Genomic DNA, 59,340 nt, shown 5'->3' on the forward strand with positions numbered 1-59,340 from the left:
AACAATGAAGCCATTTAGAGTGTGCATGGGAAGGTTTCAATGGCCAATTAGGGTACACCACAAATTGGCAACTGAATACCACCATACAGCATTGTGCGGTCCGCATGTTTAGATTTCCGTGAAATAATAAAGTTACTACCCAGTTTGGCTCAGTCTTGAGAAGCAAAGAATGGCGGGTCATCTGAAGAGAAAGTTTTCGATAAGCGAAAATCAGGCAAAAAAAAAAAACTATGTACCAACGAAGATTCCGAACATCTGTTGTAAATGAGCAGCTTATTTTCAGAAGGGAAACACACACATATTTAAATTTTTTTAAATTCAATTTTCAACATAGTATTTAAAGATTCGAACTTCTATTTTATAAAAGTGGTTAGGCGTATAAAAGAAACTTCTATCAAGCAATTTCTTCGTGCATCCCGATTTTTTAAGTTTACTATTTTTTCAATTGCCAGAAATAAGCCGAGTTATAAAGTAGCTTTTAAAATGGCATTTCGAGTCTATTAATGCTCGTGATCAATGAGGCTCCGATTTAACGGATAAAATTGTTGGTTGTTCCGATTCGTTAAATCGGGACCCTACAGTATCTAAAACGGGCACGTTATTTGGATACTTGTTCTAATTGAAAGTCTGTTTCTGTAATCAACGGTTCACGAGTTACTTCAGCTGAAACGGACTTCAGTTTTCACAGTGTGTTTATAGAATATGTCTCCACCTCGCGTTCCGCAGTATAGTAAAAATACAGTGCGAGACGTGATTATAAGACGCTACGAATATTCACGGGAAAAAAACAATATTTCCACAATAATGAAACTCAATTATATATATCGTTCATGTCGTGTACAATTGTGAAATTACAAGGACGTCCGAGAAACAGTTTGATATTTTACTATTTTTGTGAATTCCAGTAAGAAATTAGTGGGACAGAAATATGACATTTTCATTTCTACCATTTTACAGTAGTGTAGCACTGCGCTACTTTATGCAAATCATTTTTTAACGTCACTGGATAACAAACTGATATAAAAATATTCGCTCTTTATAGTACCTCATCAGTAGAAAGAATGCCACGGGGAACAGTGCTGCAAAAAAGTGAAATTTTGCTATTGCGTGGCGTGATGGCACCAGCGTTTCTAAAACGTATATAGCATGTAAAATTTGGATGTTCTCGATGCGCCGTCACAAATTTTTAAACCGAGGAATGCGATTTTGTAAATGCGATTTTTTGTCCCCATCTGGGGACACCCCATGCTGGTCTGCCCTATCAAAGCGCAGTGTTTGCGCTCTAACATTAAGAAGCAAAATTGTTATCCAGAAATATAAAATCTGCCTTACAACTTCAGTGCTCACAGCGACAAACTTCTAGAGTTTTAAGCTCTACAAGTAACATCAAATTTATGAGAATCAAGAAAAAACCTCCATTAACTTTGAAACACAAACAGGATCATTTGACTCTCGCAAAACATTCCATGCCTTCGACTCATCGGTGGTATTCTGCTCTGTTCTCCGATGAAAAATCAATCTTGATGGTCCAGATGGTTTCCATTCGTATTGGCATGTTTTTAGGTCTGCAACGCCGCAATTAATGAGCCGTCAAATGGGTGGTGATTCAGTGATGGTTTGGGGAAGCATTTTTCTGCCAAAGGAAAGACTAGTTTTATCTACCTTCAAAGATGAATGCATATTCCAACATTGAACATTGAAGGACCGGACACACCCCGCTTATAAGTCTGTCCATACTACACACATTTTCTGTTTTTCCATAAAAAATAACGTGAAAATATTTTAAATTCCCAATATTTAGTATAAAGTTATTTGCCGTCATAAAACAGCTTGAAATTTGATATTTTTTACTTCGCTCCTGTGATTTCACTAAAATTTAAGTCTCTTATAATTATGTCTCGCACTGTATTCGTGTTTCTTTGCTTCCGCGAAGTCCCGTAACTATTGCGGGTTCCGAACTGAAACATTCGAACCTCTGATGGACTTAAACTTATTTAACAAAAACTTCTGTAGAATTACTTAAAAATCTGTAGCGGGGCATATAGAACCTCTAAGCGGCCTAGTACTAACTTGCACGGACGTATCGGCTAGTAGAAGTCTAAGAAAATAAAATGCGCCTTTTGTAAAAAATGTGTAACACGTTACATTTACGGTTACACGTATTAACCCCTTTACGATACAGGCTTTTGGTAACAAATTTGGAGGATATGTAGCTGAAATACCCAAGATAAATCTCAAAGGAAAGAAAGTTGCGTGAAGCAATTTTTATTTTCGTTGTCATCGAATCGCCCTTCCCCGTATTGCTAGGGAGGAAATACCGCTGACGGGAAAGAATAACCTGTGAAGAAAAAATTTAAATTCAAAGAGTTATCAACGAAACGTCGCGGTGACGAGATGAATGAGCGTGAGATTCTCTGATGTATTTCTTCCGGCTAATATAGTACGATGTTTCACTCTTGTACGGGAAGAAAATAATCAAACATTATAACGCGTTGCTTTGAATATCGCCCATTATTAGACGAACAGAACCCCCAATACTGCAGTAATCAGCACAAGAGAATTTCAAAAACAATGCGTGACAGACGGATATATAAAACAGCACGTTCTCAAACTTCTTTCTTCAAATAGAAAATAGGAGTCAATGTCAATATCGAACAATTAAGATGCTTGCTGTTGTAATCCTGTGCAACCCCCCCCCCCCCCCGAAAAAGAAAAATTCAAACAATACTATTTATGCGTTAAAAAAAGGGGGATTGAGAAATGTGGCAGACCACAGAAACGTTCATACATTTGGTCAAAATTCCGGAAAATGTCTTCGCGTCATGGACATACTTGAAAGAATAGGTCGTAACAAAGGAACAAGTTTTTTTGTATGGATCAGATAAAGACGTCCACGGAACGATGGCCATATCAATAGAAGAGGACGCACTTTTAATTATATCTGGACGATACAAAAGTTAGTAAAGAAATTCCCAAGTTAATAAAAAAGTATTTGGTACCAATGAATTGCTTGAGTTCTTGAAAAGATGACTACTGGTGAAGTCAGGGGTTCTCAAACTGTGCACCAATATATTTGTCAAATATTTGTCAGTTCTTCCAAGCGATTCTTTGTTAAACTGTCTTTGAGGGAGCAGTAGGTGAAAATATTTTGAGAACCCCTGGGTTAAGTGAAAGATCGAGTGCCGTTGATACAATACGGAATTACTAATGAAACTCGAGGCCTCTGCCTTCGGAACATGTAATGTTCCTGAAAATTGCATAAAATTGGTAGCTTGTGGCTTAAAGGTTTTTAACAGCTGGCTGATGCGAAGATATATTTTTGGAAAGAGAAAATGTATCTTCGCATCAGCCAGCTGTTAAAAACCTTTGTATGGATAACGGAAAGGGACGTCAGCTTGTGGCTTGTTTGCAAATACTGGTGTTTTCGAGCGAAATCGAAGACGCAAAGGGATACTGTAATGGGTTAGTCACTGCAATTAAAAAGCGGGTTACGCATATGGAATCCCATAAAAAGTCGCCTAACCAACTTCTCGGAGGTGAAATGTTCAGTTGCTGGAGAAATCATTATAATGCACCATAAACAGAAAATTCCAAACTGATCGGTTGGCACAGTTAAATCCTGAATTCAAGAACAAGCAATCGGTACTGACCTGTTTTACGACTTCATAAACGTTGTACCACATCTCGATTTGAGAACTAAGAAATGCGTACTCTACATTATTTTCTCGCTGATTAAAAACAATTTATTGCTGACAATGACGTAAAGCGCTGCTTCGACGTGTCCCGTTTTCCAAAATTCTATCGTAAAGCTCATATGTATATTAATCATTATATTAGTTACCACATCAATTTTTCCAGCTAGCTATGGCTTTTAGGTCAGAGAAATGGTAAAACTAAAATATGACATGAATGTCGCTCTCCACTTGTTAATACAAGATATACGGAAGACTGAATGATGTGAAGATATTATTTGAGATGTTAATTTTTTAAGGAAGGAATTTTTAACTGCCTCGATTCCCGGTAGAGGCAGAAATGAGTTTTTTCCTTCCTTAAAAAATTAACATCTCAAATAATAAATATCTTCACAACATCCAGTCTTCTGTATTTCCAGAAGTAATCAGTAGTTTTTAAACTAGGACTTGACAAATCGAGAAAAAAATTTAGGCGTCAGTTAAAATTTCAGAAGTCAGGCATTCATTTCCTAGAAAAACTGTCACTAAGCTCATGAAAAGTTATAAAAACATTTTGAACAGTTTGTGTTAGTAAACAAGCTGAGATAATTCCTGAAAATTGTATTGCTTTAGGATTGATTTACTAATCACATACATAGTATTTTGGGCTCTTCATGCCAATTTTTTTAAATGAATTGGCGCCTGGGATTTGTCAAGCCATCATAAATCACAAAACAAATGAAACTTAATTTGTAGTTGGTCAAGTCATAAGCTAGAAAAAAAAAAGGGGGGTTTAAGCTAGATAAAAAATTCCTTTAGCAAAAAAACGAAAATGGGAGAAAAAGCTTTGGCAAAATGCTAATGATTTACGGTTGGATGACTTCTCGTTTCGTTCCTCTTGTACGCATTTTTGCGAAAGTGGCTACTATTTCTTTCGCATTCTACGAAAAATGAGACCGTAGCTTAAACCCTGAAGCCTTCTTAGGACTACTTTGTAGAAACAGCAGCAGCAGTTGAAATACATTTTAACGATTGAAGCTCTACTTAAATTTCTATTAGAAATGAAACTGGATATTCAAAAAGTTGTTAATCTTTGTTAGAAATTAAATGTAAAAATTGTTGACATTACGCCTCCCAATTTCAATATATTGTTTTTAAAGCACATTGTCTTCACAACTACGTATATATGAAATAACGTTTTTGTTATTTTAACACAAATTAATGAAAATTCCCGGATACACTCATCCTTCAGGGAATGCTTCGATATCTGAGAAGTGAAGCGGGGTATGTCCGGTCTTTCAATATTCAATGTCGTCACAACTGAACACGCCAAAGAAAAACAATTTAGCTCAATAATGCTGAATAAATCTTCAAATAAAATTCAATCATTTATGAATTTCCATTTCTCAACAATTTCCATAGCCAAGGAAGAAGCTATAACAAATTCTCTTGTGCCAAAACCACTTTGTCAATTTATTCTGAAATATATATATTTTTTCAATGCCCTTCATTGAGATTGTTTAAAATATTAACAGAAAAGTAGATTTTCCCACCTTTTTTTAGAGGCAATCTGTACAAATTAACTGATTTCATCATGTGTAATGTTGAGTGCCCAAGTTTTTCAACACAAATCGGTACAATCTCACCATACCTATTTTCTTAGTAGCAAATGAGGTACTCGCTGGCCAGCTAACTCTTTGACATAGGTAAAGGATGTCATACGTTGCTGTCAATCCTTCACTCAATTATAATTCCAATTAAAGATAGAGTCGCATGTAAAGGATACCAATAAACCATTACAGATACATTTCATTAAGTTCTTAAATGCTATAGTAAATTTTTATCAAAGAAATAAAAATGTAATTATCCAGAGCCACTCACGATGAAAGGCAACTAAGAATCAAATGAAGTGATTCTTCGAAGAGACAATACGCAAGAGCTTTGATTAACACATTAAAATAAAGGGCAAATGAGCCCCAACAATATATTTACAAGTACACATTTCGCAATATCATAAAAAGGTTTTATTACCATCGAGACAGGCTACAGCTAGATAGATCCATACATACACAACGCGCTACAGATGATTTTTTTTAAGTGATGTTATTCTTACAACATTGAAGTTCACCAGACAATAAATGAGAAAAGAATTCAGGATAGGTAACAAATAATGTCCAATACTAGTAGTGATAATGTATAAGTTGTCGGCATGCGTTTTTCTTTAATGCCAGATCAGAAATGTTCCTCTCAGTAACGGCGACGCTTTGAATCCATGCCATATTCCTCCATGTTTTCCATCATTTCATGGGGCATACCGCGCATATCGCGACCACCTCGTATATTACCCCCTGGGCCACCAGATGGCATGGGACCACCCATTTCATTCATAGGATCACCAGAGTTTGGGAATCCTGGGCCCATGGGTGGCTGATCAAAACGAGATTGGCGCTATAGTTTTATGTTATCAGAAAAATTGATCAATTAAGTTGCGAAAAACAGCAGTTTCATTTTCAAAGTTTTTTTTTTGAAGCACCATAAAATTGTGAAGATGAGCACATCCACCGAGCAGCCATAATCAAATATATACAGGAACACCGAGGGGGAAAAAGGAGAAAAAAATTGCACATTAGCATAAATAAAGATATATTTCAGTAAGTTGAAATAAGTTTTAAAGAACTCCAAGTCACTCGCCAATGGAGATGATTCCAATGGCCCCACCCTACTATCATATTTGACAAAAAACCTTTTCTTCATAATTTTGACATTGAATTAAAAGTGAATAAAAAAAAGGAATAATATACTCTGATATGCATATACAGTAAAACCCCTCATAACGGACACCCTTTAGATGCAGTCACCTCTTTCCCTGCCAAATAATAATTTCCACCTCATACAATATAGTGAGCATTTCACCCCCCTCTTTTATAGAAGAAAAATTTTTTGTCCCGCCGGTGTCCGCAAAAAGAGGTTTTACTGTATTAAAAATGCGGATCACTGTAAGAAGACGTAACAAGTTGGAAATAAACTAGCTTGGATCATCAATTCTGCTAGAAGCATCAGCGATTTCAATAGAACCTGTTACAGGTGTCCCTCGCTTTACACGATTAATTGGATCTGTGAAAAATTCATGCAAATTGAGTATGACATAGGCACTACAGAAATCAGGATCTCTCTAGGATAAATGAAAAATTTGCATCAGTAAGAAAAAAAATATCAATGAATGAAAAAAAAATCTCTCCTTTCACCACTCAGTTAGCGTCTCTTCACTCATTTCAGTTTGCCAGTGTGGACATCACGATAGCTTTACATTGCAAGGGCTCAGATTCAAACTTCAGCACAGAAGTGGCCTGCTGAAGTTGATTAACTGGGGTTTCCTGATCATGAATGTGTGTGACCCAATAGTCTCCTTCAAAAAAAATTGCCATCACAAGTAGCAGACCTCACATTTGAATACACATAATATTCATTCATTGCTAATTCGAAAGATAATGGCAGATACTGTAAACCGTGAATACCCTATTAGGTTCCTCAAAAAATATTCTTGAGACAGCCACCTCTTCAAACGTAAAATGGTAAATAAATTGCCTATCATATAAACAAGGGCTGTGAACAGTTAGTAAGCAAGTCTCATCACTCAACAGGATAATATCTAATTGTCCTAATGATAACAAAGGGATTCTCCATTTTTGAAGATCACAGCGAATTCTGATTAATAGGACTCACGCAATTCACTAACATCTTTAACTAAAACAAATTTCGCTGCATCTCACAGAATTCACTTTCAGGATCAATACTACTGAAATGATCAACTGAAGACAAGAATATTCTTCCCAACTTTAAGTTGCAATAACTCCCTGAAGAATAGAATGAGAGGAGTGATTGGTGGTAAAACAAAAGTGAATTAGTAAAACAATTTACTAATTATAACATGAATCTGGATAAAAATACTGTAAATTATCAAATTCAGGATGCTTGCAACCATCTCTACATTGTCTAAAGAGGAGTTACAAAATTGAAGCACGCCCTTGTTTTATTTAAATCAACTTTTAAATAGTGTAATAGTGGAAATGTGTAAAGTCGCATAGAGCAAGGGATACCTGTTTTTATAGTTAATAATGAATGCCGGAACATAGCTGGATTTAAAAGTCAGAAAAAAATAAATAACACTGCGATTTTAGAGTATCATTGTTGAATTTCAATATTACATTTTCATAATATACTAAAAGGATACCATTCGGAAAATATGTAATTTAACACAAGTATGCATATCCCATATTTTATTCAGACCCTTTTTAAATAAAATTTATCGAGTACTTTAAATACACATTTAATAGCCTATTCATTTCATGTGAGTGTATCACACCTAGACAGGTTTACTCAATTACACATGGTAATATTCATGTGTATTAATATAAAAACATACAAAAGTGTTAAAAAATTTTCATTGGTTTTCTTTTATAGCTTGAATCAGCTGGCTCACTCATATGCAATACCACAACTAATCTGCCTGCTGATTTTCATTTACTTTTTTCATATAATTCTTGACAATTGTAAATAGGGTTGTGTACATAAAATAAAAATTTGAATAAGAAAATGAAAACACAGAAGATCAAGACCAAAACCTGGTTTGAGCCTGTAATTAGCACACAAAAATGAAAAACATTTGATGATTTTTAGATAAACAAACCTGATTAACAGAATTGTCAACTCAAACGAGACCTAACAATGATTAATTCTGAAAACAAATTTTCATTGCTGGCAGATTGCATTTAAAAGAAATCTTGACAAATGTATGTCAATACTGTTCTTAAATGAAGTGCCGTAGCATTTCATCAAATCACAGGTATCCATAACATATCTACGAATAAATGACGTAGGAAAGTAAAATATTAGCTTCACTTTCAGGTTTGTTTGTCAGCCATCCATGCATGTTTACTTGGAGTCGACACTGTGATTATACTATACAAATTTGACCTCGATGGCCTCGTTTTTCTTGCTTAATATCTCAATGTAAAAACATGGATGCTCTACTAGCAGTATGCACCAAAGAAGAGCAAAGAGCAGAAAGTATGACCTATTTATAAAGTATTTTTCTAGACAAAGTATGCCAAAGGCTGAAAGCTGAGGCTTAACGCACAATAGAGACTGCTCTACCATACAAAAATGCATATGAATGGATCAAGAGATTTAAAATTGGCCAGACAAGTGCGAAACACAAAAAGGGGAGTAGGATGCCCAAACTTCAACCACTGATGAGAATGTTCACAAAGCTCAAGAAATAGTACTGGAAAAAGAGACCAGTTGCCATTGATAAATGCAACAAATTCTCTGCATATTAGGGAAAGATATTTTCTGGATATTATGCCGAGATTGACTCTGAAGGAAAATAAATCTGGTCTGAAGCAGGGATATGAACCCAGACCCTCTCGCAAACTGGGCAAGCATGCTGCCTTTCTTATTAAACACTGTGGCACGAGACACTGAAATAGAGGCATTAGTAGCCTCCATTAAATTTACTTTAGCAAATGGCTCCCCAGGTAGGACAATAGAGATAAACAGCTTTTCCTAGTCCTGGCAGAGATCAGATGGCACTCCTTTCAGAGTGCACCTATATTGGGAAAGTTTTATTCCAAGGACTTTTCCTACTTGAGCAGCACTTGTACCCATGGGGCAGAAAGGTCAAGAAAGACAGTACAAATTTATTTCCTGCAGATAGACATCAAAATTTTGTGACCCACACAGAATGTGCTAATAGATAATGTGCTATGTCATTCCAAGTGATCCTATTGGTGTCCTACTGCTAAACCGCATATGCACTTCGTGTTTATATTTTCCCTTCTAATGAATGTCGGCATGTGCTATATGTACAGATGTTACATATTAAGGTATTCAAAGTATGTTTGAAGGGCTGCCATCAATCTAACAAGGTGGGAGATGCTTGAATTTTTATGTTCTGTAATTATCACGACCAAGTCTGCTTCCTCTTTGTAAAGAACTATCACTGTGTGGCCACAGGATTCAAATCCAAATTTAACAATGTGGGACCATTAGGAGACCACACAACAGTTACTGAAGACTGAAAATACTTTTGTTTTCACTTTTTTGTTCATCACTGCCTAAAAAACTTCAGTACGGTAGTCTCACCACAGAGAGCAACAGGCCTACAAACAGTACAAATATTCAATCATTACACTTCACTTTGAAATATAGATGGCAGCACTTAAAAAAAAAATCAGACAGCACTTAGACTGCTTAGGTACACACTTACACTTTTGGCACAACTCACTAGGTAGTAAACTGCCCATGGAGATGGGTATGAGTTTTACTTGGTTAAAACAAAGGTAGTGACAAAGCTTCAAATTTGGAAAACAGATAACTGCACAACCAAAACTTTTAACAAACATACATGAACTGATATAGGTTTTGGAAGACAATTCTTACACCATCCCATACAGAGATAAAACTGATTAGGAAAGTATCAAAACCTTCCATATTTGGGAAGTTTTCATTTATTTGAGATCAAGGCCTATACAAAAGAATGCAGGTGTTCACATTGATACAAATATACATACAAATTTAAGTTAAGAAAAGCGAGAATCATTGAAGATATGGAAAATTATTCCAATAAGCCATTGAACAAGGAGAGGGAAGTAAACGTTTGAAGCTGTTGGTATATGAAAAGATTAAAAAAATGAACAGGTTTCCAATAAAATATCCACACAATATAAAATTGCAATAGAATATAGATTCGTCATCTATTGAACCAGAACCCATTCTCCATAAGTACAGCATTGCTTATTGGTGTCATAGCTTGAATGTTTGTTCTTTTGCAAAAGACGGCATTTTGAAAACTGGTATAGAAAAGTGACAGGGAGATTATACTAAGTATCTTAAATGGGAAATACTTCTGAAATTGCTGAGTTAATGATAGATGAATAGAAAATTCAAGGAGATAAGAAAGGGGTTAATTCCCATAAAATTGACTTGGAAGCATAAAGAAATGGTCGCCAAAACATGGAGAATTAGAGATATATTTCAGAGGTTGAATTCTACAAATTCCTTATCAGTCCTATAAAATTCTTGATTTAATAAATCATATGATCTGAGAAAAGTCTTGCGTTGCAGTTGAGATTTTTGAAGGTGGATAATGCACTATGAAGAAAGTGATAAAAGCATGATGTTGGAAGAATAAGCAAAATGGTCCCATCCACACGTAGACAGCAAGCAATTTCTCCGTACGATAGAAACTAATTCTATAGCTTAACATAGTTGACTATTCCACAATTACAGTAGCTTACTAAGATGATTATCAATAAAGAGCCAACAATGTGGACACTCAAAACATTAGTGACAGTATTTTGAACGGCCCAGACATTAAGGTAGTTAATTTATCAATGTAAATAATAAATTAATGGAACACAACATTACCCTTGCAACAACAGAAACTCTACAACCTATGTATGTTATAAGGTTTGAAAGACAAGCAGCAAATTCCAACACTAATACCTCCCCTTCAAATACTTAATATTTCAATAACAATCAAAAAAAGATTTCAAAATTGTTTATGACATTTTATTATGAGCATAATTCTCATTTTTTATTTATTATGTATTATTTTATCTATTATTTCTCCATTATGTACCCAGAAATTTAGGCCATGGAAATAGTTCTTTAACATCAGTGTCAAGTAGGTATACGTGAAAAGCACTGAAACTTACAAGAACTGCGACTCTTATTTATTTACATAAAAAATTTCCCACTTGATATCATCAAAAACAAATTTTCACAAATAGGAAATGCATTAAAAATACAAAAATACTATGAAGAGGTTAGTATCATATAGTGAACAGATTCAATTTAAAAAAATTCATTCAATCAAAAAGTCACCATCAAAAATAGTGTGCGCATATTAAAAACTGACACCTTAATTAACACGTAAAGAGGCAAGCACCCAGGGATCGACAAATCAAAAAAATATCCCAGGAGACGAAATATTTTAGGAGGCAAGTGTATTTCTTTTGCTAGCGCTAGTACCCGTATACTGAAAATTTTAGGCACTAATATCAGTTTTTTAGTCACCACCGTGGCCCGAAGACGGATTTGTCAAGCCCTAATTTAAGCGCTTCCCTGTAAAAGATTCGTCCTCTGATTCAATGTAATTTTAATAGATATTTGTACCAGTTTATAGCCTGAAACTGGAGACCAACTTGGCGCCCAACACATTACCCATGGGACGGGGGTGATGGAATGGTTCAGGGGACAGTAGAAGCATAGGATGGGTTTAGCACAGAATTTTATGGGCTGGCTTGAGTTGGGGTCGTTAAGAAAAATTTCTTGGAAAGGGGGGGGGGGGGCTGCGGCCCAATGAAAGAATCAACCTTTAGAAGTCAAAACGTTGAAACAATCAGATAATCTTCCTTTTGCAATGGAAACATGTTTCATTTGCTTAGTAACTAACGTTGCCATTACTCTAGGTTCACAGTACCCTTCATTACAACATACCTCCTTATAATGCCCAATCAGATATTTTGCATCTTCTATACAACAGCTACTAAAAATTCAATCAACATCAGAACTAGACAAAATTATTAAGAATGTGCTTTTAAAATACATTTGGTTTTTTTTCCGTCTCCCAACATGAGCATTATAAATTTTCATCGTATATAACCCACAATATTCTAGCTATGATATGGTTGGTGCATAGGCCTATGTGACAAAAAAAATTTATAAGGCAGTGTCAGGCACTGCATTACTGACAGTGAATGACAATGAAGCTTATAATGCAGATGTCACTAGAAAATGGTCATGAAAAAATATTGCAGCATGTACTTATCATGACTGATGTATCTGACTATAATTCTGTTAATTCAAATTTCTACTTAGAAAACATGATTTTTGTATGACCAAATTTAGTTTGGAAAAATTCTACAAGTCAGACTTTGCTTTTCTCGATCAAGTTGTTAAACAAATTTTTAAAAGACTAAAAGTTTGACAATTGTTTTCTTTACTCTTTTCTTTTAATAATTTAATGCCCATTTTAACATTGTTCAGCTGGAGTGCATCAAGACTTAATTCTGATTATGTTTCAACCTATAGATCAAGATGTAACATTCAAAATCAGAATATTTTTGTCGTCATTGAAAGTATCTGAAAGTTCACATTGCAATACATTAGTGAAAGTAATTACCTTGATAGCATAAATAAAATAAGCAAAATTTGTGTAACAGTTTCATAGCAGATGATCATGAACTTTTCCTATAAATCAGGCTTTAAATATGGACAAGAAATTCCGCAGTGATGCTGATCCAGAACAGTGAAATAACGTAACAGCTAAGACCAATTATTAAAATTATAAAATTTGGGAAACAGTTTCGTAACTCATAAAACTTTAATTGATAATTATTAGCCTTTGTAAATGTTGCTTAGGTTGCAATATATAGTCATTTTAAAGATCCAGGATAAATAAATTCAAAATTTCTTTTCCAGTGACTTATGACTTCGAATTAACCAAGTTCAACTGTATATATATTTAATATCAGTTTACCTTGATAAGCAAACTCTGGGATCTGAATTGGGAAAGCATAAGAGAAAAAACAACTTGGAGAAACCTTTCTCCAACAATTACAGATCAAGATTATAAAGCTAGCATAAGGCGGAGTGCGAGGTTAAAAATATTAGTAAAAAACTAGACTTTCTATTATCCAGCACACCCTAAATTTTTCTCAGGTTTAAAACTTTGAAACTTGATCAGTATACTACAAAAGTCAGAAATATGCGTGAATTATGTCTGAAATTCTTGAGCAATGGTTGAGGAATCTAGCCTAAAATTATTCAAGTAAGCACAGGAAAGTTTGCCCAATTTTAGACAAATGCACTACTCATTCACAAATAACAGATCTTCTACAATCAATCTTTTCAAAGTGATTCACGATTACTCTTCACACAGAAACTTTTCAGCGAGAATCGCAGATGAAATTTTGTAAAAAATTAGGCATAAAAAAAAATATGCTTTTAAGACATTTGAAGTCCAAATAATTTCTTTTAAAAAGGATTTACTAGCCTCTTCATATGTTGTAGACGTACTGGCAAGGAGAGCTGCAATGAAATACATAATGAGAGAAAACAAGAAGCTAAGAGCCGTACATTACAAACTCTTCAGAGGGACAGCAGCACACTAATTCAAGACATCTGCTTGTATTGGAGCTTTTTCATTCAGAGTAAGTTGAGAAATTGAGTGTTCACTTTAGAAACCCATTTCCTCAATCACATTGAAATCAATATGCAAAAACTAAAACACTTTGTGCTTGTTCCTTCCTGTATAAAGTAGCTCAATATAACAAAAAAAAAAAAAAAAAAAAAAAAAACTAAGTTATCCTCAATGTGTATGTAAAAAGAACTCAAATCTATTTTCGAGTGATATAAAAGCCCCTTCAAAAGCACAATTTTCATTTGTGCAAGAAAAATTATGGTTTCAAATTCTATTTCAAACAATGATGCTTCTGTGCACAAAAAATCAGAAAATGCACTATTGCATAGCTGCCAACTTTTCAAAATGAAAATTTGGGAGATTTTCGCGCAAACCCGTATTTTATGGTAAAACCACTCCCCAATAAATACAAAAGGGTTTTTCCAAATAAAATAGGGAGTTTCCACACATAAAAGTTACAGCATAGAGAATAAAATCCCTACTCAAAAATTGAAGTTAAATAAAATAGGGATTTACACACATGGAAGTTGAACCCTTGGGAATAAAACCCATATGCAAAAAAAAAAGTGAAATTGAAGGCCAAAACTTCAAAATGGTGAGCTGAAAAAATAAATATTATGTTCAATCAGAAACGATGTGAACAAACATTCTGAGCGAATGACCCCCAAAATCGGAAGATGAAGGGAAAAAGCATCAATTTTTGAAGAACCCTGACTTTGTGTGAAACTTGCTTGATTTTTTTTTTCATTTCACATGAGTGATGACAGTCTTTCCATGACCGATGTTTGTCCATAACACAACTTGTACTAAAAGGAAAAGTTTGCCCTTGAATGGAACATTTGATGAAAGGAAATTCAAGGGGAATAAGTATCTTTAAAATTGATTAAATATGTTTTTGCTTATCAGTATTCATGTTTTTTTATATTGCACGTACGTAACTTCAACACAAGAAATTTTGAACACATGCGTGTCACTATAATGAATTATTATCCAGGACTATTGGCTGCTAAGCTATTTCCCTGCACGATAAGACAAAACTTTCTTGTTACCATCAGAGGGTTTGTAAAACTTCCTTAAAAAGGGAATTTCCCCATTTACCACATGTGACGTCATTTCTGAAGGGAAAAAAAACAGAGCCAAAGACTTCATGCCCCACAAGAAATTCCTTAGGGAGGGTTTCCATAAGAGAGGATTTTTTTTTTAATGAAGTAGGAAATTTTAGGGACAATTAGGGATTTTTATAAAAATTTGGGAGATTTAAGAACTTTTCGGGAGGTTGAGGGATGAAGCTAAAATTTGGGAGATTCCCGGAATATTCTGGAGACCCGGCAGCTATGCTATTGGTTTACAAGGAATATTGCTGTTCAGCACAATAGAGCTGGACAACTCAAATCCACTGCAACAGGCATATAAAAATTTTGTCCCAGCATGAATTATCTTTTTCAACTACATGCTTGATGCTCATAGATAGAAGTATTGATTCGGGCATGGATTATTTTAAGTCAGGCATGTAAAATTTTGGAGATTTATTCACCCTTACCGCATACAGAAAAACCAGTTGAAGCAGGTTTAAAAATAATTCAAGAGAATATTGCTGGAAGAAAGCAGTAGTAACTGCAAGTACAGACACTATGAGATAGCATGTAATCCTATACATATGATCAAGAAAGCATGTAATCCTATACATATGATCAAGAAAGCATTGCAAAAGCATGTTGCTTTATTTTTTTCCCCTTTTTTGAGAAGGCAGGGAACTGCAAGAGAACTGGATAAAAACTAACGTATGTCGCAAAACAATCTCAGGAAAAGTTTTAAGAAAAGTGTAGAAAACACTATTATGAGAACTTTCACTACAGAATATTTCCAGAGCTGAAAGCTCATTTCAGAACAATCTGTTTTGGGAATGGCAAGATAAACTTAAGTTCGGATATAGGCGCATAAAAAACTTAATTATTTACCATAAAAAGTTTTTGATATTAATCATCAAGCTAACATCTTGAGGGGGGAAAAAGAAAGAAGAATCACAAACACAATATTCTTGACCTGGAGGGGGGGGGGGGGTGTCTAGATTTTTTCATAGGGCCTTGTTTTGAGAAAAAAATTATCCTTAATTTCATGGAAAGTGAAAACAATAGTTAAATTTTTGAAAAAAGTGAAATACAAAACTTATGGTTTTGTTAATGCAAGCTCCACAATTTATTGCAATGAATTTGTTGGGATGTTAATAAATTTACCACAAAAATTTGTGATGCAATCATTCCTGTTATTTTGTTGAGGGTGTAAAAAAACGGTCAAATTAGACTAGGGACCTGTGATTACAATAAAATCTGCTGTTACAGAATTTCTGCCTTACACAACTGACACTGATTTACAAGTGATTCAGGTGACTTAGACTTTTGAAATATATGAATAAAATTATGAGACAAGAGACCTCTAAACTAACACCGGAAGAAACTACAAAAAATCTTGCCACTGTTTTTGAGTAAAAAACTTGGAATTCCAAGAAACAAAAAAATGTTAAATGAAAATATTGTAGAGAAGGGAACTACACACATACTTTTATATATGCTTAAACTTATTTTCACCCCACATATAAACATGCATCTTCTGAACAATTCACTCTTATAATTATTTGAGCTATATCAAGCACATGGTAACATTCTTTGAGGAACACCAAATTCATTGCACAAACCATTGAGTTTTAATGGAACTAATAGTTTCATGCTATAACTATTTTTGTGCAATATATTTTTAATTTTAAATAAATTAATTTAAAAACAAACTGAAAGAGAAGGTTAAATGACTACAAATATATACAACCTCCCACTTCTTTCATAAAATCAAGTCCAAATCTAGTCTCAATAACTGTTTACTTTTTGAACACCACAAAATTAAAAATAAAATTTTACTCCTTATCTCCATTAATTAAAATACTGCTACTTCAAAACAACTGCATATTTCTAATAACATAAGTACTCACTAGTTGCAGTTTATGTAAATCAGGGCTCCCATTCAAAAAATTAGAAAAGGCAAGACAGAAGGTATCCCCATAGACAACATAATCATAGCATAATTTAAAAAAAACTCCCTTAAAAAAACTTAATTTTTTTTTTTCATAGTACTATTTCAGTATCCTTTAAGGCTGACAAGCCAAAGCAAAATGACAAAATGGCTACAAAAACAATTTTTGATCAAAACATTGTACTATCAACCACAGATAATTCTTTTGTCTCTCCTCACAATATATATATATATATATTTTTTTTTTGGAGTCTCCCAAAGTGTAGAGTCTGTGAACCCTCTTCGACAATGCGCAGCAAATTACAAAGACATGTATAAATTACAAGATCCGATGTAAATGAGTCAAGGTGAACCGGATAGTTTTACTGTGTTGTACATTGTTATTTTAAAAGGATTTGTTTACATTTTACTGTTCAATACCAGCGCAATCGTTTTTGACACATGAAGCACTTCTAGCTCTTTGCTGAGCATTGTAAACATTTTTTTTTGCCTCTGAATGTCTTAAAAATACAGAAGACAATTAAATGTTACAAACCTAGAATAGGCCTATGTATCCAACTGTTGTTTTACCTATACACAAAATATGCACCATAATTTTGAATTATGTTACTGTCCAAGTCCATGAAGTAGTAAATATAAACAAAAATTTCCATCCAGACAGAAGTTTCAACAACTACTCTACTTGTACCTTCAAGCTAAGCAAATAAAAAAATGGTTAGGCCAAATGAGCCACATACCCCTCCCCCCAAGATAACTTTAAAAACTATACAAATTCTGCTGTGGCAGAATCTTTGATAACAATCTACAGCATTTGTAATACAGTAGACTCTGTAACTCGACACCCCAAAAGTATAGACAAACATGTCAACTTAAGATGTCGAGTTAACAGGATTTCACTCTAAATTTTGTTTCATCATTTTTATGTACATAATTATATACATTCTAACAACTGTATTAAATAAAATGATAATTCTCATTAATTTTAATTCAGGGTTATTCCAAAATAGAATCAAAACGTATAAAAAAAATTGTACCTCATGAAAAATAATCAAGTACATTTACTTGTTTTTCTTTCCGAAGAGAAAACAAAAATTCTTCTATACACTGTTCAGTTTATCCCGCGATTGTTCGTCTTTTTCCTGACTGCATAGGAAGTGACGTGTCACATCTGGAGTTTTAATGCATCATGGAAAGATGCAGATACTTCATCTGAACTTTCTGATTCTATTTCTTAAGACATGAAACACTTGCTTTGGGTGATTGATTCTAGAATATCGTCGTCTGCTAGATCCTGAAGTTACAAGATCAGAGTCAATACTCACAAATTCATCGTCGATACAATCAACCCATAATGCTATATATGCTTCCTCCACACTTAATCTGGGAAGAATCTTCGGAGAAATAATCATTTTCCAAAGACTCAGAACTAAAACTAATATGATGAAAGTAGTTCCGAATTGTGGCACTCGTGCCTCAGTTCCAGGCAGAATCAATCATTTCAACTGCATGTAAAACAAATTTTTACGTCCATTATAACATCCCCGAATTCAAATTTGTCTAATTTTCTGTTAGAAGTTTTCATACTTAGGATAAATTCCTAATTTCCTTGATTGAGAATTTTTGCGAGATCTTTTGCTTTCTCTTGAATTATTGATCCTGATAATGGGATTAAGTGAGATCGAGGGATTTGAAACACAAAAGAGTTGTCTCCTCTGCATCACTGAATTCTGATTTCTTATGCGTTTTCGGCTTGCTTCATAAGATTTAAATGCTGAAAAAAATTTGCCTCATTTTCAGCAAATGTTGAAATGGTGTTCCGTGCAACTCCATATTCTTCAGCGAGTTTTTCTCACGTCTAGTTTTTCAAAATTTCAACTTTTGACTTTAAAGTTAAAGTATGAAGTCCGCGTGGAGCCATTGCATTCATGGCCATCGATACTCACAATGATAACCATATGACATATTCAGCATCTAACCAGGCTTTAGCTATTTCTTTTACTCCTTTTCCAAGAAATCGTAAAACCGAGTTCCACCAAAAACATTCCCAGCAACAGACTCTCAATCAAAACTCACAAAAGATAATATTTTTATCGCTATTGGATGCTGAAATTGCCAACATCTAATAAGGATCACACCACTTCTTTCGGCCATGAAAAGAATGAAAGACCTGTTCTGGAAATGCCACTAAAATGATAGGCCGGCCAAGATAGGGGCCTCAAACATGCATTCTTCACATGTACGCCCCCCCCCCGATAGCACAAAAAAGGCACCCATCATATAAAACATAGAAACAAAGGATTATCAAAGTACCCACGGACAACGTAAAAAACTTCTTAGAATGAAAGACCAATTGTAAAACAAAGTCATAGTAAAGGGACAAAAATCGTAGTCGACTCAAGCAGAGTTAAGCCAGACACGTGTCGAATTATAAGTTTCCCCTTCGTTCAAATTAGTATTGGGCCAACCAAGGGAATAATAGATGCCGAGTTATCCACGTGTCGAATTACCGAGAGTCTACTGTATTTGGCAATATATCAATGATTCCCTGCTCAATTGAAATTAAAATACACAAATTTTGTTAAGATTTTGTAGGAAAAATAGGACATTTTACCAAAAAGTAAAAAAAAGCAGGATGAGTGGGAGCCCTGATGTAAATAGTAATGAAAGAGATAGAATTACAATCATTACATTGTTTCCGTGCAGTTCCAAAGAAAAGAAATTTAAACAAACAACCATGATATAGAATATATACCTAAATGATGAAATCTATTAGATATAACAAATTAGTGAATGCCAAACTCAATGATTTATATCTAACACCTGATAAAGAAACCAAATCTCTGGAAAACAAAAGCAACAACCTGGTTAAAAAATGTGAGTTGAATGATCTTTTCAAAAACCCAATTATCTTGAAAGGCAAAAAAAAAAGTAGGTAATTATGTGAATTTAGAAATTAAAAATGTAGAACTTTCAATATGCTTCATATTCTCACAAATCTTACTTAAAATTCCAACAAATGGTTGAAGTTCAGTTTAATGAACAGCTCAGAGTTCTGCGAAGAAATAGGAACACAATGTAAAAATTATGAAAGCAGAAGATATTTCAGGGAAGATAATGAGCATAATCCGCAAATTTTCAATAAATTTGCAATCAGCATTTTGCACCCATAGGTTTTGGTTTGTACCTACTGAACAAAGTCAAAAACATACTAAACACAGTTTCAAGAGAAAGGAAAAAGACTACTTTTGGAAAATTTTTTTTGGAAGAATCGTTAAATTTCTTTATAAAAATTGAAACATTAATTTATCTGTAAAGCAGCATTAGAAATTGGGGGAAACAACAAATTCAGTCATTGTACTTAAGACTTGAAAATTCAAATATCACTATGATTGGAACTTAAGAATTCCAAAACAGAACATCACGAGGAATATATAATTAAAAAGAAAGGAACTGAAAAACTATTTTTTTAATGGATCTCTTCTGCTGTAAAAAAAAATTAATTTACAAAACAACTTCACTTTTATTATAATGGAGGGAAAAAAAGAAACAATTTTTTTTCCCTCTGAATGTCGTCAGTAACAAAATAGCCAATTAAAAATTAGATCTATAGCAACTACAAGAAACTATTTTTTTTTTCCTTAAAAAAAATTTAATTATCACACATTTCATTGATTTAGGCAAACATTAGTTGAATAGTAAATAAAAACTAATAAAAAATTTTTTTGTACAGTTGGATGCCACTTATTAAAATTACAGATATTATTTCGGTATTATGACTTGTGCAAAGAATGGAATGGACCGATATCATAACATGAGAAAAATTTGTTTACAGCCATTGGGACTTCAATTATGGTATCATTTTCTGTCATAAGGTTTTTTGCGCATTCTGAAGCTAAGGTTTAAATAAATGTGTTTTCCCTCTAGGTTATCGTTATCAGCGCTGCAAGGGGCTATGTGTTCTCTCCCTACCCAATTGTTTACCAACATTTCTGTATTTAATGTCTTAATCAGTCAATAGTATTCGTGTGAAGTTGGTTTTGCAATGCCCTTCCTATAATAAAGGCAAATGTATGGGGGGGGGGGAAACATTTCCTTAAATTCTTAATCAGTTTCTTTCAGTCTACTAGATTCAAATTTCTTCGTCCGAGACTTTCAAGAGATCTATAAGCATATTGTACATTTTAAAAAAAAACATCGTAATTTGTGATATACGTTAGACAATTCCATCCTAATGCCTCACAATGGCTGAATGACGCAAATGTAGGATTTTAGCTTTAAGTAAAAAGTCCTGTTTTAGAGTAGAATTTAAAATTAAACGATTGAACATTTTACAGCCAATTATGTAAGAAAGAAAAACAGTTACATTTTACCAATACCCATTTACAATACGTCCTGTTTGACCAAGTGGGATGTATATGTACTTGCAAACACAGGACTCCTTCCGAATATACATATCATTTGGTTATCATCAGAAACTCAGAAAATGAAAAGAAAGAGTCCCAATGTGATCACATTAAACCATTAAGTGACAACGACTGTATTACACCCACAAATATACATATTTGCTGTACAACTACTGAAGGCAATTCTTTCCTCTTGTTCAATTTTATAATTATAATACTGGGGACTTTCTTATGAATTGACACATGCCGGGAACGTGTTGTGTGTGTATATGTGTGACCCTTAACCTATTTCTGTTATTAAACTAGACCTCTGAATTATTAACTTGTGTAAGATTGCATAATAGCACAGGACGACACTCAATTGTTTAGATTTTTAACATTAAGGAAAAAAAACATACAATACCTGTGTAGAATACTTACCACAGTCCTGGTAGTTAAAAAAAAAAAAAAACAGTGGAAGAAGACCCGGTCTCACCCACAAAAACAATTCACTATTCCGGGAAATATTCAAATATTCATTCCGGGAAGTTCATAAAATTATATCGATGAAAGGTAATCACTTTCATTGGTATGTTTCACTTAACAGCTATATATTTATATAAGCCAGTAAAATGACCCAATCATTCACCCATTTTTTATGGAAGAATAATTTTATTTGGAGATGGATTATATAAAGAGAAAGCAAATTAAATTGAAAAAATACAAGTTTTAATTTTTGACATACCATATTTATTTCATACATGTGATAGCTAGACCGAGCTCTATAATTGACTGATTTCAAATGGATCTATTTTCGTGCCCAAAAGCAGTAGGCATGCTAAGAGCATGAAATAGACTTTTCCCAGGATCCTTCTGTCAAATGAAAATGTCCCTTGAATCAACAACCTGTGTAGAGACTGAGTATTTTTTTTTTACAATTGAGACGTCCATAAGTATAATGAGCTTATGCACCAGGGCTTGACTGCTCATTAATATTTTGATCACTCATTTGTACTTCAACAAGCAATGGAAAAGTAAAGACTTGGTGCATCAATATTCTAGATATAACAAACCAATTTTCCTATTAAGGTGTGCATGGTCGTGCACGCAAAATCACTAAATACACCATTTGTGTATAAGACAATTGGCATATATTGTATACAAATGGTGTATCGATTGATGAGAGAACTCCAGGTTGTGATATAGTAGGGTTTGTCCTCTAAAGCCCCATTCATATGTGAAATAAAATATTCTAGGAAGTTACCAGTAACAAGAATTTTCACACAACCCATTTACAGGGGTGGGAAGTGACCAAGTCCATTTCGGAGCAGCTTTGGAGCAGCAAAATTCAGGATTTGGAGCAGTTTTGGAGCAGCAAATTCAGGATTTGGAGCAGCAAATTCGGGATTTGGAGCAGCAAAATATGGGATTCGGAGCAGATATTTATAAATTGGAGCATTGAAATTAACAAGAATATTTTCGTTAACCCTCAACCCTTTTCAAAATAAAACTGCACTGTCTTTTGCTATGAAACATCTCTTCATCGGCTTGTTTTTGGTGTTTTAGGCTTTTGACACCTTGTTTGAAAGAGCGGCTGTCATAACATTTTTTGCACCCGTCTATTTAGGATGATTTTTGCTTACTGAGGGCACTATTTGCTGCCTTGAACAGCAGCACTTCAAATGAGCTAAAAAAATTTTTGTAAGTTTTTAATTTTTTTATACTTGGAAAGAAATTGTTGCAAAATGGGAGAAAATTTCGGAAGTATCAACTCGATGTTTGGCGATTCAGCACGCATTATCTGGCGAGATTGGCGATCTGACACTCGTTATTTGGCGAGATTGGCGATTTAACCCTCGTTATTCGGCAACATTGTCGATTTAGCGCTCGTTATTCGGCAACATTGGCGATTTAACACTCGTTATTCGGCAAAGTTTCTAAACTAACATTCGTAATTCGGCGGACATGCGCTTTTTACTCCCGGAATGACAATTTTTTTCACGAAACATCGGGATTTAACACAATGACAATCGACTACAGTAATTTCTGCTGCTTCCAGTGACGACTTTTTTTTTTTAAACGGAAACACTCGAATTTGCACTTTAAAGCTGAAAGGCACTGCAAACCATCTTCAGTTCCACGATCACGGACAATATCGGGATTTCGCAATGGAAAGCCCGATCAGGGGCCGATAGTTTAAGTATAGCGGAATAAAACACGCTCTTTTCGTAAAGAAATGTTTCGTGGCTAGCAGGAATAAAAAACTTTTGGCGTCCTTTCCGAAAATCCGGGCATACTGAAGCGAAATTCGCTATTTGGCGCAGAAAAATGCGAAAATACGCTATTGGAGCAGGATGGCGCAAGATATTAGTTTTGGCGCAGTGCGGCGCAATTGGCGCAGAGTTCCCACCCCTGCATTTAAATGGTGTTCAGCTTATGCTAGTATTCCTCCCTTTCTTTCTGGAAGTCGTCACTGGTTACATGGGTGAAAAGTAATCGGCTCAAGATGGCTGACAAAGGAGCTAACAGTTTTGTGGTGCAAAGAATGATAGGAAAGAAAATCTGACTAACCCACCACATTCTTCCCCCAAAAAAGATTAACGTCTTTTGAGGAATCTGTCCCTTTTTTTCCCCTTACGATGAAAAAAAGTTGCCATGGAAGAAATAATCACCTAAACCCCCAATCTTGCACATGTAAACGGGCTAAAAGAAACATGTGCACACATGAAATAAAAATTTACAGGAAATGTTATTACAACCACACCAGTTTAAGCTTAGGAAATGCAGGTATGTTTCGGCTAGGCAAAAAAAGTGGGCAACCACAAGTTAAAACATGAAAGTGTGTATACAAAACTTATAAAGGATATCCTAGCCCTATACCCAAATGTGAAGACATTCATATTGATAGTATTTGTCCGAACAAGGTCTGCTAATATACACCCCATCAAGTTCTGTCTGAATTTATATTTTTCATTACAGTACACGATGACTGAAAACAGTGAATCAGGGTATCACTGATTTTTAACCTGCCCCCTCACATTTTCTTAGTTATAGAAATAGAATGTTTGACCTACTTTCAACATCGCAAATGGTTTAATAAGTAAATCTGAGTATTTCCATGAAAAAGGATACCTATTGACAATTTCCAATTGAATACCATAATAAAAATTTCACATAAGGTTTTTATTTATTATAAATTTTTTATTCTTTGACATTCAATTTCACTATTGGCAATTTATATTCTGCGATTTATTTTACTACGAGGCAGCTTTTACAAACTGCAAAATGTTGAAAAGAGGCCTTAAAATACAGCATGACCACAAAAAGATGGCCTCTGACCTTGTATGACCCTCATGAAAAGAGAGGTTCATTCTTCAGCAGGGAGAAATTGGGGACAAACTATTAAAAGGAAGCAGCAACCCTTGAGAATGCTCATTTCCTTTTCTCTACTGAAGAGTGAACCCTCTTTTAGTCATGGTCAGAGGCCATCTTTTCGTGGTAACACTATGCATGCCTGGAGCATCTCGAATCTTCAAGGTGGTCCTCTGATTAAAATCACAATATTTCTTATCAAATGACCCCACCCCGGGAAATATTTACTTATAGATAAACCACAATTTCAAGTATTCATCACTATCTGGAAATAGTGATATAATAGCGATAGTAATGTCCCTTCTACAATGAAGGGATTTTATGTAGGGCTCCGCGGGCCAATAATCGTGCATGTGCACGCTAAGGCAGAGATCTTCAACCCTTTTCCTCATCGCCATTCCCTATCGTCATAAGCTGTTCCCATCATAAGAGCACCCTCATGGCAAGTTTGACATACGAATGAAATCAGGATGATTTCAATCCTTGAATGTAACTGGCACAAGGGTTTAATTGGGATGTTGATCAAGTGCTCGTGAGCACGAAATTAGATATGATCATTGAGCACTCTGGGGGCTTCAGAAAACACAGTGGTGCTCGCAAACAATGGGTTGAAGATGCCTGCACTAAGAGAACGTTATTAACATTGTCTTCAAAAATCTTAGTCTGATGGTGATTCAGGTGGTTTTATTCACTAAAATATATAATTCAGATTTTGCTGCTTCTCCTAAAGCAGAATCAGTTTTGCACTGTTCTGCAACAAGCCTTCAGCAGACTTATAATGTTCTGTGGTAAAAATTATCACAATAGTCGATAAAACGACTTTTCTTCATCTTTTTGAAAAATTTCATGTTTATTAAAACGGGGAAAGACTAGAAAAATAAATCAATCAAGTTAACTTGTTCATACTTTTATCAGCAAAGTTACTCTATTCCAACTCAACTGGGTCTGTAGACCCTAAGCTTACAAAAAATCAAGTCTGAATTAAGTAAAGGTGTTGCATGGGATGCATAGTTTTTACTGTTCTAAAATTTTGGGTATTTGGTCAGCTACAGTGCACCAGTGACTTCAATGCTTATCTCATGCATAAGTGAATAAGCGAAATACAGAGTCCCAGTTACAGAGCATGTGTTTCAAGTCTTAACAGTTGCTAGCAATTTGGCAAATTTTAAACGTTTATGTTCAAAATTTATACCATTAGCAAAAATCCCATTTTTAGGTTGAGATACCAGAAAGAAAGAAGAAAAAAAAAGATAGTGGCTCCCAGTTTGACCATCTGCATTTCCCTCCATACAAATGTATGAAATCTCAAGTCATGTCTAACTTCTTTAATTGAACTGTAATTTCTTGTACAGTGAATCAAAGACGTTAATAAGATGTTTAAGTTCATCCAAGCAATTCTTTTAACACCCCCCCCCCAACGCCTATTACCAAAATTTAGTCGATATCTTGGTGAATATAACTTCTTGATTGTTTTGATATTTTGAAAAATTAAAAAACATTAGGTTTTCAGTAAAGCACTACTTTTATGAAAAACTGATCATGACATTATAAAAAGAGTCACAAAGCAATCAATAAACAGGTAAATTAGCTAGCAAAAAAATCTTAACTTCTAAAAGTATCAACATTTCTGGATGATTTTGAATGAACATAGACAAAACTACAAATTTCTTATTTGCTTTTAGTATTGGTTTCTTCATTTTGTTAATATAAGGATAACAATTTTTATTACTCATTTATTACACATAGATTGACAGGTTTTAGGAACGTACAGAATGGTATCCTATACAACTTTGCTTTTAACACTTCTGTTGAATCAGTGCTAGTCACCCACTGTAATTTACAGTTATAAAAATCAACTAATAACAAAATGAAATTGATTGCGATACGCTTATTGCTTTCAGCTTAAGGAACTCATTTTTCAAAATTATAAGTCTTAATTTAAGAAAATTTCTTCCGCGTAACTACCAAGTCTTTCAAAGTTTTACACACACTTCGCAGTAAAAAAGGTTGTTTGAATTGTAAAACTCCAAAAATTTCATAATCATTGCGAAGCACTATGCTTCATCACAAACCAAAAGTAGAAGTTTCAAACACCTACGTCATCGACCCACCCCTTAAGTTTGAGATTTTTACGCTAGTAAATATTGCCCCAGGCTGGACAAATCTGAAAAAGTAGCCATGCAACTTAAAATACATTTCCAAATAAGTATTTTACATGCTACAGCGGGTATGTGGTTTGTTAGAGGGTTTCAATCGTTTATTAATCCAAATTGGAACAAGTGCAGAAAATATTTTTAATTTGAATGGGGGAAAAAAAATTCAACTTTATCATGGTTGGGTTTTTGATGTGACAAGTATCAAGGGTTTCAATTGTCAATAATTTTAAATAATTTGTTTGTCATGATAGATATATTGAATAATGTTTTTTCAATTTTTTTCTTCTATTTCATATATTAGGCTACATTAGCATCCACCCAATTTATTAAAATTTTTTGCATAAATGTTAATTTTCATATTCTAACATTTTTGACTAGCACATATTTTTTGTTGTAAAATTGAATTGCTGGATAACTGAAAACATTTAACATTTTATTCATTCGGTAAAACATTTTGTTCATTTATTCATATGATGAAGCCAGATCCAAATCCGCAGAATTTTTGCAGCACAAAAAACCAGTTTTGTTATGCGACTATGCAAAACAGACCATTAAAATCGACTGCACTTTGCTAGTGACAACGAAAAACCATTTTTGTGATGGAGAATTCTACTGATGCAGACTCAGCTTTGGTAATACTTATATGAAGTTTGAAAATACTCTTGATTTATGGTTTACTGGCAGGACTCGGCCAATAAAAGCCATTATCATAAAAAAAGCTCATTAGCCATTTAAAATAAAATTGTACAGTAAAACCCCTCTTTTAGACACCAGTAAAACAAAAAAATCTAAGAGGGATGGCCACACATTAATCATGGGTTCAAAATTCATATTTTCATTACACATTGAAAATTATTGCTTGGTAGTAAAAAGAGGTGGCCATTAAGCGGGGTTTCACTGTGTATACAAAATAAAACGAACATTTTATACAAATATATGCTTGAAAAAGAATATCATAAATTATGAAAATTGCTTAAAATAATTTGATAGTGTAGAAAATTATTTAACAATCACAATTATCATGGATGACTATCATGATAATTGTGCTGTGTACCTCAATTCTACATTTCAATATGCAAATTAAAAATATAACATGGCATAATGTAAACAATATACATCAAAAGACTGCCTTGTCAAAAATCTACCAACCCTGATCTTCATGAATTTATCTCCCTTCAATGTGCAACCCTGCTCTTATTTTAATATACTTTGGCAACACATTCATATTAAAAGAATCTTCATTCAAATGTAGTCAAACCATAAAAATAGTTTCATGTTGAACACTTATCTTGATTTAATACATGAAAAGGGCAAGTCGGATAAATAGATTTATCACAACAGCATAGCTGCCAACTTTTGAAAATGAAAATTCGGGAGATTTTCGCGCACACCCGTATTTTATGCTAAAACCACTCCCTAATAAATACAATAGGGATTTTTCCAAATAAAATAGGGATTTTCCAAATATAAAAGTTAGAGCGTAGGGAATAAAATACCTACTCAAAAACTGAAGTCAAATTAAAATAGGGATTTTACACACATGGAAGTTAAACCCTTGGGAATAAAATTCCTACGCAAAAAACAAGTGAAATTGGAGGCCAAAACTTCAATGATGTAAAAATAAATATTATGTTCAATTAGAAACGCTGTGAACAAACATTCTGCGCGAATGACCCCAAAATCATCGGAAGATGAAGGAAAACACCGTCAATTTTTGAAGAACACTGACTTTTTGTGACACTTGCTTGATGTTTTTTTTTTTTCATTTCACGAGTGATGATGGCAGTCTTTCCATGACCGATAACACAACTTGTACAAAAAGGAAAAGTCGGCCCTCTTCTGGAACGTTTGATGAAAGGAAATTCATCGGAATAAGTATCTTTAAAATTGATTAAATATGTTTTTGCTTATCAGTATTCGTGTTTTGTTATATCGCACGTTATAACAAAAGAAATTTTGACCACATGCGCGTGACTATAATCTTCAATTATTATCCAGGACTATTGGCTGCTAAGTCATTTCCCTGCACGATAAGACAAACAACTTTCTTGTTACCATCAGAGGGTTGGTAAAACTTCCTTAAAAAGGGAATTTCCCCATTTACGACGTGTGACGTCATTTCGAAAGGGAAAAAAAGATGCCCCACAAGAAATTCCTTAGGGATTGTTTTCATAAGCGGGGATTTTTTTTAATGAAGTAGGGAATTTTAAGGGACAATTAGGGATTTTTGTGATTTTCGTAAAAATTCGGGAGATTTAAGAACTTTTCGGGATGTCGAGCGATGAAGGTAAAATTCGGGAGATTCCCGAAAAATTCGGGAGACTTGGCAGCTATGCAACAGGGATGAAAAAAAAAGTTGTGTATTGTTATGTATTATTGTGAATACAGTCAAACCTAGATGTAACGAACTATGATCCAACAAATTACTCGATTTAACAAATTTCTTCTAAAATTCAGATGAAAATAAAGCTCAAATCCCTATTTAACTAGTACAAATTTTTACTATAACAAATTATTTTCAAACTACACATTGTTTTTTTATAACCAAAAACCACAATTCGGTGTGTTATAATAGTCATCATAATGAGAGTCTGTAATAATGACTTATAATTTAACGTAATTGTGAGCTGTTGTTATAGCAGACTTCTATATTTTTTTCAAGTTTTGTCAGAAATAAATAGTAATAGCACCCCCAAAAGTAAGTAGCTTTTAAACTTAGCCGTTTCAAGTGTTTTTATGCTCCTAATCAATTTTTTTATCCAGATACAATAATTTTCTCAATTAACGAATAAAATGGTTTCTTACGATTCGTTCAATCGGGGGTTCGACTGTATATGGTTAATTCTAACATTCAAAAACATACTGAATATATTGACGTGAATATAAACCATAGCAAGACCAAAACAAGGTAACAGAATTTAAGCATTTCTTCTCTACACCAATATAAAATTAGAATTTGGGAATCCGAGGACCCAAGTTAAATTTACAGAATTTACCTTTGGTCTAATCTCAGATTTAATTTATTTACTCATTCTTTCTCCTCACCGAATTTGCCACCTGTACTATATCATGCATCATTGAAAAAGTCAGTTCACGTGCATGTATGCATCATACATACCAATTATTCTACTCTACATGATTAAGACATTAAACAGATTACTTTGCTTCTGGGTGAAAATTTAAATGTTAATCATCCAGATACTGATCTATTTCTGAACTGTTTGGAATCATGGTTTTCAAATGGCAGTCCACACATTTACTGAATTCTAAAACTTTAATTTTATAATAGATGCACATATTTCAACATGCCTTGTACTCATATTTGAGAGTCCAAATACCGCCTCACAACAGTATGGGAGGGGGTCTTAGTTGCAATTATAATCATTAGGTCTATTGTCAAGTGCTGATTAAACAAAATGGGCCGAGAAAATCAAAATAATCAAACTTGGTTAATTCAAAACTCAAGAACGGGGGACAGCAAAAAGTGAATTATCCAAGTTATCCATATAAGATAACTAGACTTTCACAAAAATTCACAAATCCCCTAACAGCTAGGGTTCTTAAGTTATGGGTTCCGACACAAACGTGATTTGCATGAGATTTCTAGACTAGTCGCACAAATCCACTTGGGGGCCAGGGGCCAGTCAAGTGTCAGCATCGGCGAGGGGGGAGGGGATGCTGTGAAGGATATGATTTTGAATTTACTGACTTGGGGGGTTGAATGATTATATCAATCACCCTTTATGAAAATATTAAATATTCTTAATGATAATTTCACTTTCTGTATTTACTATTCAACTGAAAAACTTGACGTGTGATGTGGGCTTGCCATGCGCTTATAGTCAAAATCAGACATCTGTAATAATTCTCCAAAATAGCATCGATAGCTAAGTAGGAATGAATTACCTCAAATTACTCCACTGATTATTTTTAAGCAACCATCTTGGCATGACTCAATTCCAGAGATGTTAATCAGAGACATGAAGAATGCTTGCCCCAACTCTAGCAACAGCAGTTTATACCACTCAATTAATGCTAAAAACTTACAACACAAGCTAAAAATAAAGTGTCTTCACTACCCAGTTTATTTTAAAAAAAGATCCTTGTGCGAAGTTCAAAACATGTCAGACTCGCTGTATAATCTTGAAGGGCAATCTCTCTATCAGGGGCAGGATCGCAAAAGGGTCATTCCATGTCAAATCACCCAGCCATGACACCCATAGTCTCAGATTTCAATGATTTTTTTTTTATTTTTTGCATTTACCATCCTTATTAACCGTGTGAAATATTATTTGCCTATCTCTAAAACTTTTTGAGAAAAAAAATGTTGAAATTTATCAAAAACTGATGCAGATGACTTTTCCAAGGCTCAATTTTTAAGCTGCATTGTTTGAGAAAATAAATCATAACTTTTTCAATTTTCAATATATTCAAGTGAAATTTTCACTGAAGTGTTCACAAAAACATACAGAATATGAATAAAAATAATTCATACACTTACATTTGAAATTTACATGCAAAAAAATTATGTAAACTTTGTTTTTGTGGAATTTTTCGTTAGAAAAAATACAATTTTTCAAACGTTTTTTTAGACCAGAGGCACAGCAGTTACCAAAACAACTTTTATTTTAAATTTCTCCTATATATATGAAATAAAATACTGGAGAAAAAAAATAATGGTTTTTTGACCGTTAATATGTTTATTCTGGCTCGCAACACAAAATTCATCAAAATAAGACTGGGTCGTTCAGATTTCAAATCATTCAACTAGATACTGAAATGCAACCCATCGTCCCAGATTCCAATTATTATTTTTTATTTATTGCTTCTACCATGCTTGTTGACCATGCAAAGTTTCATGTACATATCTCTAAAACTTTTTGAGAAAAAAAATGTTTTCTAACCTCACGAATGACGTCTCTTAGGCTAACCCCATTCAAGCAATATTATTTGTGAAAATATATCATAACTTTGCAGATTTTCAATATATACAAATGAAATTTCCACTAAAATGCTCACAAAAAAATGCAGATTATGAATAGAAAAAATGTAAACCTTAGAGGGAAAAAGTCATTTAATTTTTTTTTATTTTTGACAATTTTTTAAACACTTTTCTTTGGATGCACAGCATGAATTTTCAATTTTATTTAAATTTAATCCTATTAATATATTAAGAAGACTAGAAAAGTAAACATTATTTTGACAGTTAATACATTTGAGTACCTAACAAAACAATTGTACTTATATGACTACATTAATTATATTTGTACATTTTGACTTAATATAATGATTCATGCTTGTTAAAAAGAAATTTATGTTTTATTTTCATGTACGCTTATATATTTATTACAGTATTCACTAAATTAAGTTTCATGAGTAGTTAATGCAATAATTCAAAACAATTAATAAATTTTAAAATTCTAGGATTAAATGAATTCATGAAATAATTAGAAATGTTAATGTAATGTGTCAAATGGGAGTTGGTGAAAAAAAAAAGGTTTTGGGTGAATAAAATAATTTTTCAAATTAAACCTTCATGCTCAGATTCTTAGAAAAGTTAAAATTCCAAATAATTAATTTCACTTTTAATTGATCTATAAATATTTCTTATGATGCAACAAAGACAAACTTTTGCAATCTGATATATTTTTGCATAAAGAATTATTTTATATTTGATAAATCCAGATAATATTAATCATATATATAGATTAATTTTTGAAGTTTTTTAAAGTGATTAATTATAAAGTTATTTTACCACAACAGTGTTAAATTTTTTTTTAATTACTTTGATTTTTACAGCATATATTTTAATAAACATATTTAATGTATATGATAAATATGAAATGGTTATACTTGTGTGAAAAAAAATCTACATTATAATATTTAACACAAGCCTCTATATATTTTTCCCAAGAAATAATTTAAAATTGCTGATAAAAAGCCAGAATATGAGGCATTAAATCACAAAGAATGAAATTATCAGATGGAAGAGAGTAGAATTGAAAACCTAATGTATATAATGCCTAGTGGTGATATATAAGATGTGATGTTTCTTGTTGTGATGATGATTGTAAAAAATAATAATAGCTTCTGTGAAGATATGAACTATGGCACACTGCTCTCTTCCTTCAGAGGGCAGCTGGTGTCTTATTTAATTATAAGACTTTATCATCCCAGCAGGTGATGATAAAGTCACTGCTGCTGCTTCATTGTGAAAACTAAAACAAAAGTGTTGGAACTAAACTGCCCCCCCCCCCTATCCAATGATGCAAGTCTCAATTATGATCTTGCTGAAGACAGAGAATGTGCTCCATAAAGTAGCCTACTCCAGGGTTAGCAAATTTTTCTTATGATAACACAATTTCCATTTGAGCTAAATATTTTATATCGTTTTGGAAATAAAGGAAAATGTCAGAAAAGACACTTGAAATTTATAGTGTTGGAAAAAAAACTGGATCTGACTGTCATAAAAAGTGTTATGCAAAAGTGTAAAATCTGTTACCCATTACATCATTGGACCCATCGGACATCAATATTGAGGAGTGGAGCAAGTTCTGAACATTTATCTACTGTGTGTTTAAGCATCATAGAGCTTTTTTCTCAAAGTATGAAATATATCCGGAAGCTTGCTTTAATCCTTTAAAATGTCATAAGAAAAAAAATAACAAAAGGTTTAAGGATATTAAAATTGTATTTTTCATGTATAAATGAAATAAACGGTTGTACAAAATCAATTCCAGGGCAAAAAATATGCCATGCCTGTAGAGACAGTGAATATAAACAATAAATTAAATGAAGAAACTGAATACTGTGAAGAGATGAACAGTGATAGTAATGTAGAGAAGTAACTTGGAAAAATGTCAATTATTAAACAAGAAGCACTTAAAGAAATAAATTCATCTCTACAGAACATAGAAGAGTCACCAATTAAACTTCATACGGTAGCTCCACAGTGCAAGTCAAACAATGCCAAAAGAAAAGTTGCATCTGCTTACAACACTTTAAAATCAAATGTTTGTAAAGTTTTTGAAGAATTACCAGAAAATAAATCTCAAAGCACACTTACCATAATGAAGATATTAAACAGAAAGAAAATATGAATATTTTGATAAAGTTAATTAGAAATAAGACTCAATTTACCCATCACAACAGGGGCAAATTTTAACTCTGGCCCCTGCTTTAAGAAATGGGAACAAAAGGAAAAAAAAAAAGAGTTCAATGTCACTGAATATGCCGTGAGAAAAACAGGAGAGCTTTTGTAAATGAAAAAGCAAAGGTGAGCCATTATGTTTTTATTATAAAAAGAATCAAAAATTAAATTTCAACGATTTTTTTGCAATCTAATTTTTTAATGCAAAGGTTTAAATTTTTTTTCCTAGTCATAATCTACATTTTTTTGTGAGCATTTTAGTGGAAATTATTTCATTTGAATATATTGAAAATCTGCAAAGTTATGATATATTTTCACAAATAATATTGCTTGAATGGGGTTAGCCTAAGAGACGTCATTCGTGAGGTTAGAAAACATTTTTTTTCTCAAAATATTTTTGATATATGTACATGAAACTTTGCATGGTCAACAAGCATGGTAGAAGCAATAAATAAAAAATAATAATTGGAATCTGGGATGATGGGTTGCATTTCAGTATCTAGTTGAATGATTTGAAATCGGAACGATCCAGTCTTATTTCGATGAATTTTGTGTTGCGAGCCAGAATAAACATATTAACGGTCAAAAAACCATTATTTTTTTTCTCCAGTATTTTACTTCATATATTTAGGAGAAATTTAAAATAAAAGTTGTTTTGGTAACTGCTGTGCCTCTGGTCTAAAAATACGTTTGAAAAATTGTATTTTTTCTAACGAAAAATCCCACAAAAACAAAGTTTACATAATTTTTTTGCATGTAAATTTCAAATGTAAGTGTATGAATTATTTTTATTCATATTCTGTATGTTTTTGTGAACACTTTAGTGAAAATTTCACTTGAATATATTGAAAATTGAAAAAGTTATGATTTATTTTCTCAAACAATGCCGCTTAAAAATTGAGCCTTGGAAATGTCATCTGCATCAGTTTTTGATAAATTTCAACATTTTTTTTCTCAAAAAGTTTTAGAGATATGCATATAATATTTCATACGGTTAATAAGGATGGTAAATGCAACAAATAAAAAAAAATCATTGAAATCGGAGACTATGGGTGTCATTTTGGCATTTTGCCGGGTGATTTGAAATGGAATGACCCAAAATTGACCTTTGGAGAGGGCACAGAAGAAACACATGGGGCAGGATTTAAGCTAGATAAAAATTCCTTTAGCGAAATATGAAAGCTTTTTCAAAATGCAGACATGCCACCTTTGACTTAAAGCTTGTCAATAGTGATGAATGTTCAGCTTTGCATTGGTGAGGGAGGGGGATCCCTCTAGGACGCAATAGTGCAATAAAAAAATAAACAAACTTTTAAATTTTCTTAAATTTTAATTGAAAGTTTATCAAATACAGCACCTCATTGGCACTGGAACCTAGAAAGCTCAGGCAAACTCCCAAAGCAACTTTCTGAGGTCGCAGTCCCTTAATTCATGGATGTTCAATGGAATCCCAGCCTGCATACACCCTTGTGGGCAGTACATATCTTGTAACCCTAGACCCTCATCCCAGTTTTTTTCTTCGTATCAGAGCTCTTACAGAACCTACAATGAAACATTCTTTCTGATGCAAAAAACCTGTTCATTCCACTGCTTTAAACTATAGACAATCTGTAACGATTGGCAACACTGAAACGATAATTATTGATGGATGTCTGCCTGTTCAGTACCTCCTGTATGAATTTTTTTTTTTTTTTTTTGCAAAAATGACTACTACTTTCGCATCCTAAGATTTTCTTTAGCATCTTGCAAAAAATACGACCGTAGCTCAAACCTTGGATGTGGAACAATGAATTTCTGAGAATCCCCCCTCCCCTGCATACGCCTTGGAATCAAATATGCTGCAGGAGGTAGGATGACAAAATTTTATTGACAAGGTTTTGGGGGAGGGGACATCAGAAATGACCAAAAATATGCTGATGTAATACTTGAATGGCCCCCCTCAGTCCCATTACAAATGTACTTGCCGTGTCACTGATTCTGGAAAAAGTCTTGTGTCACAAGGCTAATCATTTGGTTGATTTTAGGTCGTGGCTGGAAAAGGTCAAGAACCTCTAATTTAGAGAAAAAATTACATTTTCTAGCTTCAACAGCCGGAATTTTTTTATAAAACCCGCAACTACTAAGTAATAAAGACCTTTGTTACTTCCTTGGATTTATTTCATCCTTTTCACCAGATTCAAAATGTGACTTCATATTCTACTTTTTAACTATATCCGTAAGCAAAAAGCACAATTTCTTTTATATAGAGTTGAAAGTGTACATACATCTTGTTTAGACATAGTGAAAAATGCTGCTGAGCTACACCCTTGTATATTCCAAAATAAATTTACGCAATAATGCTAGAAATTTACAAATCTCTACATTTACAATCTCTAAACATTTTCAGACTGAGATTACAGCACTAGTTTTTAATAATTCTCGTCATAGAGAAGTTTATCACCATAAACACACACACTTTTGTATTTCCTGAGTAGTAGCAAATGTATCTGCTATTGGCAAGTGCCAATGAAGTCATCCAAGATCCAGGAAAACTCCAGCAGCCGATGGAGAGACAAAAGCCAGATTGTGTGTGCGTGTAAAACTGATAATGAAATCATTGCTAGTTTAGAGCCGCAACAAGAAGTTCCAAACAAAAAGTTGCAATTTTATTGTTTGTAATTTATTAATATTGGCCACATTATATTCTAGAAAAAACATTATTAAATCACAAAATAAAGAAAACGATGAAGTTAAAAGAAAAGTTCGCATATGGCATCTAAATTAAACTTCAACTTATGCAAAACATTAGGGAAAAAACTTGAATTAAACAGTTAATTAAATTGAATAGGAAAAAAATTCCTAAAATTTTGGATTATCCAAAAATATTAAATCAACCACATTTAAATTATATAGCTGCCAACTTTGGAGAATGGGAGTTAGGGAAGTTGTCGTGTGGATTTAAATTCTGTAAAAATTAAAAGAAATATGAAAAGGATTTTTAAAAAACAAAATAGGTATTAAGGAAACAGTTATTTTCCGGATATGATGCTGAGGTGAACTCGGAAAGAAAAGTCATCTCGTCTCCGCCGGGACTCGAACAGGCCCTCTTGCATACCGGGCAAGCATGCTACCATCTACACCACTAGAGACATGACCCTGCCTTCCTTATTTCACGCCCTGTGGCGTGAGGCGCTGAAGTAGAGGCATTAGTAGCCTCTCTAATGCCTCTAGGTTAAATTAGTCTTATTACTACTCTCAAATCAAATCAAAAAAAAAAAAAAAAAAAAAAAAATTACAATTGGGCTTTGAAACGGGACATATGGTCGAAGCAGATACAAGTCATCTCACAAATTTCGGATGTGGAAGGACAAAATTGACTCTGTCAATTATTTGGAAAGTTCTGTCTTATCCAAATAAAATGAAATAATTTTATTTGATGCAATGGAGACGATTTAAAAATGATGTTACAAGCATTATGTAATCATCAAAACTGAAAGCAATGATCTTTCTTCCAGGTAAATTCTTTGGAAATGTTCCCCAAAAGTAAGGATTTTTCACAACTACCATATATAAATAGAAATTCAAAATATAGAAATGCTATGTTTGATGCACATTAAAAGATTTTCTGCCTACTTGCATCTTTATCTGCAGATTAAAAATACACGAATAGATTAAACTATGCAATCTCGTACTTCTGCACTGAGACATGGGGCTAGGGGACTACTTTGGTCAAACATACATTAATTCAGATGATTTCTCCATGCAAAATTAATGGGAACATGTCACCATTTCACAACCACATTCATACACATAAAAGCACTGGACTGAAATACTTCCCATAATTAAGAATCTCATCAATATTTTGATTATTTATTTATTGATCAATCGTGAATACGTGATATTAACGTCAATATGTAAAAATAAGTCAAAAATAGAAAATTCTTGTTCATTCATCAACACGATTACGCACACAAGGGCAAAAAAATAGCTGCAACAGAGCTGATGAAAGCCAATTTCAACAGACTGCTTATGCTTGAACTAGAGTTGATGCCTGAAATCTGGGAGGCAGCCGTTTATGAAACCGAATAACGCTTACAACAATCTATAATCGCACACTATGTCCAATCAATCACAGTGACTTCGTCCACTTTTTTAATGCACTCAACAGACATGCCAACTTTTAGGATCCAGATTCTTGGGGGGGGGGGGGTTTACACCCAACACCTTCTATAGCAGCAGAAAGCCCCCACATGAAGCTTTGGCACAACTGAAGTCGTCCACTCCACCTGTAGCTATTGGGATACAAGTCCAAAATACGTGAAATCTATATAAGCTGCTGATGGAAAAACTTATGTTTGCTGCATAGTTGTTGATGGAATACAATAATGATTACACAGGGATTTTGCAAACAAGGTCATCCCTTGATAATTGCAGATAAACGCTAAGTAAACAAAACATCTTTGCTAGTTACTCATACGCTGTCACTTTTTTTATGGTTGCTCTCTCTGATGACAACGGTAGTCACAACGGTAGAGAAAAGGTGAGTCTCACACCTGAATCCGGAGAGTTAGCAGGTCTGCACAAGTATAGAGATATTTATTATATCTGCCTATAATAAATATTTTTCTCGTTACGCCAATACGAACCTTTAGGAACAAAAGTTAGCCGTCCTAACATATACTGGCCAAGTGTGCTAACTATACACCAGAAATATAACCATTAATATTTTAGCTCGCCTGATAATGCATGTTATGAAGAAAGAAGACTACGTCTCTGGTGTATGGCTAGCACACTTGCCCGATATACAAGAATCTTAAGTCAGAACACAAACTAGATAGCTTCTGGCAGCAAGCACAATTTGTTGGAATAGATGTGTAAAACCTCATCTTTTGAAAATTTTCATGCGTTACACCAGTTTCTCAAACCAAGCGATATCACATTTTACAAGATTGTTGCAATATAACTTCGCATTTCTAAAAAGTTGCTATAACTGATGTCTCCAACCCTCCCACGTTTTCAATAGCAGGGGAAATCTTGATAAATAAATATAAGAATTCCTATTTATTCTCCATTAATTTTTTTATACACATCAGTATAAAGATAGTAACACCCATATGACATTTTTACAACCATTTGTATACTGAAACCATCATGAGTACGCTTAATGATACCAGTAATAAAATCCCAGGCAGCTGGGGGGGGGGGGTGCTTTTAATTCCCTATAATCTAAAACTGAAATAAAAAGGCAGCTGTTCAAATACTATTCTTAAAATATATAACGACTTTGCTTTTTAAAAGAAAGTATCGGATCTCTGAAATACTTGGTGACAAAGTAAAAAATTATATGTTGATGTCATTTAAAGATAAACAAATTCTTAAAAAACTAAGTGATAAAATAAAAACTCCATTCCATTTGAATCTTAAAGTTAAACTAATATATGAAGTAAAAGAATAATTTATAACATTACAATTTCATTCCTCTTAGAAAAGGCAATGCTGCAAAGTATGAACAATATGGTGCTATGAATCTGAAGTGCGATGAATCGCTGAGTACATAAATGTGTGACAAACTCAAAAATATGAAACTACTACTTTTAGAAAGGTAAAACAAAGTTGGATATACAGAAGTTTATTACCCTAATTACCCCAAAGCAGAACATGCAGAATTGCCAAGGAAGTCTTAAAACCATCAACACTGCTGCAAAACACAATCTTGAAAAAATTCAAATGAAAGTGTAGAAAACACTATTTAGGGAATTTTTACCACAGAACATTTCCAGTCAGTTGAGGTCTTGTTACAGAACAATGCAAACATTCTGCTTTGGGGCCTCAATTACAGGTAACACTATCTAAAACAGAGCCAAGTCATTTATCATGACATTGACACTAAAATGTTAAACTCTTTCCGGAATACATAGAATTTCACAGTACGAGAAAAACTACATATATCCAGTCAACTGGGTTTGACATGCGTACAACTGTATAGGCATGGACTTATCTTGATACTTTACCCTTCACCTACTCCGGTTTTATCTCCATGCAACAATTTACAGTACGAGACATAATTATAAGACACCCTTAAATTTTGGTAAAAAGGATCTAAGTAAAGAATATGAAAAATTTCAAGCTGTTTTATTACAGTGCAAAATAACTTTATACCAAATATTGCGATTTTAAAAAATATTCTCATTTTATGTGTAAACAAACAATATAGTAGACAAAATTATAAGACAACACCCATTGATTTTTAAGGAAAAAGCAAAATAAAATTGAAACAAATTATAAATTTATCAAAATCAATATTTTTTACAACCACCTCTGTTGCTAATCAAAGAAAAAAATTCGATTTGGTTGAATCCATGGCAAATCATTGAGTATCACAAGAGACATCATTCCAAGCCTGTGATATGGTGGCTTTTAGATGCTCGATGGAAGAAAATTGACTGCTACCTGTGTATACTGATATGCCTAGGATGCCCCACAACGTTTCCCATTGGGTTGAGGTCAGGGGAACAATCCGGCTATGAAAGAACATTGATGTTTTCTTGCTTTGATCCACTGTTTTCTGTGACTTGATACATGGATACTTGATACATTGCCGCATTAGCTTGTAGGAATATTTGCACACAAAGAACTTCTTCGTATATACCATGTTGCTCCTATAAAATTTCTATGCAGCTTTTCGAGTTCATCCTCAGGAGTAGAACTACATGTTTTCATGGTCCATCAAGATTGCATTTCTTTTTTTCATCGGAGAACATGACAGAATACCACAGATGAGTCCAAGGCACGATATGTTATTTGAGAGTCAAACGATCCTGTTTGTGCTTTTTTCTTCATTTTCACGAATTTGTTTCATGAATTCGCTGTGAACACTACAGTTGTAAGGCAAATTTTGTATTTCTGGATGACGACTTGGGCTTGACCCCATCAAGCAACTTGCAGGGTGCAGACGTGCGACTTTTGGAATCCAGAAATGGTACCACCCATACACCCAATCGTAAAAAAAATTTCACAACTTTTTTTTTAACTAGTTAAGAAAAAGTTCCACTCCCAACTCCCAGGCAGCTCCTGCATTACCCGAGTAAAATATAATTCAATATCAGAGAGCACATCTATATATTGTACAAAAAAAAAACCGTTTTCTTTTGTGGATGCTATCAGAGTGATCAGTGTTGCCGATACTGAAAAAATTTTTCTTCAAAAAACATTCATCAAGAACTAGAAAACAACGAATTATTTATAAACCCATATTTATTTTGGTCATTATTTGAATGACCATACGTCCTACATTACCAGGACATTCCCGTATTTTTACATAAATTAATAATAGACTTCAGTAAACAGGATTAAAAAAAAAGAAAAGAAAAAAAAAAACTAGAAAAACTACTAGCAACTTGGAGTATTTTTTCAAAAAAAAACTTAAAAAATTATCTCTTCCATTATTTATTTCATTTGTTATAATTCTGGAATTATTTTTTATTAATTCTGGAATTTTATTGTTCATTAACTATAGAATTACCTCTTTCATTGATTCTGGAATTATTGCTTTCTTATGCAGATGTGCCAACTTTTGAAATCCAGAAATCCGGAGATTCTCCCAAGGGGGATATCCCCCCCTCCCCCAACACTCATAGACTCGATCAAAAATATATGTTCATAAAAAAATTTTAAAAAGTTACATTCTCCCCCCCCCCCCTCAAGGCGGGTTCTGCATTGCCCGAGAATATAATTCCATGCCAGTCTTTCCATGCAGAATAGAGAAATCACATCTACATACTGTTTATAAAGTATTATCTTGGGTATATGAATTCTTAAAAGCTTTATATTTAGCTGTATATAGCTTAAAGTTTTATATTTCCTTTCTGAAGATGTTTAGGCGGAAGAAACGATTTAAAAAAATTCAAATTACAAAGCTGCGGACGAAAAAATGTGTTTACCGCGGCTGTTAATGGAATACAATAACAATTATACAGGAATTTCGGCAACCAAGGGCTTCCCCCTGATAAATGATTGCCAATAAATGCTACGAAAACAAAGTCGCGTCTTTGCCAGTTGCTTAAATGCGGTCACAGAATTTTTCTTACGGCTGCTCGATGGAAATGACTACGGCTGTCCTCTATGGGTGTTTTCCCTAACGATGATGGTAATTATTAAAGGCACGACGTGAAAGCTCGCGTAAAATCTAATTTTTTGCCAAAATCTGGAGAGCGGGAAGAAGGATGAAAAATCCGGAGTCTCCCGCTTAAATAGGGAGAGTTGGCAGGTCTGCTTATGAAAGAGAATTCTAAAATCACTAGTTCAGAAATAATCACTCAATTCTGGAATAATAATTTTGCAAATCTTCATAAATGTATCTGGACTTCCAGCAACTCTCAAGGAGGGATTGCATTATCAGGGTTCAGCGTGTTTGTTCCATAAAAAAAAAACCCCGTCTGGTGGTGAAGTTGTTAAGGATAAATGAAAATTAAAAATTTTTTGATCAAAAATTTTAAATGGAAAAAAAAAATATTTCTAGTGCTCGCAAAACGTGAAAAACACACATGCATAGCTGCCAACTTTTGAAAATGAAAATTCGGGAGATTTTCGCGCACACCCGTATTTTATGCTAAAACCACTCCCTAATAAATACAATAGGGATTTTTCCAAATAAAACAGGGATTTTCCAAACATAAAAGTTGAAGCGTAGGGAATAACATCCCCACTCAAAAACCGAAGCCCAATTAAAATAGGGATTTTACACACATGGAAGTTAAACCCTTGGGAATAAAATTCCTACGCAAAAAACAAGTGAAATTGGAGGCCAAAACTTCAATGATGTAAAAATAAATATTGTGTTCAATCAGAAACGCTGTGAACAAACATTCTCCGCGAATGACCCCAAAATCATCGGAAGATGAAGGAAAACACCATCAATTTTTGAAGAACACTGACTTTTTGTGACACTTGCTTGATGTTTTTTTTTCACTTCACGACTGATGATGGCAGTCTTTCCATGACCGATGTTTATGTCCGTAACACAACTTGTACAAAAAGGAAAAATCAGCCATCTTCTGGAACGTTTGATGAAAGGAAATTCATCGGAATAAGTATCTTTAAAATTGATTAAATATGTTTTTGCTTATCATTATTCATGCTTTGTTATATCGCACGTACGTAACTTCAACAAAAGAAATTTTGACCACATGTGCATCACCATAATCTTCAATTATTATCCAGGACTATTGGCTGCTAAGCCATTTCCCTGCACGATAAGACAAACAACTTTCTTGTTACCATCAGAGTTTGTAAAACTTCCTTAAAAAGGGAATTTTCCCATTTACGACGTGTGACGTCATTTCGAAAGGGAAAAAAAAGAGGCTTCATGCCCCACAAGAAATTCCTTAGGGATTGTTTTCATAAGCAGGGATTTTTTTAATGAAGTAGGGAATTTTTAGGGACAATTAGGGATTTTTGTGATTTTCGTAAAAATTTGGGAGATTTAAGAACTTTTCGGGAGATCGAGCGATGAAGATAAAATTCGGGAGACTTGGCAGCTATGCACATGGATAGCCGTGCTACAGTACTGTAGTCTACTTTCCAACAGATTTCTATTTTTCAAGGTCACGAGATAGCGCGACTACAGAAGATGGGAGGAAGCCCCAAAAGCAGAATGTTTTGTGATGTTCTGCAACGAGCCCTCAGCTGACTGAAAATGCTCTGCGGTAAAAATTCACATTTACATAATAGCGTTTTTCTACACTTTTCTTAAAATTCTTCCAGATTGTTCTGCAACAGCACTGGTCGTTCTACTACATACGTCGCACATTTTGGCATATTCTGCTTTGGGGGGGAGGGGAGGAAGGAAAGGGTGCTGAAGTACAGAGGAATAAAACATTCTTCTCAGAAATAATCGTTTCGCAGCAGGAACAAAGCTTTTTGGCCTTTTTCTGAAATTCTGGGCACACTATGACAAAATTAGCTATTTTGACCTGAAAAATATGAAAATACACCATTGGAGCAGAATGGCACAAAATGTTAATTTTAGCAGTGTGGCACAATTGGTGCAGAGCTCCCACCCCGGCATCTTTCTCCTTACTGCTACAGCACAAACACTGCGCTTTGATTGGCCAGACAAGCATGGGGTGCACCCAAATCTTTTTTTTTTTACAAAGTCCCCATATTTTCAGGTTTAAAAAATTTGGTACGCAACATATATAGAGAACACACAATTTTATTTATGTTTCAGAAATGCTGGTGATATAAATAGCCAAATTTCACAAATTTCATTTTCTTGCTGCCCTGTACTCCCATGGCATTTTTTCTACAGATGTAGTTGTAAAGAGGGAATATTTTAATTGGTTTGTTATCCAGTGTCATAAAAAATGATTTGCATAAAGTAATGCAGTGCTATACTACTGTAAAACAATGGAAATGAAAATGTCTTATATTTCTTGTCATACTAATTTCTAACTACTCAAAAAAATATTAAACAATCAAAAACCATTTCTCGGAAGTCCTTGTAATTTCACTCACAATTGTAAACATGACCAATACATGTAATTAAGTTTCATTATTGTGGAAATATCCTTTCCTTTTTTTTTCGTGAATATTTGTAACATCTTATAATTATGTCTCGCACTATAGTACCAATGGAGTTAATGTAAATCTTTCTCTTCAGAGAAAGTCGTGACATACATCTATCATCTTGGACAGAGGGGACTTCTGGCGAGAGCATTTTGAAGCTGGGAATACTCAGATAACTTCTGAGTAAAATATTCTTAAAAATTAGAATTTTTACTGAAAAAATTGTTGTCATTTCAATTGTTACCACCTGTACATGCAAATGCTAAGATACTTCATTGCCTTCGCCAAATCAAATTCTTCAAAATGTAAGGGGTCATTCAAGTATTACGTAAGCATCGATGAGGGTTTCAGATTTGCTGACAGAGGGGGGGGGGGAGGGGGTGAATGATGTTTACGTCATCAACCACCCTTTATGAAGATATGAAATATTCTTAATATCTTATTCAATACGCCAAAAATGGGGGATAAATCTTTGGATAGTTACTGGGCGCATGAACTAACATTCTTCCTATTGATGTCCTACAGAACCACTTTAGTGATCTCTAAATGTTTCATGGATCCTTCAAGTGCTCTGGAAATGTTTCCTGACCGCTCAAGTGCTAAACTGTGAAACACATTCAAGTGACTCTTAATTATGCAGGGGATAACTTAAGTAATCTGGGAATGTTCCACGGATAACTTGAGCGATGTAAACCGCACCGGGCTCCAGTGCAGTTTACATCACTCTAAACAGTTCTAAAACTTTACCACATGTCACTTAAGGGATCTCTAAATGTGCCACGGATCGTTTAAGTGTTTTGGAACTGTGTCGCGGGTTACTGAAGAGATCTTTGAATGTGACATAGGCCTACTTTAACGAAATTGGGTTTGGGGGGCAAGCCACATCGCATAACCTTCAGGGCCACATTTGGTCCGTGTCTTCAAGGGATTACCATATAAAGGGTGGGTGGGTCACAATGAATTGCTTAAAGAGAAATAAAGTATAATTACATATAAAGGTATTTTCTTTCGAAATTAATTTTTTTAAGGAATATTTTTATTTAAAAAAATTTTCTGCGAGACCCCCCCCCCCATGCCTCTCCTCCCGTGTAAGTTTCTGATCCCCACCAATATGTGTAAGGAGGTGGAGCCAGTGCTGACGAAATTTCGCTGACGGGATGGGGGGACGGGGTGTCAAAATTTGCTTACGCAATACTTGAATGACCCCTAACATAGAAACCGAATGTGAAATCTAAATCAGACATATTACCCTCACCATTTAAATGAATCAATACGAGAGTAATCAACAAAATCGTATTCAATAATAAATACTGCATGCATGACAATGATGAAATGTTTGAAAATTTTAAATTTTTTTTAATTTTGGTCTAACATGAAAAAGCTATCCGGAGGCTGTCTTTTCAATCATATACACTATTTATGTAGTTATCCAAATAGAAATTAGAAACAAATTCAGGAGAATTGTACAAATATCAATTGATAGGTAAGTAAAATTCAGGATGGCCTTACCGAAGGCATACCCATTCCACCTCCAGCCATCATCCCGTTAGGACCAGCACCAGGTCCATAAGCTCCTGATGGATTGCCCATATGATCAGAACCAACAGCAGGTGACATACCAGCAGAACCTTGCATTTGCCTCATGGCAGCTTCCTGCACACACCACAAAGGCCAGATCAATACTATTCTGGCAAACAACAATCCACACCACAAAAGAAAATTTCTTTCGCAAACTTCTCTAAAACGTTGCCACAGGCATCAAACAAAAAATACTGCATTCACAAAGTACATGTTCATACTAGTTATCAAATAAAGTAACAAAATTTTAACAGCATAAACTTAAAGCAATAAGAATGAAAACTGAGGACATTGTTTCAATAATCATAAAAGAAATATTTTCCATTACATATTACATACCTGCATCAACATGTTGTCTTCCTGTCTTCGACGCATTTCTTCAACAGGCATAGAGCATCTTCGTAGCAATTCTTCTTGCTGTTGTCGCAACATCATATCTTGCTGTCTACGTGCTTCTTCCCTTCTCATTTCTTCTTCACGTCTGAAATTAGAATTAAAATAATTCTAATTTGTTTCCTTTCATGGATGCTATCAGTGACTGATAATCTTGGGTATATGAACTCTTAAAAGCTTTATACAACTTGTATTTAGATTGGTTTTAATTTTCTTTCTGAAGACATTAAATCAAAAGAAGCAATTCAAAAAGTTTGAAATACAAAGCTGCTGACAAGAAAACATTGCATTTACTGCACGACTGTTAATAATGGAATACAATAACGATTATTCAGGAATTTCGGCTACCAAGGTCATGCCCCCTGATAAATGATTGCAGATAAATGCTACATAAACAAAGTCATGTCAGTTGCTTAAATATGGTCACCACTCGATCAAAATGACCACTGCTGTCCTCTACAGGTGTTTTCCCTAACAATGACGTCAGTCATTGATGTCAGGACAAAGCTCGTCAAAGCGCTGCCATAATCCGGTGAGTTGGTTTTTTTTAATCAATTGCATAATAGTCTGAAATAATCATTGCACAAAAGTAATGTCATTCTTTGCATCATTTTATATATAACCTTAAACAATATTCAGAGCTGCCACTAACGCTATGGCGCATCAAAAACCAGAAATTTCAGATGGCACATAAAAATTTGGTTCATGCATCCTACAGGAAGGATGCATTCTTTCCTATAATTCCGAGAAACCTCACTAACTTCCCCCCCCCTCTTTCTACCATCAGACCTGCCAACCTCAGAAGGAAAAAATCTTACTATTCATAAAAAGTGTAAGGTAGCCAACTTTCTAATTTACGGGGAAAAAAGACGGGGTACCACATACTGAAAATTACAATTATAATCAGCTGCATGAGAAAAACAGGGGTTCCTTCAAAAAAATAAACTACCATAATGTTTTATCTAAAATGATATAGTACAGTTTACACTCGATATAATGACCCCCTTCGTCCCGCCAAAAGCAAAATGTTATATTGGGAGGATAGTCATAAAAAAATAAAGCATTTATAGTTGTTCTGTGAAAATATTTAAGAATTATCCTACCAGTTGTTGTAATGGAATGGTTGCTACAATGAGTGTCGACAGTACAGTAGTCTCATTTATCCGACCCCCCCCCCCTCCTCGCAAATTAAAAAAAAAACATGCATCAACCAACAACGACTGCAAGTTGTTAGCGTAGTCTATATTTTGCTGCTCTCGACTCTGCCACAGCTAATTAGTTACCCCCAACCGTACAGTGCCGCACCCATCTACACTATGACTGACAATCAGTATAAAATAACTAATGAAGAAATTGTCGCTATTGTGATTTGCGATAACAAAATTGAAGATCAAGCACCAACTGTTGCACCAACTCTGAATTATTAGAATCGACATAGATGGCGAGACTTAGAGACAGGGTTAACAGCACTCGTCAAGAAAACAGACTACGATCAAAAATTTCTTTAAATCATCACACCACCGAACCACTTTTTAAAGAAAATTCTGTAACTGCAAGTTAATTTTTTCTGCTGTTTTGTTGCAAAACATGATTATTAGATTCGCAATATGTAAACTTGGAACAGTTTGTGTGACGTTTAATACGTTTTAACACCTCTCCATTATCCAACATTTTCACTGCCGGCTTGTTTATGTCAGATAAGACTACTGTATTTTGCTCTCTGGGATACGTCCCCTATCACACACACCATCAATATATATATCGTTCATGAAAACAAAAGGTTAGGTTGGCATACAAATTTCTGAAAAATATTGATCCATTCAATAGATGCGCCACTCAGTATGTTGCATGATACAGTCAGAGGCGGTTGGATATACTGTTTCGGCACATAAACCACACCAATAAAACTACAGCAGAAATTATTAGCAGTCTCTTTCTGACCACGGGCAATGCAGAAATTTTTGACTACTGGTTCTGCAGAGCGACATCTACCAACGGACCATCAATGATTTCTAACATTGCCTAATTTGCCACATAGGAAAGAAAGCATCAATTTTAATAATTTGGTAAAAATCATATTTCCAGAGGCAAACGCATATAATCGTATTAATTGGCTAAAATCGTACTAAATATGATATAAATCATAACTGCCAGGTATTTACCATCTACCGTGATCGCACAGCCTTAAAAACTAGTTTAACTACTTTGAAATATAGCTGAAGCATTTTACTGTACTATATTGTATTGATAAATCCATGGGTTGTTGAATAAGTTGACAAGGTATCCAGATGTGTTCCTGAATGAGGAGCTGTATAAAGAAATTTTATAATTGCAGTTTTTGCCCCTGTGGGTTTCATACAGGAAATTATGGTACTTCCACACAGCTATCTACCAAAATTCAAAAACTATCTATACGATGTAAATTATCAGCATTCCTACAAGATTGTAAATGTAAACCTTTTTGAAAAATCGTAAAGGATGGGAACACCTATTAAAACTAACAACTTTTCAGAGATCATTCGGGGGACCAAATATAATGACTATCTTGAATATCATATCCACATAGAGAGAAACGATGTCACTCTCCGCTGTTCATACGAAGTACAAAAGCCTAGATATCCAAGCAGAGAAAGATCCACAATTTTGTCATCTAGTCGCTATGCGGTTGACACTTTTTTTGCATCACGAAGATCAGGGGTGTGCAGGCAGAATCTGTCTTTAGAGACAAAGATTTCTTCCATAAAAACTTTGGGTCACTAACACTCAAAAAGAATTTTAAATCAATGTATAGCACAAGAATATTAATTTTTTTAATTTTCCGTAAAAATATTTTAAATTTTTGATCTCCTTTGGAAAAGGGGAACCCCCATGCCATCCTAGAATTTTGTCCTTGACAAAAATACAGGTTTGGAACCCAAGATTACCACCCACAGTGGTAATCAGCTAAATAGTTTTCTCAGGTTTTCCAACTTATTAGCTATTCCCCTTTGAAAAAAAGCTGTTGCACAATGATCACAGACCTACAATATTATAGCAACTTATAGCAAGGAAACATCTCTGGTCTCTGGTGTTCATACTCATTTTAGCGAACAAATTTTAAACAGGCTTGAGTCAAATTTTGAAATTTTAGAAACTAATCTTTTAATCACAATTTTTATCAATAATCGCATTCCCAATCAATCAATTCCAGGTTTTCCATGACCCCATATACCACTTAAAACCTAGTCTGGTGAATATTTAACAATTCATTCCTCCACTCACCTCGTTGGGAAATTTTACGTGTTTCAGATCCAAAATTCATATCTATCATGTAAGATAAGCCTAGTAGGCTGCATTATCTCTGATAATCAAAGCCCAACTGTACATGCAATACTATTTCATTCACACATACATATTAAATCTAATTTTGATTCAAGGTTAAAAAATAAAAAATATACACACCTCAGTTCTCTTTCACGTTGCAGCATAGTGCTTTGTTCTTCCATGTGTCGCAACCCTAGAAATAAAATACCAATGTCTTATTGATCAACTAAAATTTTAAAAATCAATTTCACAAATCAAGAGCACTCTTTTTTTAAAAGTTAAAATTTAAATGTAACATAGCTCACTTTCTCTGAGAAGATTAGCTTCATGCTCATAAATAGAATATTCCATCTGTTCATCTAAAGCATGGCGTCCTTCTTCGATCTCTTTATCCAGGTGATCACGTTTTTGCTGCTCCAACTCGTACAGCTTTTTCCACCTGTTCGCAAATTCAAACTCAAAAGTGCCAGGTTCTGCCAAACGGGGTCCAATTTCTCTTTCTTTGAGATACTGCTTATTAGTTTTCTGAAAATTCTTTTCTGGCAGACCATCTTCTTCATCACGCTGTTCTAATGGTTCCACAAGAACAGGTCTTGGTGAACTTTAGAGAAAGTTCATCTTGTATTAATTTGACTAACCCAAATCAACTAAATTAATATATAATACTAATAATAAATAGGTTAATAATAAATAATAAGTTAATAAATAATACAACTAAATACATAATGTATGTAACTAAATGCATAATGTATAACTAAATGCATAATGTATGTAACTAAATACATAATGTATAACTAAATGCATAATGTATGTAACTAAATACATAATGTTTGTAATTAAATACATAAATTAAGCATTACACATATTTCATTAGCTTAAAATAGAACCAAAATATATTTGCTTCACACAAATTATTGAAAATTGAAAGATACACTTTGCACAAATATAAAATTGAACTGGACAAAGCCTCATTTAAAAAAAAAATCTGACATAACAGTTTTTATATAATTTGTCCACTAACATACCTTGTCAGTAAAAAACATCCTTCAGTGGAACGTTTCAGGGCTAGCTGTGCCGACTGTTTTCTAGCATACTCAACAATAGCCTCTCCAACTGGTCGTCCTCGATCATCAACTATAACAACAGCCCGTTCAACCTCTCCAAATATGGAGAATGCTGTTTCTAACAATTCATTTGAAACCCAAGGAGAAAGATTCTTGACCTTCAAAGCAGCGCCATGAGTAGCAAACCTCACTCTGAGATATTTTCCATCCTTCAGTGAAAAATCAAGAGCAGCTTTCGCAGCTTCAGCATTTTGTCTTGTGTCCTGAAAGAATTTTTTAAAAATGCTTTCAATATACAGGGTCAGCCACTTTGTTAAATAAACAATTAAAAACTTCAATGATATGAACCCAAATTTAATACATGCAAGTTAACCAAAAACAAGTACAATCAATTTGGGTATACTAATTACAAAACTTTCCGCAACTGGTTCGGCCAGATTAATGCACGACTAGATTAGCAAGTCTACTGTACGAGAAATATCAACATTTCCCACATTTTTCTCTAGAAAACACTGTCAACCTAGGATTACAAAGACCGGTGTTTTTTTGTAGGGTTTTCATTTTTGCAAAGCACAGTTCAAGGATTCTGAAATATTTGGCAAAGAACATGATATCACCGCTTCTGCGGTACACCAAATACACCCAGCCAGGGTTGGTAAAAAAAAGTTTGTAACGAATCTATTTTCCCAGTATGGATATTTTTACTAACTCTGTGGCCTTACAGCACATAATGTGTTTTCTTTGTTTATACGTTGTTAAAAGAAATTGAGAAGAGAAAATCTATCTTCCAAGAGAAGAGAACATGAGTTGGAATGTGGCTTCCGTTCTGTAAGGTTGTCTGTTTTGAGAGTGTTTTGAAATAAAGGCTTCTTCGTTAAGTTCTGTAGTTTCGTTGATAAATTGGACACCCCTCCAATATCAAGCGTCTGGGGATATTCCTCCCCCTCACGGAAAAGAGACGAACCTCCGACACGATGTCCCCTTATAAGTTTAATTTAAACCACTTTTTTTTAAAATATCATTTACATTATAAACAATAAAGTTTCTGAAAAATCATTCAAACTTCTAATAATTAAAATATAAAATGTTTATTTAATGTAATTAACACAATTACCATATTAATTTATCAATAAATATATTTATTACATTTTATAAAATAACTAAATAGCCAAAGTTAGTTTTTTTATTAACTCAACTCAAGGAAATATTTTGTTTGAGAATTCTTAATGTCATTATTAATTAACCCTATAATACAGATGTGTTTTCTCCAGTTACTCTAAATATGTTTAATTAGGATGCTAATTTGCAAAAACTAGGCAAATACTATGTTTAATGAAGTATAATTAATGCAGATTAATTAGCAATGATTTATGATATACAGAGTGATTATAAACAAAGCAACTTGAAATTAAAACTTGTTTTAAATACTTTAAAATGTAAAATAGACAACACTGTACTCATCCAGCACATGGGAAATTTGCTAGCAGAATGGATACGATAGCCACTCAAGGCAAAATGATAATGCAATTAGAATATCACAATTTCATAATTCATGAAAACATCACAAAAATTAAGTCATTTAAATAAACACACAAGAAATGTCAAATATGTTGTCCACTGTGTTTTGGCAGTGAGGTGGAAGAACAGAAATACTTGTTCAACAGCAGATCAGAGCATGCCATGGTAATGATGCAAATGTGCTTTCAATTCAGCAAAGTTTTCAATCTGACCACTGCACACGATATTCTGGGATATCCATGAAGCAAAAAGTTACAAGGGTTATAGTAGCATTTACCTGTCAGATGGCCAGGTATCGTATATCATATTATTGTCAAAAATGGTTCTTCAGAAGCTGCTTCGCTGGTATTGCAATGTGCATCTTGATAAAAGTAATGCTATCCACCGGGGCTGGACAAATCGAAAAAATTAGGAACCAGCCAAATTATAGCAAAGCATATTTCTCCCCAAGAAAAACAGTTCTGAGTAATTTTTTTTTTTTTTTACTTTTCCAGGACTTTATGACCCATTCTAATTTAGAAAGACATTATGAAATCAAAGAAAAATTGTCTCGTACTTAAATTTCACTTTAACAATGCATATAAAATTTCAGGACCAAAGACCAATTTTGTAATCACCCGGCATCTGGGATTTGTCCAGCCATCAAGAACATCAGAAGCAAGTTCTTTACCACCTGGGCCAATCACAGATAGACTGTGCCTTCATTTCCACCCAACTCCGTGGTTGAAAATTTCCATATGGCGATTTATAACACAGTTGGTGTGTGGTAAAATAACCCTGCTATTCACACACTGATGCTGCTAAAGTACTGAAATATGGTTGCGCAAAATAAATTATACCACTGGCCAAGTAGAGCATCAACTTGTACATCTTTTTTTCATCTTTTGCTGCAGAAAATTCCTGGAATCAGAACTTTGTATACAGCTGATTACTTTTCATAAATCACTTCACATCCTAACCAAACGGCAACACCCCATATTCCAAAGAATTTCTAATTGAAAATTATTTGGACAGGGATCACCGGCCACTTCACAAACTGGCCAATTTCAGGCTTTTACTACTGCTGTACAGTAGAATTTTGATTAACTGGGGGTAATGGTGAAAATATGTTACAAAAATAATTCAATATTAAGCCTGGTGGCTATATACAGTAAACGATGTGCTGCATTAGACAAGGCCGGCTGGGAGCATCATAGGCCCCTAGGCCAAGTGATTTTTCGGAGGCCCTGCTTGTTATTTTTTTGTAAATTTCAACCAGATCTAATTTTTGTTGGGGCTGTGCCTGCGTGAACCCATGCTTTAATACGGCACTGGCATCAGAATGTAGTGCAAAGTTAGAAAATGCAGTAAGAATGAGAAATTTTGACACTGTATATAATTTTCAGCAACTAAGATAGTTAAAATGAAAGAAAATTTATATTGAGACTGAGTTTTACGAGATTTTTTTGAGGAAAAAAAACCCACTTATATCTTACACCATTTAAAGATATACCATCAGATGTACCCCAAGAATAAAAAATGTGATTAAAATTAAACATTTTTGCTAATAATGAACAAATATGTTTTTCAGGAAAAAAAATTATATTTAAACCCCTTTTATGCGATTTTTTGAAAAAAACTACTTGGTTTAAACCAAACCACCCTGCATATGTATTCTCTGCATACATATTTTTAATCTGGATTGTCTAGAATGTTTCTGCGGAACAGCTGTCGTATGGTCCGCTACTTGGTGATTTTTTGGGTGCCAAACATGTCCGACAGCCTGACTAAAAATAACCAAGACCGTCAGACACTACGGCGCTGGGAAAAAAATTGCTGCATGAAAAACAATAACAGTATAACAAATAAAAATAACAATTAACTGTAAAAATAAATACTCTGACTACTGGGCTAATAAAATCTGATTTCTGAGCTTTAATACTGATTTCTGGGCTTTAATAAATACTGATTTCTGGGCTTTAATAAATACTGATTTATGAGCTTGAATAAATACTGATTTATGGACTAAATACTCTACTCTTTAGCTCTAAATACTCAGATTTCTGGGTTAAAAATACTGTGATTTCTAGGTAAAAAAAAAACTCCAATTTGTTCTCATTTCAAACATCGCAGGAAAGCCTATAGTCATCTAAACGGATATCGGAACTCCAATTATTTTGTCTATTATTTATTTGTCCAATTATTTATTTGCTGTATCATCCCATTTTATGTCCCTAATTATTTCTAAAAAGCCATTGAAAATATCAATGTTTTTTTCTTCGCATGAAAGCCAGAACAAAAAAAACCCAAATAAAATTTAAAATCTCCCTGTCTATTGTATTCCGGAGTGAGGCCTTGACGTGTTGCCAGGCACTCTCAATAGTGTTTGTATGACATCCAGGGATGGAGTCAACAAACTCTACGCTATGATTCACTTTGAGATGGTTGTAACCTTCATCCCCTAGATCAGCGGTTCTCAACTGGGGCTCCTTGTGCACTCTCCAGGGGCTCCACGGCCATTCGAGGAAAATAAAAAAAACCAGTAAAATTTAAAAAAAATAACAAATATTTTAAATACTTAAAATCAATCGGTAACTTCGTTGAATAACTTAAAAATTGGTCTACGGGACTCCGCCATAGAATTTCTTTACTTAATAGGGCTCCGCGACTCAAAAAAGGTTGAGAACCGCTGCCCTAGATGATAAGCTTCCCAACAATTTGAAAAAATCATTGTACCCTTCTCAATCCACGTCTCGATGACACCTATGAAAGTAGCCGCGGATCTATCATGAACGGCTACTAGAAACATCTTCCCTGAGCCCCTCTCTATGCCACCAAAAACCCACTGCCCCTCCAACCTGTGACCTCTATTATATTTCCTCTTCCCAAACTTCGATTCAGCTATCTCTACTATCCTTCCCTGTGCCATCTATTTTTTCAGACTTCAGCTCAATATGATTCAATCATTTCATGAATGAATTGCCGCCAGTCGGCCAAGGTGAGAGATGGCCGATCTCTCCTCGCACAATGGAATAGGTGAGCAGCCAAATCTCATTGAAATTCAACTTGCTGCAAGTGAACCACGACCCATGCCTGACTTCTGGGTTCTACAACTCTGAACAGATGCAGTATGGTCCGCCACGACTTTGGCGACTTTTTTCTCGCGATAAGTCGCCAAGACCGTCATAATGCTTCTCTGGGTTGCCGTATTTTTTAAACACTTTTCCAGTTTCGTTGGGTGATACTAGATGGCGCTGGCTTCAACAAACAGGATTTTTCTTTTGTTCACCGCGTTTTTTCAAAAATTCTAAGCAGCCGTTGTTCTATTTCCAGCGCGTCTCTCTCTCTCTCTCATTATTATTCCTCCCTTCTGTAGCTCTAGTTATTTGGATTATCTACTGCTCAGGTTGTATCATACCATTTTGTTATTTCGTTGTATTTATTAGTTATTCATCCATTGCCATGCCTTCTGTTTTATCGGTTTATTATTTAAAATGAACCTACAGAATTTTTCATGCCCGGATCCGTTTACTTAAATAAAAAGGTCCGGGTTTTAATTTTAATGCATAAATATTTATTTATTCAACATGCCCGGATCCGTTTATTTAAAAAAAAGGGTCCGGGTTTTAGTTTTAATGCATAGAATATTTATGCCCGGAATTCCTTATGCCCCGATCTTTTTATTATTAAAAAAATGGGCCAGGTGTAATTTTTTTTAACTGATATTTTTTTCGATTTTTATGCTTGGTGGTTTCTATTATGTGTTGCACGCTGATGTTTTTTTTTCGGCGTCCGTAGTGTCTGACGGCCTTGGCGACTCTTCCTCGGGCCATCAGACATGTGTGGCGCCAAAAAATCGCCAAATGGCGGACCATACGACAGCTGCTCCGGGCTGCAAAGCACCAGCTCACCGCAGGAACTAAAAAATTGATATCAGTGCCAAAAATCGTCTTTATGCAGTTCACCGGTTCCCAAACGGGGATGCGAGAGCATTCTGGGGGGGGGGGGAGATCGAAAAAAATTACATGTTGACTGCTTATCCAGGAAAATTAACATGATTAAAATTCTAAAATTCCAGCCAAGTGTCAAATAATCATCAATTTATAGTTGTTGCGGCTGGAATCAATAATTGAACAACTATTCAATGAATTTTTTTCTGTGAAAGTTTTCCCAAGTTTTGTTTTTGAATATAAAAAAAAAAAAACGAAGCTAAAATTAAATATTAGTTCACGTCCTGACTGGGGTAGTGATAACCCTGAATCATGTCTTTTGTTATCAGACTGACAAGGATCTGGTCACTTCACGAACTGGCTGGCCATAGCCCGAAATTCAGACATTAGCCGGGTCAACATTCAACGGGGCTGATTCGCGATCCGGACTTTGAAATTAACACGTACATATACGCTTAGATATATTGAGAGATAACAGCGGGAAATCAAATTTCCTTGTAACGAGATATGGGAAGGGAGTGGAAGTGCTAGAGATACGAGAAAAATGGCGACGGCTGCCAACAGCAATATATCGGGAAATACAATATCTGAGATTATTATAACTATAGGCAAATATGAATTTTTTTTTCTTTCTCCTCACCAGCTTGACGAAACCGAATCCTTTTTGCTTGTTCAAGAAAACTTCGGCGATTTCTCCGAAAGGAGTGAACATGTTTCTGAAATCTTCATCCGTGATGGACGAGGGCAAGTTACCGATGAACAAACGACAACGTCCGGTGAACTTCTTGGCTCCGACACCTTCTCTCGTCTGGAGATTAGTCGTCGGCCCGCTGATGAAATCTAATTTCTCTTTAACGTAGTCTTTGCGCTGATTCTGCATGTTTTGTCCTCCGCCACCGCCGTGTTGGTTGCCCCCTCCTCCGCCGCGTCCTTTGCGATTATCTCCTCCACGGAAATCCTTCCTGCGATTATCTTGCTTGTTACCGTCTTCCCCGCTGTAAGATTCATTTTTTACGTTGTTTTTTTCCATCGTCGAAGCGGAATTATATGATGTGAGAAGAGTAAAAGTGATCCCGGAGCAAAATGGCGACGATACCGACAAGCGAGCAAACAATACAAAGGAGTCGTTGCCGTTATGGATTGATGCGAGACGGCCTTTGAAATGGCTGCTCTTCGAATATTGGTCATGCAATAAGCTGATTAAGGTAAAGGCACTGAGCTATGCCAAAGTAGTAAAGCGGTAGGAAAACGAACTACGAATATCGACCTTTTTTTTTTAGAAGTGACTCGCTGCAGAGTTGAACTTTTCGGAGCGCATGCGCATTAGCGACAGGTGAATGTTCGAGAATTGATATCTTCCAGCTTATAGGGGATGGTCATAGTAGCCGAGAGCCCTGTATAATTATTATTGTTCCAGCTTATATTACTGGAGAGCATCGAGCAAAGCGGCTCGAGATTTTTAGATCTTTAATACAGCTTTGGCATCGATAAATATAAGTTCGATGATGTAGAGTGGGGCTAATAGCCACTATATACCTTATCAAGTCGCCTTAGCCCCGGCTGGAGAGCGGGGCTAACGAGAAAGAGAAGTTAGCCCCGCTGGAGAGAGTATGACGTCAGCGGACTCCGCCTTGGCTAATAAGACTAGAACTCCTTAATATGAAGGCGTCTTAGCTAAGACGCCTTCATATACGCAGTGTATTAAGGAGTTCTAGCCTTGGCAGTGCGGAGAACGGTGTCCCGCAACATCTTTCGTCGAAGATCACGTGACAGAGGTGAAAACAAACAAAATCTCTCATTATTTTCTTATCGCATCCAGAGGAATTTAAAACAATTAATGAAAGAAATAATTTTTTTCAGCATAGATGAGATAATTCCAAAATGAATGAAAGAGATAATTTCAGCATTAATGAAAGTGGTAATTCCAAAATAAACGAAAGCAAGAATTCCAGAATTAAGGAAAGATATAATTCCAAAATTCAAGATTTACAGATGACTGGATGTTGTGAAGATATTTGTTATTTGAGATGTTAATTTTTTAAGGAAGGAAAAAACTCATCTCTGTCATCTGTAAATCTTGTATTAACAAGTGGAGAGCGACATTCATGTCATAATTCCAAAATTAATTAAATAAAAATTATAGAATTAAATTAAAGAGATAATTCCAGAATTAAGGAAAAGAGATAATTGCAAAATCAATGAAGGAGGTATCAGCATTAATGAAGTGATAATTACAAAATAATTGAAAGTGATAACTCCAGAATTAATGGAAGATCATTCGAGAATAAATGAACGATAATTTCAGATTGATGAAGGTGATAATTCCAAAATTAATGAAAGCGGTAATTACAGAATTAAGGAAAGAGATAATTCAAAAAATTAATGAAAGATATAATTGCAGAGATAATGAAATATAATTTCAGAATCAATGAAAGAAATCATTCCAGCGTTGATAAAATAAATAATTCTAGTATTAATAAAAGAAATAATTTCATCATTAATGAAAGATATAATTTCAGCATTAATGAGATATAATTCCAGCATTAATGAGACATAATTTCAGCATTAATGAGATATAATTTTATTCAAATAAATAATTTCAGCATTAATGAGATATAATTTTATTCAAATAAATAATTTCAGCATTAATGAGATATAATTTTATTCAAATAAATAATTTCAGCATTAATGAGATATAATTTTATTCAAATAAATAATTTCAGCATTAATGAAAATTATAATTCCAAAATTAATGAGCTATAATTTCACAAGTAATAAAAGAAATAATAATTAATAAAGGAAATAGTTCCAGAATTAATGAAAGAAAATTCAAGAAGCAATGAAGGAAATCCGGAATTGATGAAAGAAATTTTTCAGCATTAATGAGAGAAATTATCCCAGCATTAATGAAAGAAATTATCCCAGCATTAATGAAAGAAATTATCCCAGCATTAATGAAAGAAATTATTCCAGTATTAATGAAATAAATAATTTAATCTTTTTTCATCTTTAGATAAGTTCTCTATCCTTTTTTTTAATCTTTAAAACCAA

At 34.2% G+C, this 59,340-nt stretch overlaps 1 protein-coding gene across 2 annotated transcripts; it reads right to left on the minus strand.

Moving 5' to 3' along the window:
* Positions 1–5,672: 5,672 nt before the first annotated feature.
* Positions 5,673–57,673, minus strand: LOC149076772 (paraspeckle component 1-like). Of its 2 annotated transcripts, XM_089244436.1 has the most exons (7): positions 56,930–57,673; positions 50,804–51,105; positions 50,084–50,379; positions 49,917–49,971; positions 46,422–46,563; positions 46,014–46,157; positions 5,673–6,119 (listed from the first exon to the last, which is right to left on the minus strand). In XM_089244436.1, exons 1-7 carry the CDS (start codon positions 57,317–57,319, stop codon positions 5,919–5,921), a joined length of 1,530 nt encoding a protein of 509 aa, XP_089100562.1. In that variant the 5' UTR covers positions 57,320–57,673; the 3' UTR covers positions 5,673–5,918. The 2 variants fall into 2 exon arrangements, with proteins under 2 accessions (XP_089100562.1, XP_089100563.1); XM_089244437.1 differs by lacking the exon at positions 46,014–46,157 and having other exon boundaries at positions 56,930–57,550.
* Positions 57,674–59,340: the final 1,667 nt, after the last annotated feature.

The sequence above is a fragment of the Pholcus phalangioides genome, unplaced genomic scaffold (genome assembly GCF_987345545.1).
Source record: "Pholcus phalangioides strain wild (caught in Gottingen) unplaced genomic scaffold, Ppha-v1.0 ptg000015l_1, whole genome shotgun sequence".
Classification (NCBI taxonomy): domain Eukaryota; kingdom Metazoa; phylum Arthropoda; class Arachnida; order Araneae; family Pholcidae; genus Pholcus; species Pholcus phalangioides.

What these genes read in the sequence shown, in the direction of transcription:
- LOC149076772 (XM_089244436.1), bottom strand. Translation starts at nt 57,319, where the DNA reads ATGGAAAAAAACAACGTAAAAAATGAATCTTACAGCGGGGAAGACGGT. An exon ending in AGCTAATCTTCTCAGAGAAA is followed by an intron (nt 49,972 to 50,083) that starts GTGAGCTATGTT and finishes TTTTATTTCTAG; the next exon opens with GGTTGCGACACATGGAAGAA. An exon ending in GTGGAATGGGTATGCCTTCG is followed by an intron (nt 6,120 to 46,013) that starts GTAAGGCCATCC and finishes ATAAAACTATAG; the next exon opens with CGCCAATCTCGTTTTGATCA.